Source organism: Pinus tabuliformis, chromosome 8, assembly GCF_031772625.1.
Source record: "Pinus tabuliformis cultivar Carrire ecotype Pingquan chromosome 8, CPIR1, whole genome shotgun sequence".
Classification (NCBI taxonomy): Eukaryota; Viridiplantae; Streptophyta; class Pinopsida; order Pinales; family Pinaceae; genus Pinus; species Pinus tabuliformis.
Window position 1 is genome coordinate 1,225,430,099 of NC_142294.1, and position 72,089 is coordinate 1,225,502,187.

At 36.6% G+C, this 72,089-nt stretch overlaps 1 protein-coding gene across 1 annotated transcript; it reads right to left on the reverse strand.

Annotated features, from left to right (window-relative positions):
- Nucleotides 1-27,942: 27,942 nt before the first annotated feature.
- On the reverse strand, nt 27,943-33,192 carry LOC149239808 (indole-3-acetate O-methyltransferase 1-like). The gene is made up of 4 exons (XM_089367220.1): nt 32,851-33,192; nt 32,096-32,515; nt 29,404-29,679; nt 27,943-28,695 (listed from the first exon to the last, which is right to left on the reverse strand). Exons 1-4 carry the CDS (start codon nt 33,022-33,024, stop codon nt 28,342-28,344), a joined length of 1,224 nt encoding a protein of 407 aa, XP_089223346.1. The 5' UTR covers nt 33,025-33,192; the 3' UTR covers nt 27,943-28,341.
- Between the last annotated feature and the right edge of the window lie 38,897 nt (nt 33,193-72,089).

Consider the following 72,089-nt stretch of genomic DNA (forward strand, 5'->3'; position numbering starts at 1 on the left):
TAGTGAAAACTATTAACAGACGCAAGAGGTACCACCAATAATGAAAATGGCCCTCAAGGTACTATAGGTACAATCTACGACGTTCGAATGAGTGAGCTGGCGTCAAACACCCGTAGAATCATTCGATCAGAGGCCAATGATGAAAACCTCTCGTCGAACATGAAGTACCTGCCATTGAGGCATGCAGACCCCAAGGCACTGGAAGGGAGTCTCTAGATCAGCTTCCTGGATAATGAGCTGAAGTCGACAGGAAGTGACCTTGATCAAAGGCAGGCCATAATGTTTCCCACATCATTGACATGAGACAGAGGAAGAATGTTGCGGTGAATCAGAGTTATGTGAGGTATCAGAGGGAGGTTGTAATTCTGCAGAGGTCAAATTCTCTTGAACATATCGGTGGCACGACAGTGGACTTGGCAGTATTTGACATCAACGGATCAAAGGTCATGGTGATGAGGCAATGAGTAGATGAGAGGTCAAATAGGATCACCCAAAACCCACGGAGGCAAGTGAAAAGCGAGATGAGATGTCCCCACCTAGACACGAAAGTAGACAAGTGCCATGTTCAAGAGCGACATACTGCCGACACGACAATAATTATGGGTCCATTTTCCCCACCATTTCTGGCAAGTACCCCAGTTATTTTTAACAAGCTTGACGGGGATAGCATATGCTTGAAAGACGTCATTTCGATGGAATCCGATGTCATTAGTTTTAACGAGTCTGACAAAGGAAGAACTCAGCGCCTTTTCCTATTTAGAGAGTCTGAAAAGACAGCAGAAAAGTGAACTCCAAGGGGGTCCTTTTTCTTAAAGTTGTGTCTCGCGAGCCCGAAAAGGTATAAAACAATGCTCGAAAGAACCGCCCGATCATTACGATCGAGGATTACTTTTCATATGTAGTGGCATCGAACTGAAAAAGTAAAAAAGTGATCGAAACCACGTCGCTTCGTGACCGTTAACGAACCCGAAATGACAAGGGTCCAACGATCTTTTTTGTTTTTACACGGTCGGAAAAGGGTTTAAAGACGACCGCCTCTTATTTACGTTTAACGAGTCAAGAGGAATAACTCGGCAATCTTTTCATATTTAGACGGTCAGAAAAGCGCTAAAAGCAGACCTCCATTTTTATTCTCTTTAACGAGTCAAAAAGGGAAAATACTTGGTAATCTTTTCATATTTTACGAGTCAGAAAAGAGCTTAAAGGTAACTCATCCTAGAGGAACGAGTGGTATAAAGGGTAGCAACTGGTTCCGGCAATGGTGGAACTGCTCAAAACATGTAATGGTCAAGAGGCTGGCTAATAAAACCACTCATCGCTGCGGTTCCTCAGGAAAGGATAAACAACCAAGTGAGAGCATATGATCGGCCAAAGAGATGGTGGCAATGGAATGAAACAACCAAGGTTCATCTAACAGAATTTAGCAGATAAAAGGCAATCACGAGATGTAAATCAGGTATGGGTTCATTTTTACACAAGCTTGAACCATGGAGAACTCTGCTTGGATTCGGTTTCATGTTTACACAAGCTTGAAACGAAAAACTATGCTTGTTATAAGTTCGCATGCCCCCAGCATAATGACACAAATCGAGGTACATGCCCCCCAAGCTTCATTGCATTCAACAAAGTGGATGGAATGAAGGTTCACTCTCGAGATCGATGAAAGACTTGACTTGTATTTTACGAGATCTTGATTAAAAGACTCGATTGGGAAAGGGAGTTGTTTCATTTTTTAATGAGGTTGACACAGTAAAAGAACTATCCTCATAACCCTTGTTTCATTTTTTAACGAGCTTGACACAAGATCAGGAACTATGCTCCGCCCGACCTAGTTTCATTTTTTAAGGAGCTTGACATAGGAAAATGAACTATGCTCCGCCTAGACCTAGTTTCATTTTTTAAGGAGCTTGACACAGGGAAATGAACTATGCTCCATTGGAACTTCACCATAATGAATAGGAAGTTGAGGCTCCCAAGAGTGCCACTCCTGATGGAAGGCCAACATCTTGGAAGTCAGGGCCCAATGCCTCCAGGACACTATGCACGACGGCAGCATCACTGGATCCAGGCACGGGATAGGTGGCCACGTAGTTGATCTGTGATGGGGCAGATGCAACTGGTGGATGAAAACCAGGAGGGGATGACAACTGCGCAGGAGGCACCTGGGGACGGACGAACGATAATTGATCTATCGTCACTATTCTTCCATCGTGTGGAAAGCAAACCACCCAGAAAAGTGAAGAGACCAGGGCCCCCATGGCATAAACATAGTCACGGCCAAGGAGAAGACTGAAGTCTAAAGCACCTTGGGTAACCGATACGTCTATATAGACGGTCTTGCCTCCCAAAGTAACAGGGAACTGTGGAAGGATCCCTAATGGTTGACTAGTTCCTCCGTCAAAAGCCGTCAAATTCGGTGCGACTGTCACAAGCTGTGGGGAACCCAAGGCTTGCCAAGTAGTGGCAGGCATAAGACTAACCCGATGCTCCCTCATCCAACATAGTGCCAGCTATCGCCTTATTATAGGCATGTACCGTGACCCAGAAAGGCACATGGGATGGAAGGGGGGAGGTAGTCAAACGACTCCAATCGAAGGAAACTACTGAACTACTTGGTGGGGGAATCATATGATTGACCCCCTGCTCCAAAGGAACTGAAGCAGGACTCTCGGGAGCAGCTGGGATAGGAGAGTCATTTCCAGACTCAGGAAAATCTAAGGAGATGAGAAGAACATGGGAGTGATGCTCTTCCGAAACAGAGTGATCGACGGGTGGTGAACTCGAATCGACACTCTTTCTGACCAATGGTTGGTTTGGAACAGGCTGGGCACAGCCAGGTTTGAGGAGAGGAGGCTGGACAAGAGAAGAATAAGAATCATTCTCTTTGTTAGCAGGAGAACGATCTGCGGCTACAGAGAGACGTTGATAACTAGCGAGAAGTTGGGGTGAAGGAGCTGTAAGACTTTCCAAGACAATGGAGGCTTTATCCATGAGTGGACAAAGGTGAAGGGGATGTTTGCCTTCACAAAGTCGATAGGGGATTCGAATCTTCCCTTTTCCCTTACCCTTCCCAACTGATAAGGTAGCATCGCCGTGAGATTCAGAGGAAGATGAGGGTCGGGCTGGATCGCGAGACCATACTTCTAGTACCCTGGGAATGCAAGGACAATCGCGAAGAAGGTGGTCCTCCTTGCATAATCGACAAGGAAACTTGACCTTCCGCGGAGGAGCGGAAGGGGGCCTGACTTCAGGTGTACTCGAGGGGGTAGCTGCACTTGTAACCTCTCCCTTAGGGGCCTTCTTCTTCTTCGTCTTCTTCTTCTTCTTCTTAGCCACCTGGTTACTCGAATCTAGACTTTCACCAGGTGAAGTAGAAGATGAGGACGTAGAAGTGGGCGTAGAAGGGGAGAGATCCACCTTAGAATCAACATGATGTTGTTCAGGTGGAGGGACGGATTGACTAGACGGTGAGATGGCAGGGACCAAAGAGGTTGAGAACAACCAAACCAGCAACCCAACAGTTAATCCTGGGAGGGACAACGTTGCCATATAAGGAGCACCAACATTCCCAAAAGGAGCGAAATGACCAGGGTTCCCGTCAGAGGGGATCCCTGGGTTGGTGAGCCCCGAAAAAGTTGCCATCGAGAACGAAAAGAAGCCTACTCAAGCTAACGCAAACAAGATCTAACTGGGTAAATGTGAACGCGGCCGAATAAATTTTAAGATAAAGGAACTGAACTTGACCTTTTCATGTTTTAAGAGTCGAGAAAAGGACAAAAAGGTGACTCTAGTCGCCTTCAAATGTTTTGTGAGCCCGAAGTGACAAGTGCTCAAGTGAGCCTTTTCATTTAAGGAGTCTAAAAAGGATCAAAAGTGACTACTCTGGAGAGCTAGGCAAAAATGTTTACCAAACAAATCCGTAAAACTGCATATACACCTTGGCAGTCATATGAAAACCAAGGACTTCCCATATGGCAGTCAATCTTCCCGAATGCTGTGTTCGGTGCATTATGGCTTGTAAGGCGGCAGACACGGCTTCCTGTGGATAAAGGATGATAACCTATTGGGGTCTCCCCATATACTCGATAGTACGTGGGAGCTCAAGTCCGTGCTAGACCACTATCGAGTCACAAAAGGAGGAATCACCCAACCATAATGTGAAACAATAGTGACTAGGTTTAACGACGCAGGAACACGTCTCTAGCCTAGACCTCTAGATGTTGGCGTTAAGTTCCAATGTGTTGTTAAGTTTATTCAGTTCATTTTACGGTTGATCTTTGATTAGGTTTCGATTTCCAGGTCCTACCGTATGTAATCCTTGACAATTCCCTAAATGCAAGCTATATGCCAAAATATATCATTTCGTTCGATGAATGCTAACTACGAGAGGGTTGAGAGCTTTCACACAAACAAAAATGACCATAAAACAATCAACAATAACTCTAATGCAGCTAATGGCAATAAACGAAACTTTTCTTTAAAGTCACTAATCAATGAAAAGCTCTAATTTCCATTAACTAATTCAACACAAAAGAGACCGTTCGTTTTCTTTTCAATGGCAAAGTGCACTAAACAAATTTTGAGAGATAATAACACCGAGTAAAAGAGACAAACTTCACTTAATGAGAATGCAATCAAGTCCCCAAAACACCAAGGTAGTCCTTCAAACCAAAAAGAAAACACAAAGACCTCTATGAGCTATGTGATCTACGCCCAAACGAAGCCAATCGAAATCCAAGCGAAAAGAAGAGAATCACTTGAATAACGCAATAAAAATTTTAACAATCACTGAACAAGTGCAAGAGAGTAACCAAAAATTTGACTGGACCAACAGAAGACCAAAACTCCTAAGCAAGGCTCGATGCACAAAGCCACTAGATGCCCTAGGGCTAAAATGTGAAATCGGTGGAAAATGGCAAACACCCAAAGTATGCAAATGTAATCTATGCACACTTTTCATTCATATCCTGAAAATGAGAATTCTAATTATGCAAGTGTGATCTATGCAAGAGAATTCTCAAACACACGATGATTCTAATGTAATCTAAGAACCAATCAAGCGCAAATCAAGAAAAATGGGTGTGAGTTCCAAAGATCATAAACTAAAAACTCTCAAAGGCGATTAACACTCATACAAAAGCAAAAAGATGCAAAATTGTGAAAAGACTGAGACAAACCTCCAAGTAATGATCAAAGGAAATAAAATTAATAATTTGCCAAAAAAACTCAAAACTAGTCAAATAAGACTCTGACACACTCAAGTGATTGAAAAAGGTGTAGCTAGACACAAAACCCAAGCTTGGAAGGCTGCAAACAAGCAAACTGGAAAATTTCACAGGCCTGGCGCGACTGTCAGGCGGAAAACTAGCGCCAATTGAGGATTGGCGCGGGCTGTACACTGGCAAGTGGCACCAATTTGCGCGACTGTCATGCAAAAAGAGCGCCAATCAAGTTTGCTAGCTTAAAAATAAAAACAAGCAGTCCAAGGCTTGGTCGACAGTATCCAGACAGACCAGGCAGCAAGAGACAATAGAGCATCCAACCCAGAAAGCTATCTAAGCAATCAAAACAAGAGAAACCAAAGAGACAAGACAAACTCCAAGTTGTTTAGTTCATAAACCAAACCGGAGATTGACTGAAGTGGCATTGATCTACTTCGCTAATGCAAAGCAATAGCATTTCGAAGGCTATCTGGCCGTACTTCAGGCTCCGTCTAAAGTTTACAAATTGAACAACAAGCTAACTCCCTAGTGGAGTCGCCAAATTGTTGTGGAGGTAAATCCCCTCTGCGGACAGAGGCGATCCCTACTAGCCCAGGCCGGGTCTAGAAACAATCAAACAATGCTATCACGCAAGTTCCTAATTGCAAATTAAAGGTGGATGATGAGAACCTACTTGGATTCCAACGCTAAAATTCGTAGAAGAGACGTCGCTCTCGTTCCTTTGCTTTTGTTGGTCACAGTCCCCACGATCTCCGTGATTAGACACCTGCACATGAAAAGAACAACACAAATACAAGCATAAAATCCAATAGATGCAATTATATATCAGTCAGAAAAGATATAACTCAACATCAATCATTACAAAAGACAATGAGAGTGGAACCATAATGATAGTCATCTATTATTGATAAACAACAAAGAAGAATACAACCATAGTTCTGACGTCAAATCCTCCTTTGGTTGTGTGATCAGCTACACAAGTCTTGCAAAGCTTGTTGGGATGGAAAACAAGCCTCTCTCTCCTTGGTGACAAGAATCTCCTCACTTAGATTTTGCCTTATGGATGCAAAGAAGGCTCTTGCAACTTCAATCTCTTGAACTCCTGGAATTCTTACTATCACTTGCACTAGCACTCTGCTGGAACTAGCTTGCTCAAGGCAAAAGAACAAGCTTTTATAGATAGAGGGGAAGGAGATAAGATCAATCACAATTTCCATGGGATTGGCTTTATCACTTAGAAGCTTCCATGAAAGGTGGAAAATCACTTCCCTTCTATGGAGATTCAAAGCCAAACCATCCTAACTCAACATGGATTCAGTTGGTGAATGGGTTAAGGAGAACCTTCGGAAGTTTGTTCGTTAAAAACTTTACCCAACTGGGTTGGCGCGAGTGCGACTTTGAGACAGAGCGCCAACTGGTGCGCCCTCTTTAGAGGATTTCCCCCATTGGCGCGGGAAGTACACTGCGGACCCGTGCTAATGCAAAAAGGGTTGTTTTTATGGGTATACTGCAGGAGATGTCTTCAAGGCATATGAAGCTCACACTTAGAGGAATATAATGCAAGTGGTTTCAGGTCATGCCACTTCTCATAGGTCCTGGAATGAGTCCTCCAGCGTGCGGGAGAGGGGTAACAGGGACGGTGACAAACGGTGACAAATTACTGTGTAACAAGCACTATGACGAAGTTAAGGGCACAACGTGAATTGTCGTGCTGACACAGAGGTTAGCCAAGCTGTAGGAAGCCAAGCAGCTAAAGGAACAAGTGGACGTAGTGTTGCATAAGGAAGAAGTGTTGAAGGCGCAACTAAAGCCCTGGCTGGAGGAAGCTTATGCAATCATAAGAAACATTGAAGGCAAGATTGCAATTCTACAAGCGACGCAACAAAAACTTCAGGCTGATAGCCCAGGGGCAGTAACCGAGAAGACAATCGAAGATGTGAAGTAGGCAACAGCTCAGTGCACAGCCGAAGTTGTAGTCATCGAGGTCAAGCTGGACGGGCTTCGTGCAAAGATATTTGTGCCTACTGAGTAACTCGAAGGCGAGTCACGATGTTTGTGTTGGGGGCCTGTTGGGAGCGAGATCCCCCAAGGACAATTTTGGGGCTAAAAGCCTATGTTTAAGTCAAATTTTTGTAATATTATTGTAAAGACTCCACATTTTGTGGTCGCGGAGTGCGAAGGTGTTATGTGTTACAAAGGGTAGTCTACCCTTAGTTTTGTAAAGTAAAGTTGGTTGTAAGAGATCTACCCATGGTCTGTGGACCATGGAATTGTATAAAAAGAGCTAAGCTCTAAGTAGTTAAGAGAGAGGAAAAACAAGAAAGAGAGTCGTAGCTTTAGAGAAAGAAGTCTAAGTCTTGGGTTGTAGCATAGGTAGAGGCTCTGCAGCTGAGTGCGCAGAGGCCTAGGGTAGAAGTCTGCAGCTGAGTGCGCGGACCCCTGCAGCTGTGTGCGCAGGGTGAATAGAGTCTATAACACTTGGAAGATATTAATAAAAGGAGTTATTCTGCAATTTTTGTGTATTTGTTCTATTGATGGGTTTGGATATTTTGTGTATGAATTTCCTTTATTATGTTTCTATGATGCACGAATGAATATAGTTACATTGAATAATTAAATGCAATTACAAATATCTGATTACACAGTGATAACTTTAAGTATTTGGAAAAATAAGCAAATCACTTAGGGTAATTGAGGAATCTGCACGGTGCGCTGCCATAACAACACGAAAGTACCTGAGCCCCAAGTTAGAGTTGCGTGAAGGTCAATCATATACTTTCACGAAGGTATTGAAAGCCAGAATAAGGGGTTTGTCTTACAAGCCCTAGAGCGAGATCACATGTGCGAAGGTAGGGATAGAAGAGATCAAACGACATCACAACCATCTCAGGGTGCGGAAACTTGGTTCCAACATCCCCCCATACTGCTTCGGGTGAGACTTTGGTCTGCACTCCACGGGTTGATGCCGAAAGGGCCAGTAGTGTAGGGATTTGTTTGGCTAATTAACATTGAACCTAGTTCAAGCCTCCTCAAGCCAACTGTATGCCTTCTACAATGTATTGATTTAGAGGCTTTCTTAAGTTGTTTTCACAATATTTTTATTTGTGCCCATAGTTACTACACTTAAATAATTCAACTTGATCTAATATAGGATCAAATAAGTTATGATTTATAAGTGTATGTTCATTTAGACTTATAGGATTTCTCTTCACATAGTTATTAGCTCTATAATTTATTTCTTTATGACCAAAATTATTACATGCATGGAAATAACCAAAGAAAATACTTTGGTATCTAGAAGAGAAGAATCTCCTTGAGGAAAGAGGTATTTTGAGCTAGTTTTGATTGAAGGAAGATTCATGTCTCTCCCACTTCTTCACTCTATTTCTGAAGTTACTAATAGGATCATGTTTTTGTTAAATTGTAACTTTATTATTGAGTGCATTAGCACAACTCTTAGGTTCCTCTTTGCATTTATTTTCTGATGCCTTTGACCTTGAATCACCTGTTGACGACGCTGGACCCGCCAACATGTCAGGGGATCTCCCCGATAAGAAGTCCCAATTAGACCTCAGACCATTTGGTGTAGGAGTCCCGGCAGTGGGTCATACCATATCGCCTAGACCATGGTTTCGCACAAAGGCAAGTAAGATGTCCCTATTGGTGGCAAGGGTGTGACATATGCAATTAGTCAAGGAAGGTGCATGAGCAGTTCTAACACAAGGAAGGTGAAGTGAGTTCACCCCTTGGAAACCTGTGAAAGCACAAAGTTAAGAAGGGAATACACGAGCTAAGATGCATCACGACATGGAAGGTAAGTGAGCTAGCAATCCAAAGTGATGGTTAAACCATACATACATATACATAAAATAGCTACACATGCATGTATAAGCAAACATATACATATATCATTTAGAGTAAACAAGATAACTGAAACACAATACAAAATATGCATGAAATGTGTTGGCTCTGTTATATTAAAAAGTGTAAGTTCCAGTCATACAATACAGCCATGTCCAACCACTAGTTCTGACAACGGAATGTTACTGTCACTGCCACTTGCTCCTCCAAATAGATATACTAGCTCTGTACAGTGGAGAAGCCAAGGCTCATTACAATACTGTCCAATCTCTATCTAAGATAGTCCTATCAGAAGCTTGGATGACCAAAATCCTTTACAATGAGTTATGAGGTTCTATTTATAGCAAAGGGTGGGGTGACCCTTGACATTCCCTTTTGTGACCATTCGTCTATCCTCATGACTCTTCAACTACTATATGACTGTTACATTCAATTATCGACACTTGAACTTCCACTTGACAAGACGTTACATAAAATCTACACATGTACCCATGTGAGACAAAATGGCTTGAGCAAGCCTTGCAAGACATCACTGACACTCAAACCATTGTGGTGAGACCAACTCTTTGACATCCTTGTGAGGATCGATGGTGGTGAACTGATGCCAAGCTTGGTAATCCATGATGGTATCCGTGCGCTCAATGGTGACATCCTGTTGAAAGAGAACCCTTGCCTCCGTTGCATCTAGGTACACTATTATGGCTTCTCTGTCCAACTCATCTAATAACATGTGCATCATTGTCTTGAGTGTAGCTGGACTAGAAACATATTGATGCATAATGTCTGTGATGATCTCCAAGTGTGTGTTGGTGACCATGCACATCAACTTGTCAAAGTACATGTTCAGCTCCAGTAAGACTTGCTTCTTGTCTTCGCCTCGGTGACTGTGCCAAATGGGTGGGATCGCATGCATGTGCAAATGACATGCATGTTGTTGAATTCCCTTACATGTGATCAATGTCACTGCTCACCTTGTCTGCTCCATGCTAGCTGCTAGGATGGATTTGTAACTTGTGTGGGCATAGTTTCATCCGTCTGTGCATGTTGTGCCCCCTGCTATACCTATTCCTATTTCAACTCATTCTCTTGTCTGTGTAGCTCTTGTTCTTCCTTGAGTTGATGATTTAGAACATGTAACCCCTTCTTTGTTTCTCTCTCTACCTTCGTACGATCTTCATGTCACACCGTCACCTCATAGCCTCAGTCTCCAAAGTTTCTTTCATCACAAGTGGATCTACTTGAGCTTGCAACTTTGTTCTGCCTCTGTGTTGTCAACAACCTTCCTCTTGCATTTGTTGTGTGCAGGTGTTAGTCCTTCTGTTTTTGTTGATGGTGTCACTTTCTATGATGTTGTTTCCATATTATCTTGATGTCCTTGTATACAAACAACTGGATGTCTTCATAGAAGCAACCCCCATTGTGCTTTCAATGGTGTCCTTTGACTCTGCTCTCCTGAAGGCCATTGTACTTGTGTTGCTGAGAGATAGATGAACACCTGTGATGCCTAGAGACATAAAAACACTTATTGCAAGCAATCTTTTAGTCGAAAATGGAAACAAACTTGAGGACTGACTTGCAACATACTTGTGTGATTGATTGTGAAGGTTGTGCAATTTCCACCAGGAGTTTGGGAGACTGACTACCAAAATTGCACAAGGCACAGTCTGGGCAGTTAGGAGTCCGACTGAATGTTGGAACTATGCAATGCACACTCTAGCTTGGCCTACTGAGGATTGAAACTGTGTAATGTGCAATTTTAGTCAGCAGTGACATGCAACCAGTAAATTGCATTGCGCAGTTTGTGGGGCCAGCAGGACACTGCCTCTAAGAATTATACAATGCAAGCCTGTAGGTCAGTGTTGGGCCAGACTTGCACAATTTCTGGAGGGAAGGTAGAGCCTTTGCTTCCAGAAATCCACAGTGTTAGCTGGGCAAGGCATAGTCTAGGCCAAGGCAGCCGACGTCGGCCGAAGGACGACTGAAACATGAGAAGTCTGAATGCATGATGAGATGAGTGCAAACAATAGTGAATGATCATACATGCAAACCGAAAGTGTAGGATTCAAAAAATGGGAAATCATACATGTGTGTGAAGTGAGATGCCACAACCGTGATCGTTTATGCAAAAATAGTGTCATGCATGCAACAATAGTGAGACGCGAATGAAAACTAAAATGGTGCTTCTACAAGCTAACATATATCAAAACAATAACAAATGCTCACTGAAATCAAGAAGACAACACTCACATGAAGTGAAACACAAAAAGCGACAGAAACACAGCGCGAGACATGAAAAGAGGGCTTACCCCGAAACAACTGAGCTGAATGTGTTGACAACTCCTAGATGCAATGAGGAATGAGCTTTGCAGTGTCCAGTTGATTAGTTTTGATAAAATAGAGGTTGTGACGTGCATGCCACAAATCTAGGAAAAGCGACACTTGGCGAGATGTTTCTAAAATGGTCCTTACATGTAACCTCCAGCTACTAAAAATAGATCTCTGAATCAAGGGATGTATTTGCATGTTGCCTTGGGAGAAGTAGTTCATGCATGCAAATCATTTTTTCTCGATCTCGAAGGGAACCGGTAAACCTAAAGGCACATGCATCGGTCTGCAAGCCTAGGATGAAAATTTCCGCAGTTTCTAGGCTGAGAAGAGATGGATGTCTAGAGGGATTACACAATTTCTGAGAGGGACAAGTGAATGTCTCCCAGGATTGTGTAATTTCTGGGCTGATCAGTTTTCCTATGTAAGACCTCGCAATTTTCTTAAGGAAGCATGTCTGACTGCATCTCGTAATTTCTGAGCTGAGCATTTTTCCTGGGTTAGACTTTGCAATTTTCTCAAGGAAGCTTGTCTGACTGTATTGCACAATTTCTGAGCCCAACGGGCTATCTGGTTGGAATTGTACAATTTCTGCTAGCTGCTGGGCTAGCTGTCCCAAAGGGATTGCGCAATTTCTGGGAGCAGTAGGTGACTGTTGCCCAAAATTGCACAATTTCTCGGCTAAGCAACTGCCCTGAGATGAATTGCGCATGTTTTTAGAGGAAGGCTGACAGGAAGAATTACGTGATTCTGGATCCCAGTTGGGTGTCCAGCTAGGTTTGCGCAATTTTTGGAGGGAAGGCTGGTTCCCCTCTAGAATTGTGCAATTCCCAGAGGGAGCTGCTCAATCAGCAACTGACACTAAGTCCAAAAATCAGCCTATGAAGGAGGTGGAAGAAACTTGCATACACAGGGTGTCAAGACTTTATGAAACAATTGAAGCTGATGTGCTTGACATTGCAATACATGCTGCTGAGGATGGTCGGTAGGGAGGCTCCAAAACAAATCTAGGGGAAAATTTTGGAGGGTGGTTGTAGCCGCTACAACATCACCCTATGGATTTCCATACATTATTTATAACCATGACTTGTTGTGATTAAAGGTGACCTCTAACTATTGATAATATGATCTAATGTTTTAGTTCCTTTTACAAACTTTGAACTTAGGTTCAATTAATAAGTCTCTTTCTCTAGTTCCCTTCTCAAGGAAACAAAATTGGCTTCTGCCCTTTCACAATGTGTTTCCTTTTCTTTTAGTTGAATTTTCAACGTTTCTTTTATTATTTTGGTACCTTGTAGTTAAATTTTTAGAAGAGAGACTCATATTCCATCATAAACTTTATTATCATACTTTTGAAACTATTATTTGGTTGCTTCACCTTTTTCCTTTAAAAAATTGTTTCTTCCAAGGTACTTACAAGTTCTCCTTCAAGATGTACCTCCCCTTCATAGTATTCTTCAGAATAAGGGTTTTCTCTTTAATCATTCTAGTCAGTATCTTGATCATTCATATCCATGAATAAGAGTTCTCATCTTTCATCTCCATACACACATTTGTCACTTTCATTAGATGAATCATCCTTCTTTTTTAAATAAATACTCTTCCTTTCAACATACCCTTTCCTTTTATGATTATGATATTGGAATTTATAGTTATAATTGTTTTTATCACCACCATCATTAATTTATCATAGGGACACATAGATTCATAATGTCCTATTCTACCACACTCAAAGAATTTGAATGGAAGCTTACCTTTGAATCCTAGTTCCTCTTTTTAGCTTTCTTACAAATTGAGCTTCTTCCTCATTGTTGTAGTAGCTGTAACACCCTCCAAAATTTTGGCCTACACTCAAATTTTGGAGCCTACTGTGGATCCTATGATCAGTCGTTCCTTAGTCACTTATTGGTAAGCTAATTATTTCAAGCTCCCTTCTTCGATCTCAAGAGTTCTTCACGGTTTTATATTTATATAGAAAGTGTCATCTTTGAGCATGGGAGTTATCACTTGTCATGCAAAGAGAAGTTTTGGTTTTCTTCAAGGGGATATAGACACGTTTCACACTCATTTCCCAAGTTTCACGCACTATTACACAAGTGTCATCATTATCCTCACAAAATCTATCGTCGAAGCGACACTTGTCGTAAGTTGCCACAAAGGTTGTTGCATTAAGTGAAGTATGTTTTCATATGTTATAGATGATTTATGTTGTGTCACTAAGTGTCCAAGTGTGTGGTCATAGTCAAGTTCTATCATTGTTCACATTGGTTCCATTGATCCCACGCTTAGCCAAATTCCGGAGGATTCCTAGCAACCTAGCCTCATCCAGCCTTCCTAAACTATGCACTTCACATATGCAACCCTCAAGATTTTTCCTTACCTACTAGAACTGTGTAATGTTCAGAAATCCCAAACTCCCTTGGCATCCAAAACTACATAGATGCTTCTCCCAGTGTCCTTCCCTCAGCTGTATCTCGCTACCTCCAAAAACTGTGTCCCTTAGCTGGATCTCGCTACCTCCAAAAACTGTGTCCCTCAGCTGGATCTCGCTACCTCCAAAAACTTTTTTTTTTTTTGTCAAGCCTCTCAACTGTCCAGTCCCCTTTGCTTCCTGAAATTGAGCAGTTTGACCTCTCAAGACCCCATCTTGCAGTGGCCACTACCTGCTTGAACTATGCAATTTTGTCCCTCAGTGGGTGCTGCACAAATTTTCCCCTCAATGGGCATTGTGCAGTCTAATCCCTCAATCTAGCCTAGTCACTAAGCCTTCCCCCCCCTTGACCTAATAACAGTTCCAGCTCAGTCAATGGATTATCATGCATCATCTTAAACTAGGGGTCTATCAAACTAATGTCGTATTTTCATGAGTGGATTATGGATACAGGAATTCTACCAAGTTATGGCAAGATACTTAAGAAGGAAACAAAGAAGGAGGTCATGCTAGATGACACTCAAGGAGAAGAGGAGAAACTATAATTATCAGATAAGAAGACCATGGAACCTAGGGTATGATAGAAGATCGGGATGACATGAAGACTCCATCTGATTCATAACCCTTTAGAGGGTAGATATGGAAAACAAATCACATCTCATAAATTTGAAATACACCTCTTAGAATAGTATGAATGACAACTTATCGTTGTCATAACAGTATGTCTTCAACAACATGTATGGTTGCAAACATTGAAAGTCATTCCATGTGTTTTCTCTAAGTGTTTTTCTCCCTTTTGCTTGTTGGATTAACTGTCATCTATTAGCATGTTTGACTATTTTGACATGTTTTTGAACCTTCTCTGGTGGTTTCGAAGGTCGATCTCTGTGTATATGATTTTTCCTAACCATGTAAACATCTGGCACACTCATACACAAAGTCTTGAACATTGCCGCACAAGTGTCATCACGGTCATCCTAAGGTCTATATTAATTGTTGCACTTGTCAATTCTTGTCATGAGACAATCACTCAGAGGGTAATGATTTTCTTGTTGTTCTAATGGTCTGTGTCGTCGTGTTGTCGAAGCATGCTAAGTGTGACCATAGTTCAAGTTCATCACGAGTCCACCTTTCTCCCACACTTAGCCATTTTAGGAAAATCTTCCCAACTGGGAAACTTAGCTCCACCGAGCCCTAACTGAGATATGAACTGCCCAATATCAGCCCTCATTGATGTGACATTTCTGCCTATAACTGTTCATTTTGTAGTCACTATCTTCCAACCTAGTTTTACTGCACAATTCTAGAGCCCAACAGCCTTTCTTGACCTCCATAATTACAAAGTTGTTCCTCCTAGTATGTCGTGAACTATGAACCTCGCACTTTCAGTCCTCAAGATTTTCCCTTACCTATTGTAACCTTGAAATATCCAGACCCAAACCTCCCTTGGCATCCAAAACTGCATATATGTGTCCTCTAGTGACCCTCCCTTAGCCGGAGCTCACTGTCCTCCAGAATTGCGCAGATTTGACCTATAGGCCTCTTTGCTAACCAGTCCTCCTTGCCTAAGGAAAATGTGCAAATATTTTTCCCAAGGTTTCATCCCACATCAACCACTGACTGCCTGAACTATGCAATCTTGAATCCCATTGGCCACTGCATTTTTTCTCCTCAGTGAGGACTATGCTTAAAATTTCCTCAATCAAGCCTCAACTACGCTCTGTGAAGTCCTAGTGACCAAGATCTCTCCCTTCCAACTGGAAATGCATAATGTGTAGTTACTAGGCCCTCTCTCCCATCCTGTCACTTGTCTTGGGCTCAATTCATGGATATTAAAGCATCATCTTAGATTAAGGAGTTTTTGGATTGATGTCATCCCTTCATGAGTGAATTGCAGGGACCGGTACACTATCAAGTCATGATGAGATGATGAAGAAGAATAATAATGAGGGAAGCATGCCTAGAGACTCACTTGTAGCTGAATGGATGAGTGAACCTATCAAGAGAAATCAAAGGGACACAAATTTTCAAACGCCTCCCAAGACCTAAAGTCATTGAAGACCCCACATCATCAAGTTATGTGGAGGAGAAGAGAAAGCATATCCAAGAACACATCATCACTCATAAGCAATAATGGCTTGGCATTGCCACACCATCAAGTCAGTCCATGTCAGTACTGTCCTGTCAATTCATGTCACGAGTTTTCATATGCCACATCACTATTGGGGGCCATGTGTATTGTAAATCAAATGTATTTTAAAGTGAAAGTCCAATGGATGCACAAGAAAATTAAGAGTCATGTAATTTGAAAAGTCATAGGAAGTTGAACAATCATGAGGGTAGTCAAAGTGTCACAAGGGGGAAGAATCACCCATGGTTATATATAACCCCCTCATTCTATGAGCAAATGACTTTTCACCTTGGCTCTTCCCGCGAGGAATTAAAGAGACCAACTTGTTCTTTGAGGAGAAAGGAGTGGCTCAAATGTCCCACTACTAGGGCTACTGATGTACAATGTAAAAATGTGTCTTGGAAATTTTTCCTTATAACAAAATTCTTTTAAGGCCATCACGTTCTTCATTCATGAATTATGAATGTTTATAATACTATTCTGTAGACGTTTTTTATTTCATGTTTGCTTTCACATGTACTAAGATAGTTGAAGTATTTTGGTTATTTTAGTGCTTATCTTGTTGATAATGTGTTTTAATAGTTGGTATTTTTGTCCCATCCTTATGGACTATTCCACGGGATACTAGACAAGTATTTCCTTACTTATTGGTTATAATGACCCTCACATCCACTGTGGACTATTCCGCTGGATGTCTGACAAGTCCTTCTGGTTCGTGGGTGTCTCTTCCTAGGTGGTACTATTACCTCTCACTTAGAGGCTCACTTTTCTCCCCCTTTTGTAGTAAGAGAACCTAGACATGGTTACATTGCACACTCACCAGGTACACTCCCCTTGCTTTTCGAAAAACCGGGCCTTTATACCGGATGGGACTCCTACACCAAACGATGTGTTGTCTTATTGGGAGTTCATATTGGGTAGATCCCCTTGGTTGATGGATCTCCAGCCCCGTCAACACACATCTAGTTCATAGTTGGAGACTTCATGTCCCTTTCAACTAATTATCTCGTTTTCTACATTGAATGTTGCTTCCTTTGAACTTGACTTCTCCTTCTCTGTTCTCATTTCCTATATAGTGAGGATTCCATATTAAGTATCCATACATATATTTTGAAGGTCAATTATCTCTTCAATGGCTGAGACTTTTGGATTGAATCTTGAGAGAATAGATCTTAGTACCTTTTTCATAATTACCACTTCCTCAACTGGTTCACTGAGTCCTCTTATGTTATTAATAATCTCATACACATGAAGAAAAAATGTTGCAACAATTTCGTCTTCATCCATCTTTAAAATTTCGAACCATATTTTATGAGTTTGAAGCTTTACTCTTTTTACCTTCCCATCTCCTTCATAGCCACTCTAAAGCTTATCCCAAATATCTTTTTCATATTTATAGTGCATCACCTTGAAAAAATTTGTATCTCTTAGACCATGCAAGATGACATTCTTTTCTTTTGCATTGTTTGAGTATTTCTATTTACCATCTGGATTGGTTAGAAGAGCTACAAGAACCTAATAACCATTCTCAATGGATATCCAAATGTTAAGGCCTAGAGACATAATATAGGTACTCATCATTACCTTATAGAAGACATAGTTTGTGCCATAAAATAAGGGATCTTTGTTTAAGGAAGAACCTTTTTGGTTGCCCATGATCCCTTTGATCTACCTTCCAATGGTTAAACTATTTCTAAAGGAACCTAGCTCTAACACCAATTGTTTTCTTATCATTACATTGATAGGGGGTGTGAATCAATATAAAGACCAATTGTAACAATTAAAAATAATTTAGAATTTTTAAACATCAATCATACAAGCAACACATTAGAACAAGATATATACGTGGAATCCATTAAAGCGAGAAAATGGAAATTCTTATGTGTAATAATATTTTCATAGGCACCAACCTATTGTTACATCAATTTACAATAATCAACAAGAAGGAAACACCCATCCCCTAATTTTATAGGCACCAACCTAAAGTAGACACCCATCCTATGATTTTATAGTCATTTTGTGTTTTTTTCTTCTCGGTTCCTCTCAGCTCTACACTCTGGTCTCTAATATACAATCCTACACATAGTTTCGACTTTCCACACTTCTCCATGCTCTATATTGTATAATTATGGCAATTCCTTTCTTCATTATAGGGTTGATTTAGTGTACGGATTTATTAATTCTCCTCTCACTTATTTAGGGCTTTGTTCTTTTATATATCTCTCCATTTATAAGATCTGCTACAACTCTCTTATTCTCACTAGTTTGATATATTCTCCCTGAGTACTTACTCTCTTCATGTATGCATAGTTTCAGCAAGTAATTAGAATTATTTTTCTTTTTTTTAATAGTTTATGGCATTTATTTCCCATGAGTGTCAATCCATGGTATTGACCCATGGTATTGAGGATCCTTTGACCCCTTCATCATGCCACGAACAATATTCTCTCATTCTCCCAAAATCTTAGACACAACTCTCTCCCTACTTAGGCAATGTTAAAATAAAGATCACACTTTAACAATGAATTTCATATATTTATGGTGTCGGGCTTTACTTTCCCTTTCTTAGTGCTATTTAGCTCTAAGAGCTTTTATTTGTAGTTTTATTTCTTCTTTCTAGCTCCCTTCCATCTAAACAACCAAGAGATAGTTGCTTTATCCCTTTAACACTATGTGACCATACTTTATGTCCATGTCCTTTGGCAGAATCATGACATATCACAACCATGACCAATTGTACCAAATACCCATCCATTTATCGGTATAGCAAGGCCCCAACAGATATAGCTATCTAGGCTACATCGTTTTTCTTTTGTTTCCATGAGTTGAGACTTTATCCTCCACTACAGAACCTTGATGAGTTGGAACCATGACTTTCCTATAACATATATTGGAGGGACTCTATATTCTTATTTCTAATGTCCTAGTACTAGTATATCCCTAAACCTAGTAGACTGTATACTATAACTGAGAAAAAAATTCTCCCTTGGCTAAAAGTAACAGTTATTGTTATGTCACATCAGATAGTGGTATATCAAATTTATTCACTTGTCTCTCATCCTAGTACCTTGATACTTGTTAACTGGTGGGATTTCCACATAATCCTTACTATATTTACTGTTTGTCAACAACTTCCCCATCAAATTGGGACTCCCATTATCAACCTATCGGTACTTTGATAACCTAGTATAGGGCGCACATTGAGCTATACTTTAGGTATGCTAACTTTGGTGCAAAATAATTATTTTTGGGCATTTTAACCTAATCAAAATACAGTGGAAAACGTATCCAAACAAGGTTCTAGTGAAAGTCTTGAGACCTCAAAGGCTGCGATGTCAATACAAAGTGGACCAATCATAGCCTGCCACATGGTCCTCTTGCCAAGTCATCTCTGCTCCATCATATATGTCAAGTCATATTACATAACAACCTTGAATTTTTATATAAAAAATGCACTTTGGTGCCTGGTGCCTTGGTAACCTAGTGTGGGATCCACTATTTCTACGTCACCTACCAAGTCATTTTCTTTAACTAATCAAAGTTTGTGACGTTTCTGAGTGTTGACATGTACCTACCATGTGTCATGTGTCAGTCATCCAATTAACTGACCAGAAATGCTATTTTTTCCTACCACATGTCATTCCATGTTGTTGCCACATCGTTAGGTCTACCACCTGTTTGTCCACATGGTGCCACATCATAGCATTGCCATGCCATATCAAATAGAATATCAAGTGCATTCCCTACTTTAATCACCATGTATGTGTGAGCCCGATATAGATATAGGTCGTTGTATCAAGGCGTTCTCAACCATGGTATCCATCGCGCAGACAACCATACTATATGCTTCATGCATGGTGTGATCCTGATATTAATCTAGGTCATTGGTCTTCATGCATGGTATATATCTAGATTAATGATCATCTCAAATTTAATCATAGTAGAAACACCAAGTTTTGGTTCATGAAACATAAATTATTTTTTTAGTTCAATCCTTGCGTGAGTGCGCCATGAAAATGCCCCCAACACCTTACTTGGCCTTCTCCTACTTGAATTACCTTACTTGAAATTTTGTTGCATGAATTTAATCATTCCATGCAAATACGGTGTGGAAGCACCAAGTTTTGTCGATCCAATTACGTGTTACACTCTTTGTTGTCACCCTCTACTACTTGATTTTGTTTTGGCTCTGCCTAAGCCTCCTTGTGCACTTCTTTTATTATTAATGACACTGTAAACCTGCTCAAAACTTTCATTGGCATTAATGACAACACACATTTCCAACAACTATTCCTATGAAACGAAATGGAAATCACTAAACTTCATGTCAAATTGCAATTTGATGGAGCATTAAGAGGAAATCTATGTAAATCTTGAACAAGAGGAATCATGCACTACTTTTAAGGGATACTATCAAATTCTAGTCTCGTTACATAGGAATGAATATCAATAATCAAGTAGAGGTGATGACTTTAAATAAGATATTTAGTTGGAAAAGGTAATAAGATCAGATATTTAACAACAAAGGAAGGTTCACAAGTAAATATTGAGAAATTGGGGAGATCTAAGCCAAGAGAAACATGAAACCAACACCCCAAAACTAAATACTAATTCATTCTTTACTATATATATACACATATATATATATATATATATATATATATATATATATATATATATATATATATATATATAGATAGATAGATAGATAGATAGATCATCCTTCTCAAGCGATTGATTGCATTACATGTGAATGATGAAAATGGTAGAAAACACTCTAGCCAATTTGAGGTAAATATGGAATGGAACCAAGAAGTTGTATGGAATAAGGGGAATAGTCAATAAATCCCATAGTCCAAGAGAGATGGGACTCAATAACTAGAAGGAGAAATCTAGTTATCATATGATAAGAGATAATATTTAATGATATGAATACAACTAAATTTTTAATTCCCTATAAGATAATAATTCTACGATTATTTTTTTCCTAAATTTGGATAGTAAGCAAGTGATAATTTTCTTTAATCATTTTCAACACATAAATGCAAACAATAAAAATAACTAAATAAATCAAATAATTTCATACATATAAAATAATGAAATTGAAAATATTTATCATTAAAAAAAAAATTATTTAGTCAAATTTATGTTACTTTTAGTTGATGCATGTTTATAAAATTTTATGTCTCAATATACATATAACACCAGCAAGAAAACAGAAAATAAGAAGGCCTAAAAAACACCAATCTAGTCAAATTTTAAAACAAGTATGATAGTTATAGGTTAAAATATGATAGTTATATGTTATTTTATAGTAGTTATATGTTAGTTTTGGTTAATTTCCTTTATGGGGATTTTGAAACCAATATGATAGTTATATATTATTTTATAATAGTTACATGTTACTTCCAGTTAATTACTTTTATAGGGGATTTCTTAGTTTATTATGAATATTGGTTATATATATATATATATAGATATATATGGGGTTATAATTATTAGAAAAAAAAAATTATATATATATATATATATATATAATTGTGTTTATTAAATATATGTTATAAAAATATATAATTAGGAAATCAATTTTGATTATATTTAAAATTTAAAAATAAAACTAAAAAAACTAATATTTTTAAGCTTATTTAACATTCAATAATAAAATTAAAAAATCTAAATCTAAATAATGTAATGTGCAATTATTTCTATGAATTCAAAGTTTGTTTACTTATTTTAAAAAAAAACCACATTGGGAGAATAAGGATGACAATAATTCCCCTCACGGAAATTTGGTGTACATTGCGAGAAAAGCAATGGTAAGGATGACAATAACAATTTGGCCAAACAGTATTGAAGCAAGAGAATGCTCATCTATGTAATAATTATAAGAAGATATTTTGCCCTTTAAAAATTATTACTACTCAATATTGCCAAGTTGCAAGTTTGTTTATATTTGGTTGGAAGGGTTGTTCATTATTTAGCCATTAGCAATGACAAATTACCATTAGAGTCGCATTTTAAAGCGGTAGACAAAATTATTTCCCTACAATTGACATATCCAATGCTCGGCCTCCCCCAATGTACTTTTGAAGAATTCCAATGCTAAATAATTGTGGTGTCGAGATAAAGGCATTCCACTTGCCTAGTGCCTCCATTGAGTAACAATTGGTTGTATGAATATTAGATTTATCATTCAGATGTTGGGATTGGACTGTGAAAGCTAACTTTCTCAGGAAAGAGAAGAGGGCTACAACGAGGGGACCAAGGTTGCAAACATGAAGGTTATTATTTCAAATGATGAGCTATTTATAGAGTAAGCTACCTTCTTATCAATTGAATTTTAAAGCAAGCATATCATGTTAAGTTCTAAGCAAGCATTTTTCATGCATTGGATTCGCTTTCATTACAAGTGGTCCCTTGAGACCCTATTGCACGGAAGCAAAATACCTTTGACATGATGAGAGAATATTGTTTTAGCCCCCAATGGATGAATCCAAATTTAAATAACATTTCTAAAGAAGTTTTTAAATTTTTTCTATGAAATAGTTAAGAGATCTCTCCGGCTAAAATTTCTCTCTTTCATGCTCAAGTGGGCGGGTAGTGTACTTTCTTAATGTAGGATAATTTAAAGTTCCTTTATAGATTAAAATAATGAATATTGGATGGTGATCATTTTTAACATTTTTATAAAGAAAAGTGAATATAGAAAAGTAAAAGTTAGTACTTAAAGAAATAAAAATAAAAAATTAATTACATGAAGGTTTGGTTTAAGAAAAAGTTAAATAAGATAAGTTAATTTAAATGTTTAATAAGTGAATATAAATTTTGTTAATGGAACTTTATAGTACAATCTAAAAAAACACATAGTAAAAGTGTAAAAGCTATTCCAATCACTATAGTAAAAGTACAAAAGCTGCTCCAATCATTATATTGAAAGGAAAGTAAGAGTTTATAATTAAATAGTCAATAATAAAAAATAAGAATCTGTATAGATGTAAATGCAAAATGTGTGTGTGTCACGATCATCATGAGGAGACAAACCCATTGCTTATGTCATTCAAATGGGGTTGAGGGGGCCAAGTTGTGAAATATTGAGGGGATCCTTGGATTGATGAGGTCAAGAACACTTAAAACCCAAAGTGAGCAAGAAAAATATTTACATGGAATAGTTGTTGTTCAAGAAGGCTAAGGGAGCAATGTTCTACACAAAATGATTCCAATCTTATGAACTACTAACAATGAATTATATGGTGGTTTGGTATGATATACACCAAGATTTACAAACTAGGGATCTTCAAAGGTCTCATGAAGGCTATTCATCCCACAAGGGCTTCACCTAATGAACCTCTAACATATCACTTGTGTTTTTATCGCATTCGTGGGATCATAAACAATACCCTTAATTTGACTACATATTAGAAAATACCTCTAAAAATCACATTATTTAACCCCCTACCAATACGAACCCAATACACCTTCCCAATTTAAAAAAATCCCTACTTTCACTAGATATTGTAGGTATCCATTTTTCACTAACATTTTTTACACCCCTTTATATTTTTCATTAACTTTGAGCTCCACTTTTATACCTGCTAATATAAAAATCATTTACCCCCTATATATAGCCCAATATGTTATGTCATTTTTTCCTCAATATATATCTCCTAATATAAATCATTTGGTACAGTATTGCTCCCCAATGAATCCCCCATGATTCATCCCAACAATTGGGGGTGGGCGGTATTAATTGAGAAAGAGTCTAGGGTCTCACAAATTATGTATCTAAAGTTATATGTTCCTTTACCTATCCATTTATTCCATTGGTGAATGTGGCAATAAGAAAGAAGGAATTGATCCTCTTAATGGGATTTGGCTGGGGAGGATAACATAGTAAAATTGAAGGTAATGGGGCCAATTCTTCTCAATGCTCTAAGGGTTATGCTTTGATAAGGAGATAATGGGATGTGATCCCTTCAGGTGGATCTTCTTGGATATTTTCATGGACGTAGTGGCCACCGATCTCTGATGTACATGAACCACACTAAAAATATCCCACTTAACATATGTATGTTGTGATATATATAGGCTTGAAGTTTAAGGGTGACACTCTCGAATGAATAGGGTGATCCAATGGGTGTGCACTCAATTTTTTTTTGTATACTTAGGTTTAATAATAAGGAAACTCCTTAGTTGCATAAAGTCTTAGAAATAAAATTCCATGTTCGGGATAAGGACCCCATTTTGGTGTGGGGGGGAACGGGGGTGGTCCAAGTGATCTAGATATAATTAATATAGATATCCTCCAAAATCCCTTAGTTCAAACCATGTTTATAAAGTAGGAGTTGAATTGGGGCATCCAAAGAGTGCCTCAATAGTGGAAGTTGATCGGTAAAAATGGTAATCACTCGAAGCAATCAAGTTTCCTCTCAAAATCAACAACAACTTCATCCATAAGAGAATGTGAAGGTAATACACTTTGAAGAATGCAAGGCTAGGTAGGGACAATCATAGGTAAAGTCGCTAAGGGTCTAGACTCTATCAAGGAAGGATATGAATTTAAAGGTTGCCCCAAGGTTAAAAGGATAAGCTCTGAACTTCACCTAGATGATGGATTGAGAAAATATTTGTTTTCAATAGATGATTCTATATAACAAAAGGGTACGGGCTCTATCTTTCAAATTATTGTGAGCTAGAAGTAGGATAAGACCCCAAATCTTAGAGGATAGTGGGTTTGATAATTGTATCTAAGAAATGTAACGTGGAAGTAATACACTAGAAGTGATGTTAGACACACTAACTTATGATCCAAAAAAGAGAACCGTATCTATTGTTGATATTTTGTTCGAGAGAACACCTCAAATTGAACCAAGGCCTTAAATAATAAACCCAAAGTATTAATTTCATGTTGATATCAATCTTGTCCCCTGAGTAGTAAAAGTCATAGCTATATAGGGCATACTTTGATATATTTTGGATCATAATCTTAGTTTTACAAAGGTTAACTATTTATTGTTGATTGTCATATAAGTTCGATGAATTGAAAACTTGTCTTTTCAACCCCTTAGGTGAGGAAGCCAAGAGAATTACATTGTCAAAAAATAAAAGTATAGAGTTCAATATATAGTAGTGTCAAAGACAATCATTACCTTTTAATATGTGCTCTCTGGAAAAGGACTTCAACTGATTATTATATATCCCAAAGAGACACAACGAGATGGGATAGTTCTATTTAATCCTAGTGGTTCTCTTAAAGAAGATTGAGATGTCCTAAAAAGAGAAAGGATAGGCAAATACCAATTTTTATAGTTCATTATGGCCATGACAAGAAACTTTGTATTAACAATTTCACATAACCAATGGGATAGGGCCTCTCTTGGAATGGAGTTGAAAATTTATAAAAGTCCACAAGGCATTTTCAAAATACTTTTGAAGAGTGACAATGGGCCTTCTTGATAATGGCACATAGAGTGAAGATCTAATCAATGGTTTAGTTCTCTAATCATTATCTTGTTTGTCCTTTATCCCTGAGGTGCCTCTCTAGTTCACCTAATAATGACATATGAAATTTAATACCTTAGATATTGCGAAAGTGTTTCAAACCATGATGGTCTTATAATTGATGGAGTTTGAAGTAATCCTCGATTTAAAAATGTAGTGTACAATGTGGTGTGACTAAGATGAACCAAATATACGATTAAATACATTAGTAATGTGGTAGTTGAGAGTGTGTATACCACCTTTGAGGAACTTGGCTTGGAATCCTTCCTCATTAGTTACATCATTAGTGCTTATGAACATCATGGCTTTCAAATGGCAAGAAATAGGAGAAACACTGTAGACTGAGCATTGCGCCAAGATGTCATAGGGAGCTTGAGTGGGAAAAAGGGTGTGCTATAAGACTTTCAATAAATGGTAGAGGGATCCAAGATTATTCATACAAATTTACAACATTGAACCTAGCTAGGTGGCTATGAGGAAAGATGAAAAGGGAAGAGTGATCTCTCTTAGCATTTGACATCAAGAAAAATATGAGTACTACATGAAAATGAACCTCTCTACCATGGAACCTAAAAATAGAACTCACAACCAATTATCATTTGAAAATCAATAAAATCCATTCAATAATGTGTGAATAGGATAGTATGAGGGTGGATCCAACGTTATCTAATTGTTTTTTTTATTGTTATTTTAAATTAAAGCTTCTAATGAATAAGATGTGAAGATGTTTAAATATTAAGTAATCTAAAGAAAAAAATCGTTTCACAATATGATTGTAGAGAAAGAAATAATAGTATTTTTTAGATTCCATCTTCTTTATAAATAATTTACATAATAAAGAAACACATTAAATAACTCCAACATTTTGCACAATGAAAATGTGATTAACATAGATTTATTTTAACATTTGTATATAAAGATATAAATAAAGTTATATACAATATTTTTTTCACTTATAATATTTGAAATTAAAATAAATATAATTTATTATTTTTTTAATTATGATAATTAATTAAAAAAATATTTATTTTAATATTATTTTAATAACGCCTAATATACAAACTTATAAAATAATAAATATTAAGATTATAAAATAATAAATATTAAGATTAGTAACACACATACTTATAAATATATCATTTTATGTTATTTAAACTTTTTAAAATAATGTCAAACAAATATATATTTATCCCAAAAGATTACAAAAATTGATATATTTTTCTTTGGATAATCTTGAAATTGGTGAATAAGATTGGAATTTTAAAATGAAACCAGTGTTGGAAGGCAATTTAGTCCCTGCCTTTTAAGTGGAATTATGCTTTTATAAAAATTGCAAATTAATATATGGAATGGAAAAATTAATTACTAAGGGGTAAAGACTTGCATAAACTTTGATGGGTAGTTTTTTACTTCAAGTGCTAAATAACACATAAATAATGGCGTTGTAAGTACATCTAAAAATTACGACAAAAAAATCTAAATTAATTACTAAGGGGTAAAGGCTTGCATAAACTTTGATGGGTAGTTTTTTACTTCAAGTACTAAATAACACATAAATAATGGCATTGTAAGTACATCTAAAAATTATGACAGAAAAATCTAAGGAAGTTATCCATATGACACAAAGGCTACAATAAGACCTTCAAATTATCATCCAATCAAACATTTGAAAAATAATTTTTAGATAATATTAAAAATCAAATATTTATTTTTCAAAGTTAAACATTAATATTAAATATTTGTTTTTTAAAATTAAACATTAATGCCAAAATAATAGTGTCCTTGCTAAAATCCTGCTTAACATAGACAAATTAAATTAACATTTTTTAGCAACATCAATATAAAAAATATCTATTTCATTTATCCTATTTGTCGAAATAAATTCAAATAAAAAATATTTAATAACTCTCCGAAAATTTGGTATTAATAAATCACCAATTTGTGTGTTAAATTTCCCAGTATACATATTATGAATATATAATCTCAAATATTTTAGCAGTTACCATCAATAATAAATATATTCCAGGCTATGGTGTTTATGGATTGTGGCGATGCTATATTTTGGAAGGAATGATGGGATTTTGGATGTGTATAAGCAATGCTCATTTGAATACCATTTTGTTGAACATTCCAAAGTATAAATAAATGACCCATTTGTGTGTTAAATTCCAACCAGTAATACATATTATGAATATACACCCTCAAATATTTTAGGAGTTACCATCAATAATACATATATTACATACTATGGTGTTTATGGATTGTGATGATGTCATATTTTGGAATGAATGATTGGATTTTGGATGTGTATAAGCAATGCTCATTTGAATACCATTTTGTTGAACATTCCAAAGTACTTTTGTATAGAGAAATGAAGTGTGATACCTTTTTGTTGAACATTCCAAAGTACTTTTTGTATAGATAAATCAATTGTGTGGGGACGAACTTCAATATTGATGGCATTGGCAACCGTGCTGGATGGGTGAGACATATGCATAATTACGCCTTTTAAGGCCTTATTCTCCAAAAAGGTAAGACCACGAACCATCAATCAAAAGCTGCCTGCACTGCATGCAGTAATCTATTGCAAAACAGAGAGAATAGAAGATGACAGGTACGGCTGCCACCCTGGGTGGCGACACTAAAGGTTTGAGGAACCTGCCAATGTTTCAGTACAAAAGTATTAGATTGTTCTGACTCATCTTCATAATAAAATTAGAGCATTCAGTACAGTAAATATCACAGGGTACAATAGTTATAGACACATCCTACAGGTCTTGTGGTCCAGAGGATTATGTAGGCCTGAGAACTGTTATAAAAGCGATTTTTTTCATGGTGAAAAAAAGCGGTAAACATATTTAAATTTTTCTATTTTATTTCTTGATCAGTGCAGCCACTACGTGGAAAAATTCAAGATCCTCAAGCAGCGCCGCTGCATTCTCGATGGCCCGTTTTTCCATTCTGTTGAAGAGCTTTTCGCTTAATTCGTTCCCAATGTGATCGTCCACCAATACTCCGCAGACGCTCCTGCAGGAATTGGTGAAGGCCTTTCCCAGTTCTTGCCTGTCCTCCGAGCACTGGACCACTAAGGGACTACCCGCCTTAAATATGTCCACTTTCTTGATCTCGAACGAATTCTCCTTCTCCACGACGCCGCGGAACTCTCCCACAGTCGGCGCGAAGACTGGAACGTTGAACGTGTCCCTGCTCTCCGCCTCTATCAACCCCTACATCAAGCCGTAACTTCAGCGGAAAGATAAATAAGCAGAAAGAGAACTAGGCATTGACAAAATAAATTGATAAAATAACGAGTTATTGTAGGTATAGTTTGATTGGCCAACTTCAGTGCTGGTCGGTTTCATTTTATTCGATTTGTTGGTTTGTCTCGAGTGCTCGTCAGCACCAGTAGAGTAGCCCTGTCGTTAATGCGATTCTACAGTAGCATAGCCTGTTGTTAGTGCTGGGCACACGTCAAGTGAGTGTGAGTCTACATTATTGTAATGTTTTTGTTTGGAATTTGCACAGGCATAATCTAAGGTGGGCTTTTGATAGCAATAAATGCAATGATAATAATGCAGTATTGTAATATTTTTGTTTGGAATTTCCACAGCCATAATTTAGGGGAGGAGATTTTTATGGTAATATTTGCCATAATAATAATAATAAAGAAGAGAAATGATACTTTTAGAAATTTTGAAAAAAAAAATTGTAAACCTAAAATATTATTTTTTATTATTTATCATTTTATCCGTTCAATATTCTCATCCAATAAACCAAATCAAAATTCTCATTGGACAAAATAAAAAAGCAGTAAACCAGTATTTCTTGTCCAAAGCTTTACAGTTTTCCACATCGTTAAAAAACTCTCATTCCAATGTTCATAACCATAAGCAAATTAATTTTGTACTGATTTCTTTTGTTTGTTAATTAATTACCTCCTCGACCAAATCGTTCCAGGCGTTTTCGAAGTGGGTGCCGAATAAGATGCCACCACCTCCTTGATTCGTAGGGTCTGCGAATGTCCTCCCCAAGCAAACCAAGAACATACAGCCCCCGCTCTTCATCTCCTCCGACCGGGCTCGTAAGAAGGCCTCGAAGTCGTTCTTGAATTGGGTACGGTAAGCATTTGCTGTTATCTGAGATCCCTTGTGTATGAACACTCGGCCATTGTTCCAAGCCGGAGACCTGGGATCTTGTACAGTTTCAGGAACCTGTAACATTAATCCGCCATACAATATATTACAGAAGGTTAGAGCAGATATATTAGGTTCATAAAGTTGAACTAACAGAGTATAAAAAAATACTATAATGTTTTTGAAGAATTTTTCCGCGAAAATCATATTGGATATTCTATCTTGTCTTTTTAAAGTGCATAGTCAGATCTGCTCATTCAACTTCGATGAACCACACTGGTTGGTTCGAAAAGCGTCACAAAAATTTTTCCATGTGATTTTCGTTGTAGAATTCTTCAAAAATTTAATATGGATCACAGAAATCTAAATTCAATACTATAACGTTAACCATCAAAATATATAAACATGATTTTTTAATTAATTTAATTAACTTGAATTTTGATTTGAATTCAGATTTCTCTAATCTATAAGAAAAACTTTTTTCACATGAAATTTCATCATTAAACATTAAAATACAAATAATAAAAAATAATTAACTTCAAATTATTTAATAAAACTGTAATCACATTGAATCTATATTAAAAATTACATTTGAATCTCTAGTTATCTCACTGTTTTATTGTGTAAAATAAATATCAACCATTGAATAAAAACTTATAATTTAGTGAACATAAATTTAATACTTATAATTTACTGACATAAACTTTGATAATTGCTAAATCATCCTTGAAATATATTTCATCAATGTTTATTTGAAAGTCTCATTTAAGGAGTACATCTACCACTCTGCCCCATGATATTTCAATATTGTAATGTGCTCATCAAATCTAATTACAAAGAACCAAGAAAATAACAAATTCAAATTCAAATCTCCCCTCCTTTGTTTCATATGTTTCTTACATTAATCAAACTAAATTCAAACTCTTGTATTTCAATGTTAATGTCCTCATCAAATTTAATTATAAAGACCCATTGAAGTAATAAATTCAAATCTCCTATGTTTCGTACATATCCTACACTCATTAAATATACATATCCTACACGAATTAAATATGAACATAAAATTAATGTTCCAGCTTTAATGTACTTATCAAATTCAAGAAGATCAGTATCAAATTTAAGAATAACAAATTGATAGTACATACAAATTTATATATGAATATAAAATTAATGCTCCAGCTTTAATGTACTTATCAAATTCAAGAATAACAAATTGATAGTACATACATAATAATATAGTCTTTTTGATCTTATGAATTTAAAATGGGTCATCAATAACCATTAGCTAAAGATATCCTGTACTAGTCTAAGATAATCTTATAATTCATTTTGATATCTATGGCCATTATTGCTCCAGCTTTAATGATAAATCCAAGAATAACACATTGATAATACATATCAAATTTATAGTAATATAGTGTTTTGACCTTATGAATTTAAAACGATCCATCAATAACCATCAGCTAAAAGCATCCTGTAACCTAAAATTAATATAATTCATCTTGATATCTATAGCCATTAACGGTTATATATCTTAATATAGGGACTGTATTTAACATTAATATAACCCATCTTGATATCTATGACCATTAATGGTTGTATATCTTGATATAATCTTTTGATCTTATGAATTTAAAATGGACCATCAATAACGATCAGCTAAAAGCATTCTGCAGTCTTAAGATAAATATAATTCATATTGATATGTATAACCATTAATAATGGTTATATATTGCTATCGATGACCATATTTAGTAGGATAGATGTTAAATGGCCCACTAATATCATATTTAATATCAAATTTGTAATTATTATTCCAAATAAATATATAATAATAATTTATTTAGATATTAAATTGTTATACAAATTTTCAATTATTAAATACAATAACATTTAATAATATATATACTTTATGTATCATATTTAACATTAAATTTGTAATTATTATTCAAAATAAATATATAATAATAATTTATGGATGACTTCTAGGGAAGCCCTAGTTACGGGGTGCAAGCCTAAGAAGTGATGATTGACGCTATGTGATTGATTTCACTAGTTTCAATCCTACTTTTTCACCCCTGTGAAGATCACCAGATGCAATGAGTACTAAGTGAACTATTCAAATCATGAGAAATTAGTCACTTGCTACTACCTCTCATGGAAATGATCATAAATGAATGACTTACTTAAAGCAGTTAAATCCCAAAAATAATATCTAATTTATTTAAATATAAATTGTTATATAAAATTTCAACTATGCACTAAATAATACATTTAATAATATATACGCTTTCACATGTATAATTAGGTATAGTTCGATTTATATATCATCTGTAATACAAATGTATAATTAGGTATAGTTCGATTTAGATATATCATCTGTAATACAAATAAAACAGCTAACTTTTTTTAACCATGCATTTGGGCGATTATTTCCTCTCCTCCGCTCTCCAAGCTGGTAAAAAAATTTCAGAAAAATGGAAAATTCGAATACCTGTGAAAGCCAATGCAGAGAAAAGGAGGAATGGACAACGTTAATGGTGTTTCTCGGGAACAGTCGCTTGTAAAAGCTGCCCGGAACTCCGGCAACATGGTACGCTCTCGGCTCCTTGCTCAGGCAGTCCAGGGCGCCGGCGCCGGCGCTGGTTTCTTGAATTGGCGGTAGAAGCTGAAACAGCGTGTTGAAATCGTTGGAAGGCAAGTCGGAGAAGAAAACTTGAAACTCGGGCAGATTCAGGGAGCCGAGATTGTATTTGTTGGCGAAGTAACTGACTATGTGATTAGCGATCACCAACGTATTCTGCCCGGAAGAGCAACCCAGGTCGGCAATGGTGAAGAGTTCCTCTGATGGCGGGAGATCCATGTTATCAAGAGCCTCTTCTAACAAGGGCCTCAGAGAACGCAGATGCTTGGCCTGCAGGAAAACATAGTAAAATAAATTAATCAAAAACAATATCTGAAATTTGTGTAAGGAGTTGATCTCAAATTTGTCTAAGGAGTTGACCTCAAGTGGTAGAGACATATTATTTGAGTCATGTAATTTTTATTATATTAAGGTTATGCTATCATATTATACCATCTTTAAAAACATGTTTTATGGATGAAAATTGTGAAAAAACAATATAAACGAATTCTACTGAATAGTTACTACAATTTCATTGAAAAAAAAACCATAAAACAAAAACAATATCTCAAATTTAATGTGGAGTTTCTAAACTTTTATATTCTGATACATATATGTTAACTTGCCTGGCCCTGACAATTTTTTGCATAGCTGGTTTCGCCCTTGCCTCCTTGCATGCTGAAGCGCCTCTCCAATTTGCGAGTGATGAGAGTCAGGGGCGAATCGTCAGAAATATTAGAGGTGGCAGCAGATGCAGCAGGTGAGAAAGCCATACAAACAGACTTGCAGTTGAAAGCCATACATCCAAGGTTCAAGCCCCCTCCGCAACAATGGTGATGCTCAGGTTTTTGTAAGCTGCGTGCCCCATAATTGACTTAAAAAGAAAGAAAAAAAAGGTTGTAGCAGCGAGGAATACAGACAAGCCAGGTGTATGGGATGAGATCGTATACGAGACAAAACCGGAATTTGGAAGTTGTTGGGAAAAATAAATATGAATGGCTTGCAACCAACGTTATTTACCGAATTCCGATGCCAAATTCATTGATAGCTTTCTCGGGTCCAAAAAGTCGATGATGTCGATCACGACTACTCCTGTCGAGTGCATCCCGAACACATTATTGTCTGCCGGCCCCACACGCAAGCTACTAAACTTTGATCAATCTTCTCAATGTCGGCCTTCGTACTCTTCCATAAAAGATAATGTTTTCAAGTCCATTTACTTACGCATGGCCCCTCTTAAGTGTCATTAGAATACTTCATCATGCCTATGGCTCCTTTCCTCATTGAATGGATAAGAAAGTTGATGTCATAACTGAAGCATGAATCATGTCATGTTTTCCATGGTCCAAAGAGACATGGACATGTAAGTGTTCTACTAATTGCACGGAGAGAAGTTAAGTGCATTCGGGTTATATAGATGAAATGTGTTGCACGTGATTAATATAGGGAAAAAAATGTAAATCATCATTAAATTTATCTTAATTTTTGAAATTCAACATTAATAAAGTATAAGTTATTAGTAAATTCATCTTAATTTCTTAAATTTCAAAATACCACAAAAAATTATACTAAACAGTTTTTAATCTCTATCAATATTGCATTCAAAATATATAGATGAAATGCATTACACATGATTAACAATAGGAAAAAAATATTAATTATCATTAAATCCATTTTAATGTTTGAAATTTAACATTAATAAAATATAAGTTATAATTAAATTTATGTTCTTAAATTTCAAAATACCACAAAATGTAATGCCAAACATTCTTTAATCTACGGAGAGAAGCGAAGTGCATTCTGGTTATATAGATGAAATGTGTTGCACGTGATTAATATAGGGAAAAAATGTAAATCATCATTAAATTTATCTTAATTTTTGAAATTTAACATTAATAGAATATAAGTTATTATTAAATTTATCTTAATTTCTTAAATTTCAGAATACCACAAAAAAATTATACTAAACAGTGTTTAATCTCTATCAATATTGCATTCAATATATATAGATGAAATGCATTACACGTGATTAACATAGGGAAAAATGTCAATTATCATTAAATTCATTTTAATGTTTGAAATTTAACATTAATAAAATATAAGTTATTATTAAATTTATGTTAACTTCTTAAATTTCAAAATACCACAAAATGTAATACCAAACATTTTTTAATCTACTGAGAGAAGTGGAGTGTATTCGGGATAGATGAAATGTGTTGCACGTGATTAATATAGGGAAAAAATGTAAATCATCATTAAATTTATTTTAATTTTTGAAATTTATCAGTAATAAAATATAAGTTATTATTAAATTTATCTTAATTTCTTAAATTTCAAAATAACACAAAAAATTATACTAAACAATTTTTAATCTCTATCAATATTGCATTCAAGATATATAGATGAAATGCATTACACATAATTAACATAGGGGAAAAATGTTAATTATCATTAAATTCATTTTAATGTTTGAAATTTAACATTAATAAAATATAAGTTATTATTAAATTTATGTTAACTTCTTAAATTTCAAAATACCACAAAATGTAATATCAAACATTTGGAGAGAAGCGAAGTGCATTCGGGTTATATAGATGAAATATGTTGCATGTGATTAATATAAATATAAAATGTAAATCATCATTAAATTTATCTTAATTTTTGAAATTTAATATTAATAAAATATAAGTTATTATTAAATTTATCTTAATTTCTTAAATTTCAAAATACCCCAAAAAAATACTAAACAATTTTTAATCTCTATCAATATTGCATTCAAGATATATAGATTAAATGCATTACACGTGATTAATATAGAAAAATATTAACTATCATTAAATTCATTTTAATGTTTGAAATTTAACATTAATAAAATATAAGTTATATTAAATTTATGTTAACTTTTTAAATTTCAAAATACCAAAAAATATAATACTAAACATTTTTTAATCTCTATTAATATTTCATAAATTATTATTAAAACAAATAATTTTATATTTACAAAAATTCATATTATCCCATAACTATTTACCATATATTTTTAATTTCTATATTTTATAAATCACAATTAAAAGAAATATTATAATATCTCTAAAAACTTATATTATCACATCATTACTTACCCTACATTTATTATTTTGAATGATTCTAAATCTTTTCAACTTAAAGAAATAAGCTTTAACAAATATATGCAACATAGCTAGTACCATGATTTACAACAAATCTTTTCAATTCAATTAAGTAAGATTTAATAATGTATTTAGTTTAATATTATAATATCATTTTAATAATTCATTGTTTATTCATAGAAAGTTTACTATTTTAATTAATAATAAATATTTTCAACCCAATTATTTTAATCAATTTATTAATATATAATAATAATTAATAATAAATTTTTTCAATTCAACTATTTAAATTCTTTTAGTAAATATATATATTTTATTATTATAATATTATTTAATACATATATATAAATTTTTTATAATAAGTTCAGTGTTTTGGGTAAAGTATTATATTATATAAATAATGTATTAATTTATTAACTATGCTTTTTTAGATTTTATTAATTAAATTTTAAATTTAAATAGTTAGAAGTTTAAAAACAAACAAAAGTACATAAATATCAAACAATTGTTAAAAAAAGGCTTGACATTAGTTGTGGGAATTTACCTTGAACTTTGAGAACATTAGTGATGACCAATATTTAGCAAGCAAGTACATAAATATCAAACAATTGTAAAAAAAGGCGTGACATTAGATATGGGGATTCACCTTGAACCTTGAGAAAATTAGTGATGATCAAAATTTAACAAGCATCATAAAGCTTAGGTGGTCTCTATCCCATCAAAATCACAAGTGTTAGTGCACTGAATTTGTCATTTGCTTGAGTTGATAGTGAAACAACTATGTGTCTTTTCTCTCTTTTCTCTTATATCTTTTTATCATTTTAGTTCCAAGATTTTTTTTAAATGTTATCTACAAATTAAGAACAAGATGAGTGTGTAGAGAGGTTAAGTATATTTATCCATGTTCATAGTATACTTTACCTCATAGAAGTCAAGAAGCTACATGTGTCATAACCCACGTTTAATTTCAACCTATAATCATATATAAGTGTTTGCATTGGCATGCTCACACTTACTAGAAAATTGTTAAACCAACCAAAACTTCTATAATACTTCTATAATAATTCGAGTATGTGAACAGCACAACAACCCTTCTCTTCCATATAAATCATATATAAGTGTTTGCATTGGCATACTCACACTTACTAGAAAATTGTTAAACCAACCAAAACTTCTATAATACTTCTATAATAATTCGAGTATGTGAACAGCACAACAACCCTTCTCTTCCATATAAAAAGAGTATACATCTACTCGAACCTTGAGAAATGTTTAGTTAGGGGAGTTTATCACTTAACAACAATCCTTTCCAAAAAAATGGAATATAATAAAAACTAGGACAAAATAAATCAACCCATATTTTAATAGACTTAGCAAGTAGAGATAAACAAAAAAAAGTGTTTTAGATACTTGAATATCTAAAGGATATTTGAGTTACATAACTAGAAGTGAGTAGTACATGGTATACAATTACTTGGCTTTCCATTGTTAAAAGACCAAAGTTTCTTTAAAGAATGGATTTCACATCATACAAAGACTTATAACATATTTTCTATTTTACCTTCTTTATTTCTTTTTTAATTTTAGTTTTAAATTTTAAATTAATAAACATAATTATTAAAAATAGCCATTAAACATAACTCCTTATAATTATGACGTAACTTTGATTTGATTTTAGGATATATAATAGATATTCATAAAAATATTATAGAAGAGGTAGGAGGGATATATCTAAGGCACATTTAGATTTCAGTATTTTTTTTTCTTAAAATTATTGAGTTTAATTTTCTAAGGTTTTTTAGATATTGGCTCTCCCTTAGTCTTCACTATCATTTTGTATAATTTGGTCTTTCTTCTCATCAATGTCTTATCAACAAAGGATAGAAAACAAACAATCACATATCTTATGATAAGTTTTATGTAAATAATGTGTAATGGGAAAAAACTTCATTTTGTCAACTACTAATGATATATCTTATAATAAAACTTGTGTAAATAATACAATAAAAATATTATAATAAGAAAACCTCATTTTATCCTATTGATTAGTTCTTAAAAATAAGATTAAATAACCTTATATACCATCCAAAACATGTTATATCACTAGGCCCCATTATCTAAGCATGTTTTAAAAGGTCATATTTTAAAACTTGTCTACTTTTGACAAAACATTTCACATCACATTTATTTACAATCTTTAAATTTTTCAAATAATATATTTGATATATCTTATTACTTTTTTCTTTACTTTAAATATAATAACTTCAACCTATCAATTTAATACAGCCCACAATTTAATACAAGCCATTGTAAATTTCTTATTATTTTTAAATATTAATTTATTTTATTTATTTATTTGAATTTTAATTAGTTAATTTAAGATACAAATTCTCTATATCATATTTTAATAACAATAATTTACTTTATTCTTCTTTTAAAACTCTACTTATTTTTATATTTGCTATTTAAATTAAATTTTATAATTATGGAAATATGTTTTCATAAATCGCTTTAAACATACTTTTCCATTTTCAATTTATGGATTTTAAAACTAAATTCAATGCATATAAACCATTAACCATCAATCCTTTGAATTCAGTTAAGGATTTGGCAAATGTTTGTTAAGAGCAGTATGTATGTCACAACGTACTCTTTACTCAATTAATTTTCTATTTTGTTGCAACTGTTTTTATGCTAGTTTATCATTAGGACCGTGCCGTCCTTATTTTATGTGACATAAAATATTGTAACTCCAACATCATTATCGTTAAGATCTTAATATAAAATTAAGGAAAGGCCATCCAATAAACAAATGATATAATAATTTCTAACCTATATGCAAAGTATTAAAAGAGAAAGTGGAATATAATGAAACTAGATTGACTTTAACTACTAATAAAATGTTAGCGGGTCAGAACCTTGGACCGAGGGGTATAATTAATAAAATTAATTAATTAATTATATATATAAATTTAGTCAAAGCTACACGCGTCCATAAATTATGAATCATAGTATTTTTTTAAACGTTTTAAATAATTAGAACTAGTCCTTCAGTAAACAAACAAAAAGGTAAGTTCATATCAGAGCCAACAAAAAATATTTCAAACATTATTTTTTCCCAAGAGATAATATGTGTTGATTTCGATAAAAAGATCCTAACGAGATATGGTACAACTAAACTAGAATTTAAAATATTCATCAGATTGCTATTCACAGGTGGAGTGGACAAAAGTCCAAAAATACTTTGGTGACTGATAAGGAAAGCTTATGAAGCAACCCAACTATGTTAATTTATTAATAAACAGAAAACGTGTCAAATTATGTGTGGATTAACATTGAAGATTTGTATTTATTATTTGTTTAAAAAAATGTTAAATATAGGGAATGGGTTAAGAATTAAGCGAATGGGAATGGGAATGGTTTGATAAATTAAGCTTTAAGGGATAGTTTAGTTGGTCTAGTTCTTGTTGCTATGCATTTTGCTTATCAAAAGGTCACGGGTTAAATCTCCTCGCGCCTTTGGGGTTAGGCCTTGCTAGTTTGGCCAGCAGGTAGATCCCTTCAAATTAATCTATCTGGATTTTCTCATGGATGTAGCGGCCACTAAGTGTCTATGAACCACCCAAACAAAAGCGATAGTGTAATAAATTAAAAATATATATGGCTTGTATGATGTTTTTGAAAATAAAATAAAATTAATAGATTAAATGTAATCTAGATTGGAGATGAACAAGGCATTGGACAAGAAAGGGAAAAAGTTTAGGGTGTATTTTTTTGAAAATATATTTATGATTCTTGACTTTAGTTAGCATGGGGTCTTGACTCTAGTTAGTGTATAATTTTTCGGTTTTGAACGAACATTATTTTGGGTGATTGTTTACAAAACATACAAGTTTTCGCAAACAAAGGGTTTTAACCTACACTATAACTAGAGACTTTTGAAATAAGATAGTTGCTTAAATGTTGTGTTAATGTTGTATTCAAGTTTAATCGAGTGCGGATTCATTCTATATTGTAATGTGTTTTATTTTCTATAGCATTTAGAGAATACCAACCATTCTTTATTCTTTACCAGTTATTTATGTTTTAGATTAGAGATCAATAACTAACATTAACTAACTATTGCACTATACTTACAAATTTCTTATTCTACTTGTCAAGCTTATTCACTGATGAGGGAAGACATAATAAGTTTTTTGTTTTCCCATAATGGCACACCAGTCATTCCAACTTGCCTGAATACTAGGTTGTATACGTCCAACAAGTAGGGCATCATAATGTGATTGATTCCCTAAGGTTGTATGATTCCCTAAGGTTGTATGATTCAATTATTGGGTGCATGAGTTGTCAAAAAGCTTACTTAATGTTTTGTAGAGAGTCGAGTGGTAATTTGAGACACAAAATGAGAATTTGAATTTTTGGGTTCCTCTCCTGTCTGGCATCCTTCGAGTTAAGATTTCCTGGCATTCTAGTTCAAAGCACTAGCTTTTGTTAATATATAAACTTCCAAATAGTTCATCACAACATATCTTCTCATATTATGGAAATCCTAGATTATGCAAATTATTTCCTTAACTTCTAAATTAATTATTACTATCCTTAGCTTCTAGAAACACCTGAAATTGAAATGAAAAAACAAGAAAATGAATACACCATCCATATATTAAACACTAAATGTATCTTTAGAAACCAAAACTAGGAGGAAACCTAGTTAGAAGGTGAAGTTTATGCTTTGCTTTCTATTCTCTAGTTATAAAATGCAAATACAAAGAAAGGGGCATTCACTATGGACTTGCCTATCACATTGTGGCCTAAATGGCTGCTACAAAATTTTCTCCTACTTTTGATATACTCTCAAAAACCACTTCTACATGCTCTACTCAAATATCAAACAAGTATAATAATAAAGAATGGAACCCTTTATCCTCCTATAGGCCATTTGTTTAGCATAATCTAATAGTCATCTAGAGTTAAGGTTTTTGCATCTTTAACACTCAATTAGCTATATGGTTTTTCAACTTCTATATTCTTCTTAAAATTCCGCACATGGCTATCCCCACATGTGTGAGTAATTGGTTTTATATATGACATCTACTTGTACTAGGGTGGTTAACTTAGGTAGTTCAATTTGCAGGAGGATAGCTTCCATAGACAAGCATCAATTGAGGTGGTTTTGATATCAATGGAAAGATCTCAATGTGTATATTAGAATTGATGGGATAAGAGCTATTCCCAACAAAATTTCAGCCCCAAAACATGTCATTTGATATCGCAAAATGGCTTTGGAATTTTTTAGACTCAAAATATCCAAAATAAGACGTACCACTAAATGTGCCTTGTAAGCTAACTCCTCCAATTTTCCGCTCAAAAAATACTAAGATAGATAAAATATTATATAATTCCATTTTGGACAATACATTCTGATTTAGGAGACTTTTGGTCCCCAAAAGCATATGTTAAATAAGCTGAGGAAATATTTATTCTACCTTCTACTTAGAGTACATATTTTCCTTTCTTGTGTTGAGTATACATGTTATATTCTTTGCATGACTAACCCCATGTGCAGTTTATATGAACCATGTACTTAAGGGGGCTTTTAGACATCCATATTCAAGGGGTTATGTAGGGGGCTGGTAGCACCCCTGCACAAAGTTCTAGGTAGTCACTTAAGAAAAATTGGGTGGATTTGTGCATCCATCTATGGAGATTTTCGACACTCGATTTTCATTTTTAGCAATTTTTGGGTGCATGGTGGGTTTTACCATGTTTTTGTAGATCTGGTCAAAGTAACTATGGTTGTATTCTAATCCATGGTTAATGGACTGGGGGCTTATGAATTGTACAACATATAAATATTGTATTGTAACATTGCAAAGATAATATATAGAAAATCTGATTAGTTTTCCCAGTGTGGGTTTCCAGGATAAAATATCTATGTTAATGTGTGGGTCTGCCACTAAATTTTTTATTTTTTATTGAGAATATTTTTGCAGGAATTATTTCTGTAGGGTTAAAACCTACACGAATAAGAGTAGTTTTGGATTCAAGGGGACGCCTTTGTGGCTAAGGGATTTGGGTCAAGCCTTGATCCAAACTTAAACATGAACACAACAACTTACAGATATAATAATAAACAAAGAGATGCAGTAGAAAAAAACTTCATTTCATTAATAGAAAAATATTGAACTATGCTTACAAACAGAATGGAAATAAGATAGCTTGGGCGATGGCAACTTATCTATGAGAAGAGATGTGGTGGCAACCAACTTCCTGGTGTTGTAACTTGGTCATATTATCTATGTTTGGCACGTACGATACCTTGTTGGAAAGGTCTCACCGAGTACTACATGCCCCTTCCTATGGCTGCAAGCCTATTGCAGGCCCCAAAAAACACCATTTAGGGGGTCGAAACGGCTCCAGAAGTCCACGACCTGAAAAACTGCTAAAAATAGTAAATGCTGAAATGAATAAGGAAACAAATGAAACAAATTGGGGGTATAGGTGGAATAGGTGGGTGGACACCAATATACAATTGGATCATTCCTCCCCCCTTAGGAAGCAATGGTCCCCATTGCATGCAGAGCCTCCATGAGGTGAGGAAATTTCTGTTGAACCTGGTCCCTAGTGAACCACTTGCCCTGGTGAAGGAGTTGACCTGCTTTGACAACTCAATATAATTGTATCCTCTGTTGGCATGTGTTCTTGATCTGTGTGTCCATGATCTAATTAGTTGTGTCCTGTTCCATGTAGTCCAGGTTGAGATTTGCTGGTGTGAGTTGTTCTACAATGTCAGATGTGTCCAACAATGGTGGAAAGTATGGCCGAAGGTGATCTACATTGAACATTGGGTGCAGATCAAGGAACGGTGGGATACTGAGCTCGAAGGAATTGTCACCAATGGCATTGGTGATGGTGTATGGCCCATATCGAAGTGGGTGAAGCTTGCAGTGGGGTCCAGCAAGGTGCTCCTTCCGCAAATGTAGCCAAACATTTTCACCCACCTGGAACTTGTGCGGCACTTGATGCTGATCATGGTGCTGATTGTACTTAGCATTGGCTCTGTCCAATATATCATGGACTTGCTACCATATGTGTTGAATGTGCTTAATGAAGTTGTTAGCCCTTTCAGCTTGAACATGAGCTAAATCTACCTGAGTGGGTGCAAATGGTATGGCCACATCAATGGGTCATAATGGCTGAAATCCCAACCCTACCTGAAAGGGGTTGTGGTCTATTGAGCTGTGGAGATCTCTGTTGTAGCTGTGTTGGACATAGGGGAGACTTCCATCCCACGTGCGTGGATTCTTCAAGCTATACATGCACAGAATGTGTACAATCATCTTGTTGACAACCTTTGTTTGGCCATCAGTTTGGGGATAGGAAGTCATGGACTTAGTAAGTTTTGTATCTAGCATCGACCAGAGACTTGACCAAACTACTCTAAAGAATCTGTTGTCCCAATCTGAGACAATGGACTGTGGGATCCCAAAGTTTACCGATAGTCACTCAAAGAAGAGGTTAGCAGTGGCCTCTACTATGATACTCTTCTTGCAAACTGCCATGATGACCATCTTAGAGAATATGTCGATGACCATGAAAACAAAATCTTTGTCATGCTTAGTAGAAGGAAGGTTTGACATGTAATGCATAGAGACAGATTCCCAAGGTTGGTTAGGAGTACGTAGAAAAGTATACAGGCCTTGTTTCTTGATGGTTGGTTTAGCAATGTCACAGGTAATGCAAGATCTAATGTACTTCCCAACATCCTGACAAAGTTTTGGCCAAAAAAAATACTTCTGCAATACTGCCACTCTTTTCTCTACTCCGAAATGTCCAGCGAACCAACTGTAGTGCGCCTCCCAAATCATCTTGGCATGCTCACTTGAAGGAACACAGATGTGTCCTAGGTGACATAACAGTGCATCTTGAAGGTGAAAATTTGGAACTTGCTTCCCTTCCAGGAGTGTTTTGTATATGCTGTCGAATTTTGGATCTCTCTTGTAAAGATGAGGCGACCCCAATGTCTCATGCTCACAGGAGTCGAGCATAGTGATTAGTGCCATGACTGGTGGTTGGTTGAGGCAATCAACAATGTTATTGGTGCTTCCCTTATTATACTTAATGTTCAAATGGAACTGTTGCAGATAGGTGGACCATTTCTAATGGCGATCGTTCTGCAACTTCCCTTGTGGTTGTATCAATTGTAGAGGTTGGTGGTCTATGTGGATGACCGTTTCCTTCCCCAGAATGTAATGCTTCCATTGACAGCAGACCTGCACAATGGAATAAATATCTTTGTCGTAAGTGGGGTACTTTCAGACCGTGTCTGAAAGTGTCTCACTGTGGTAAGCCACTGGATGCCCATGCTAAGTAAGAATCACACCAATAGCATAGCTGGAGGCATCTGTCTCAATCTCAAATGGTTTTTGTAGGTCTGGTAATGTGAGCATTGGTGCATAATAGAGGCGATTCTTCAACTCGGAGAACTATTTTTGTTGGGTTTCCAACCAAAAAAAACTTTTCTTTCACTCCGCCCTTGGTGTCTTGACTTAAAGGCCAAGTGATATGAGAGATCCCCAACACAAACCTATGGTAGAAATTGGCAAGACCCAAAAAGCTGCGGAGCTCTGGTAGAGTGGTTAGGGCTAGCCAATCCTGAATGACTTGTATCTTGGATGGATCCACATGTACACCCTGCTCATCAATGATTTATCTGAAATATTGAACCTGGGTCAGGCCAAAGGTGCATTTCTCCAAGTTAGCACACAACTTGTGTTGCCGCAGGGTTTGAAGGACCTATCGAATATGGTGGAGGTACTCTTCCCAAATTTAGTTGAAGATCAAAAAGTCATCTAAATACACCACCATGAATGCATTGATGAAGGGTCGCAATATGTTTTCCATCAGTCTCATGAAGGTTACAAGGGTGTTCGTCAATCTGAATGGCATGACCAACCATTCAAATAGACCCTCCTTGGATTTGAAGGCAGTATTCTAGACATCAGAGGGTTCGATAGACACTAGGTGATAAACTGACTTTAGGTAAATCTTGTTGAAATATTTGGCCCCTTTGAGCTGGTCCAAAAGGTCATCAATTTGTGGGATTAGGTATCTATTCTAGACAATGATCTTGTTCAGCGCCTGATAAGCAATACAAAGCCTCCAGGTCCCATCCTTCTTCTATACCAATGCAATCGGGCTCCCACAAGGTGACGAACTTGGCTTGATGTTCCCTCTCTGCAATAGTTCCTGAATCTGCCTCTTGATCTCATCATTCTCTAGAATAGAGCATCGATAGATCGATCCATTGGAAGAAGTGCTCCCGGGGTCAGATCAATGGAGTGCTTGACCTGATAGTGTAGAGGTACCCTTGTGGGTGAGGTAAAAATATCCCTGTACTCCTCCACAACCTTGTCCATATGTTGTTGCTGTGTAGAGGAGCCTTGCTTGGAAGCCATGGCCATAACCTTCTTCTTGCCCTAGGGGTGAATCACAAGGAAAACAATTTTCCTGGTATGGGAAATGATCTTACTGCATTGCTTTGCAATGATCAAAGAGACGATGATACGCGGGGCTACCTCCAGTATCCTGTACAACTTATTAGCCAAAGTAAAAATCACAGAGCGAGGTCTAGAATCATATATAACATGTTGCTTCCATAAGTATGGTTTCCCTAATTATACATCACAAAATTCAAGAGGAGAAACATCACATATTAACTCATCTATGAAGGGCTTGATGCTATAGGGAAAGCGACACTGTTGGCTGACACGAAGATCTTATCCTTGATGAAGGCACTCGATGGTGTACGACTATGGATGTGTTGTAGTATTTAGGCCCAACTGCTTCATGACCTTTGTTGAAATGAGGTTTTTTTGGCTCCCACTATCGACAATGAACTGCAGCGGAGAACCCTTCACCCACATCTGTGAGTGGAAGAGGCATTCTCCCTCCTTTGTATATTCAGGCTTGATATTCTTAATCTTGGTGGTGGCCACAGTGGCATTGGGCTCCACATCAATGATTTGCTTCCCTTTGTTAGTTCCCTTAGTGGATTTTTATTCAGATTTGAAACCTACACCTAATTTAGATGCCTTCAGCTCAGCCACCAGCGACTACTTGGTTCGACACTCACTTGTATTGTGACTGGAGCTCTTATGGAATTGACACCATTTTCTCATGTCCTTCTTCATCTTCGTGGTGTTATTACTTGTTTACGGCTTTGGCGGGCCATCTTGGGTAGCCCTGCCTTGGCTTGGTCCTTTGTTCTATGGTTTGGGGGCACCTTTTCCTTACTTTGGATTTGCAGATCCAAAGTCCCGCTTCTTTTGTTTAAACTTCTGCTCAATCTTGACAGCATACCAATACATCATATCGAGCGAGGAAATGTCCAGGAACTCCATGTCATCCTAGATGTACCTTTGTAGACACCTGTGGGACTTGAGCACCAAATACCACTCAGTATCATTGATACCCAACTTCGTGCAAAGGGTATGGAAAATATTTGTGAACTCTGGAACATCTTGGTCCCTTCCTCGCTGTAGCGTGGTCCACTTTATGTATTTGTCTTCATAGCTCCCGATAGTGTAATATTGTTCCTTGATGGCGTCTCGAAAAGAATTCCAAGTGGGTGTGGCTGAAAAAAACGAGGGTTCACTCTCGTCCTTTTGTTCACAATAGGTTTCTAACCAGTCCATGACGTGTGGGGCGGATTTGACCCGATTGGAAAATTCATGAACTAAAAAATATCCTTCCAACAAATTTAACCATTTATCTACAACGTTTGCATCTACCAAGCCTTCGAATATGGGAATATTGAAGTTAGCTTGTACCTTAAAAGGAGTGGCACCTCGAGAGTGGCTGCTAGATGAAGATGCATCGCTTGTGGGTAGTCGTCGAAGGATCTGGGCAAAGTTATCCATCATTGTGTCCCTCTGTCGTTCGAGGGCTTCCTCGAGCAACATTTTGAAAGGATCTCCTGCCCCCTCATCTTTATTTTCTTCTGCCATGGGAGGTAATCGGGTTTTGCAAGGCTGATCTTGCAATGGTTCAACTAGATCAAGCCCTAACTCCTTATACCCTGGCCTTGTTGGGGACATCAAAGAAAAATAGAGAAAGAGGAGACTGCTCTGATACCACTAATCCGAACTTAAACATGAACACAACAAATTATAGATATAATCATAAACACAAAGATGCAGTAGAAAAAAAACTTCATTTCATTAATAGAAAAATACTGAACTATGCTTACAAACATAATGGAAATAAGATAGTCCAGGTGATGGAAACTTATCTATGAGAAGAGATGTGGTGGCTACATGCCTCTGAACTGTGTTACAATGAGGCTCAATGACATATTTATTATTGGAAAACATGAGAAAACCATAAACAACAAAAAACCTAACCCATGGAAAATTTTAGGGGCTAATGTTCGCCCAGTGGGCTAATTTTCCATGATTTTTCCACAAAAAAGATTCGCCAATTTCCAATTTTATAAAAGACGATTCGCCCAAATTTTAGAATATAAAATTATTTTACCTTAAAAATCGCCAACATTATATAGAGACTATATATAAAATAATTATAAATTTGATTAATTTTACAAATATATCAATAAACATTTATAATTTGCATATTAGGGATTAGTGAGATTCGCCAATGTTTTAAACTTCAAGAAAATTTTCCATCCTTAAAATTTTCCTTGAGGTCCTAACCCCATGAGATGTAACACCAAGAGTTTGTGGGCCTCGTTGGGGTTAGTTGGGTAGCCAACTTCCCAAGGTCGTAACTTGGTCATATTATCTATGTTTGGTGCGTATGATACCTTGTTAGAAAGGTCTCACTGAGTACTACAGGTTTCACCTCAAGCCCTTGCTTATGGTTATGGGCTTGCCGCGAACCCCAAAAAAGACACTGTTTAGGTGGTCAAAACTACTCCGGAAGTTCAGGACCCGAAAAACTACTAAAAATAGTAAATGTTGAAATGAACAAGGAAACAAATGAAACTTATTAGGGGTTCTAGGTGGAATAGGTGAGTGGCCACCAATATCCACCTGGATCAAGCTTGTGGTAGACCCTATTATAGTGAGAGATATGTGAAAGTGGTTCTTGTGGTGAAAAGGAAATAGCGAGCAATTCAAAGAAATAGAGAGAAATTCAATGGGAAAAGTTTTGAGTTATGGAAGCTCAAAATGGAAGATTTATTGGTGGATATAGATCAGTGGATCATTGTGGATCGAAGTATTGCACCAATAGGGTTTTCAATATAAGAATATACCAAATTGGATCGAAAGGAAAAGACCACAATATGATTTTGTCTCTCAGATTCAGTATTGTTGAATGTTTCAAGTGAGGCTACAACAAAGGGTTTTGGGATAAGTTCGAGACTTTGAGTCAATTTTTGTCTTTGGAGAGAAAATTGCTCGTATAGAAGAAGTTGTATAACTTGAGGATGAAGGATCGATACCCAGTGAAAAGGATTTGAATGCCTTCAATACTATGGTAAGTCGGCTATTATCTATTGATATTAAGATTCCAGATGAAGATAATGCATTAATTTGTCATGTTCTCTACCAAACTCATGGGATAGTTTGGTTGTTACCATATTTAGTAATGCAACTACTTTGAAGTTTGATGAAATAATCTCATCCTTGCTATAAGAGGATATGATATGAAAGAAAAATGGAAATATTGAAAGGAGATTCATTTTCTATAAGAGGATTCTCCCATAATAGAATTAAAAATATGTCTTCAAGTGGGAGATCTAAATCTAGAGTAAGATTCAAGTCTCCAAGAAAGTTTGTAAAGGTATGTTGGAGAGGTGGAAAAGAATGGATTTGTAAGAAATACTATAGAGCTAAAATTCCTAAGAAAGGGAAGGGATATGAAGATGCTCTTTCTCTAGAAGAGAAAACCTCGTTAGATGAAGGAGGGGATGTGTGCTTGGATTCTTCAAGTATGCATGTAAATCATGAGGCATGGTTGGTCAATTCAGGTGCATCCTTTCATATAAATCTCCACAGGGAGTGGTTTTGTGAGTATGAAAGATATAATGGTGGTTGTTTTTTCTTAAGATATGACTCAACATCTAGAATCATAAGATAAGGAAAATTCAAGTTGAAGCTCATGAGTGGAAGGATTAGGACACTTCCTAGTGTTTTGCACATTCCATGATTGGCTAGAAATTTAATTTATATAATAAAGATGAGTGACGCAGGTGCAAAAAATAGTTTGAAAAGGATACCTACAACATGGTTCAAGGGGGAATGGTATTGATAAGGGGAGTTCAAATCTAAACTCTATATAAGCTACTAGGAAGTATTGTTAGCAATGGGTGGAAAAATTCCATTGTTCCTAAGAGTGGAGAAGATGAAGGAAAAACTCCTATAGTCTCTGGGGAAAATACTATGATGTGGCATAAAAGACTGAGACATATTAGAGAGAAGGGCCTTCCACTATTACATGGTAGTGGTATGGTAGAAGGTATGTCTAATTAATATTTTGAATTGGATTTCTATGAACACAATTTATAGGGAAAGTAGAATCAGGTGAGATTCTTCTTTGGTGCTAATAGGGTAAAGGGAACACTAAAACTAATGCATAGTGATATTTTTGGACCTATGTCGATTCCATCATTGGGTAAATTTTTGTACTACTTTTAATTTATAGTTGACTTCTCCATGAATACATGGACAAATTTCCTTAGGAAGAAATCTGAAGTATTTGATAAATTTTAAAAATTTAAGGCTCTAAGGGAGAATTCGGTAGAGAAGAAAATAAAGATATTGAGGAAGGATAATGGTGAAGAGTTCTAGAGGAATAAATTTGAAGACATATGTCAGAAGTGTTATATAGCATGGTAGAAGATTACCCCATACACATCTTAACATAACGAAGTTAAACATGACATTATTGGAAAGAGCGAGGAGCATGCTCAATGGTGTTGGGTTAGGACAAGAATTATGGGTAGAGGCAGTGGATACTACATATTACTTGGTAAATAAATCACTCTCATCAGTGTTGAATGATAAGACTCCAAATGAGGTATGGAATGTTAAGAAACCATATCTAACACATCTCACAAAATTTGGATGTGATGCATATGTACATGTTCCAAAGAAAAACAAAACTAAGTTGGATAGAAAATGTGAAGGGTACATTTTATTGGTTATAAAGATGGTTTAAAATGCCACAATATTTGGAACCCAAAAATAAGGTTGTATACAAACGAGATGTGGTATTTAGAGAAGTGAAAGATATTATCAAATAGGAAGTTACACCAAGGGAGAGATAACTTTAGAAGATATATTTTGAACTAAAGGATGTTGAATACAACACTATAAAAGAACATGAATAATAAGAAGAAGAACCACATGTTTCAATTTTGAGGAGATTGGTTGGGGAAATAAGCTAGCCAAAAAGGTACGCTCCACTTGATTTTCATTCAAAGTTTTCTTTGTTTATTATTGATTATGATTCTAGAACTGTTAAGGAGGCAGTGGATTCAAAGGATGGAAAACATTGGAAAAAGGCCACAGTTGAAGAAATAATGACCTTAGACAAGAACAAGGCTTCGGATCTAATGGAGTTGTTGGCTAGAATAAAACCCATTGGTAGTAAATGGGTGTTTAAGAAGAAGTTGAATGCAGAAGGAAAAGTTGAGAAATACAAAGCGCAATTAGTAGAAAAAGGTTATTCCCGAGTGCACGAAATTAATTTTGGTGATATTTTTTTTCCTATTACAATGTTATATTCTATTAGATTTATTTTATCTGTTGTTTCTACTTTTTATTTTGAGGTAGAATAGATGGATGTGAACACAACATTCCTACATCGGGTCTAAAATAAGGGATCTACATGAAGCAATCAGAAGTCTTTGCAGTGAAGGGTAAGAAAGAGTTGGTATGCAGGTTAAGAAAAAACCTTTTATGGGTCGAAGAAATCACCAAGGATGAGGTGTCAAAATTTTGATACACATAATCAGGGACTTAGCTTCACAAGGAGCAAAGCAGATCATTATGTGTATTTTAAATTACTTGGTGACCATCTTACTTATTTGGTCTTATATGTAGATGATATGTTGTAGATTGGAAATGGTAAGGAAATCATCTATGACTTGAAAACTCGATTGTCCTTTAACTAAACATAAAGGATCTTGGTGTTGTAAATTTTATTTTGGGCATGGAAATTAAAATAGATCAAGAAGAGAAGAAACTCTAGTGAAATTAGAGGAATTATGTTGAGACACTATTGCAAAGGTTTAATATACAAGAAAGTACATTGGTGACATCCCTATTCCTTAGGTGTAATTTTATTTATAGATCAATGTCCCAAGAAATAGGAAGAGGAAGGTGACATTTCCCATGTTCCATATACCAATGCATTTTTCAGCTTCTTCATCTATCTTCGTGGAACTATTGATTATGGATTATGCTACCAAGGAAGACCAAGACTGGATAAAGTTTTTGATATACATGGATTTGTTGATGCAAACTAGCCTAAATATATGGATCGTAGAAGATACACAAGTTGGTATGTGTTTAGTCTATTTGGAGGAGCCACTGGTTGGATGAGCAAAAGAAAATATGTAGTGACACTCTTATCTATATAAGTTGAATCCATGACAACCACTTATCTAAGATTGGAATTCGTTTGGTTATAGAGATTGTGTTTAGGTACGGGGTTGGTACAAAGATACAAGTATATATTGCGATAGTTAAAGTCTAATTTCCTTGGTGAAGGACATTTCTTATCATTTGAACGCTAAGCATCTTGATGTTCAGTATCAATTTGTGAGGGATACAATTGATGAGAATAAGGTGTTGTTGGTAAGGGTGGACATTTTGAAGAATGTTGTAGATGTATTAACAAAATTGGTGAGCACTGAGAAATTCTCTTGGTGTACAAAAACATAGGAATTATTTCCCTGGATTATTAATCGTGTACTCCTATGGTCCCTTGTATGCAAAGAAAAAAATAAGTGGGAGAATGTTGGGTATGTGTTATATTATTTGCACAACTAATGACATATGTGATTTATATACACCAAACGCATAGGGGGGTCATAGAGGGCACTATCAGCCCCCGCCTGTTTGGGGGGTATCTAGAGTGGTGGTAGCCCTCTGCATAAGGTTTGGGGTTTAGTAGTTTTTGGCACACAAATTTCTCTTTTAGTGGCTTTCGGGTGTATTCTAGCTTTCCTCATGGTTTTGTGTATTGAACTAAAGGAACTATGATTTTATCATAATCCAGGGTTAATGGATTGGGGGTTTATGAATGCTAAAAAATATAAATATTATATTGTAACATTTTAGACATAATATTTTGAAAAATCCTTTTGGTTTTCCCATTTTGGGTTTCTAAGATATTAATGTGTGTTTTCCATTGAATCATTTCTATTTTATCAAGAATCTATTTGCATGAATTATATATGCAGGGTTAAAACCTATTTCTTGGAAGTCATCCTTTCAACCCAATCTACCAAAGGTCATGCTACCCCTATCTGGGAGCTTTGGACCTCTTCCACAAAACTATATATTTTACCAACTCTACTCAAGATTTTGGTATTAATTCCTTTATTGCAAGTAGGACCTACTCCTTAGTTTCATGATCTAAAATGGAAGTCTCATCAAGTTTTAGATTCTCCACATTCACTATTGAGAAAATGCACATGTACACGAGTAGATTGAGTCTATACGAATTATCACCAACCTTCAAAAATACTTTGAAAGGACCATACCATAGATACTTTATCTTCTTACCAAGACTTGGAATCCTTTCATTGTTCACATGTAACCAAAATTTGTCTTCCACGTTGAATTTTTTCTTAGCTTTGTGTTGATCATGTAGGAATTTATACATTTTCTTTGATTTCTTCAATATCTCCTATACCTTCAAAATACATCTGCCTAATATTCTCAACATAATTCTCTTCTTCCAATGCTTCTCTTATGATGTATTCCCTCATTCCTCCTGTTGAGTATGATGGAAATCTATTTTTGTCATTGATGTCAATCCTAGCCATTGATGAAAATATGTCAAGTTCAAGGGGAACTTGTTAAATACCGATTATCATTGATGTAATTTTTCTATACCTAAAGTTGTTTTTTTTTTCTTGAGTGTTAGAATTTTAGCTTGTTCGTGTTGGATTGCAGCCTAAGTAGTCAATCTTTGCAAGATTTTTCCTACAATTTCCTTTTTCAAAATAGATTGAAATGTGTCTGGTTAGATAGTCATTTTATAGAGATTTTCAACAACATATAACACTTTGTCTAACTCCCCAAGAATGAAGAGAAATTTTGTTTTAAAGCAAGGTAGTCCAACAACATTTAGAAATCTAAGCCTCCTTTGAAAATTTTAGGTTTTTCAGAAATCTAGGCTTTGCACACCTATATGGGACATCTAGGCATCTGAACCCATCTAGGATGCACCAAGGCATCCAAGAATCTGAATTAATCTAGGATGCACCAAGGGATCCAAGCATCTAGGATTAGTAAAAAATATGGGGTGCATTCACTAAGTAATTGTAGATTTCAATTTATACTGATTTATTTAGGCTTCAAGGGTATCCGGGAGTCTTTGTATCCCGAGTCACTCATGGAAACCACTTATGAGACATGCTAGATATTGAAGATGTGGCAAATAATGAAGTGGAAGTATAGGTGGCAGGTCAATGACATGGTAGCTAGAGGAAAGGACACATGATATATGGAGGATATGACACATGGCATGATGACATGGTAGCTAAAGGACAATACACATGGCATGATGTTGTCGTAGATGGAGAACATGACACGTGGCATGATGATGTGGAAACTTGAGGTAGTGACACATGGCATCCATTTTTATTATTTTTGGGTGGACAATTGGATAAGTGGTAGGTGAGATGTGGCAGGTATTGGACATGTGAAAACAATAGGGAATACCATGTGGTAGTGTGCTGACTTAGTAGATGACATAAAAAATATAACTTGGCAAAGAGGATTGTTATCGGCGATTTTGTCACATCTGGTCAAAAGGAATTTAACTGTATCAATCAATGTCCTTTAAAATCCTTTTCATCATCCTTGCACAAATCCCTAAGCATGACTCATTCTAATTCCTAACTTTCTACCAAAGAACACCTTGTTTCAATCATTTTAAGGACCAACACTCTCTGGCCTCCTACTAGACAACATTGATTACCATATTTCTCAATTGTGGCCTCTGTTTATCACCAATAGGTTTCTCCAATATACACCTGTGTTGGTTCTATAAATTTGGGAAAAATAGAGAGAATGCCAAAGCCTCTTCTTCTAGAAGCTTCCAGGATCTGTTTTAACCATTTACCTCAGATATAAGTCTTGAATCCTATCCTATCCTACCTTTGAGTTTTCATCCCTTATCCCTTAAGCTCATCCTACCATCAAGAGTGGATCTCAAGGCCATATTGGTAAAAGGATAAGAATTCATTAACTACCTCCTTCACCTATATATTTACTGCCATCCATAGGCAAAGGGTTAGCTTTCTGGAGAGTGATTCTACCCTTATGTTGTTGATGTGAGAGATATATTTCCATGCATTACGGTGATTAGAGGTGCACTTTGTGACAAGGAAAGGACAAGTGAACTTGGAAGAGCCCTTTTATAGGATCAACACCTATTTTTGGTTGTGACTCACTCCATTTCTATTAATGCAAAGAGTTTTTTTTCCTATATATGATGTTATGGTTTCATATATTTCAATACAATGTTGATCTATTGAATAAAATGATTACATGATGTTGCACTTGTGTTATCTAAGTGTGCAGGTTCTAATAATAACCAACAGAGCTAGGATTGGAGCATTCACGACAAAGAAGAAGTGAATCATACTACAAATTCCAAGTAGGTTTTATCCCATTATCTATTTACTTTAATGAAAACATTAGTTCCTTTGTCTTTTTGTTGTTCTAGGTCAGCCCATCAGGCATAGGGAATATACTTCGGTTCGTAATCGTATATTCTACATAACAAATTTGTGACCATACTGGGGAACAGTGTATTCCCTTGGTGGTTTCTTTGTCCATTGTGATTGTCTTACCTCTTTTCCAAACTTTTACTGTCTTATCCAGTCAAGAATAGACCTAGGAAGACCTCTCATTAAGTACTAATTGCAATCCTTGTGACATAACTTTGCAACCCTAGACCAGCACACCCTCTGGTCCTCTAAAATAGCGTTGCACCCCAATTGAGGCTTCTGTATGGTTTCATTGCATAGCACTAGTGCCTCCTTTGCACCTGCATTGGCTCCTGTTTATGCACAACTTTGTCTTTGCCTTGATTTTCTCTCTGATCCAACCTTGATTTTATCTTCTCTTCCTTGAGTCTCTGTGCGTCTTATGGTCCCTTTGAAGCCTCCATTTGGTTTAATTTTTCTTTAATACCTTTGGTAAGGATTTGTTTAAAGATTTTCCTTTGTTCATATCACATTAAGTTGTTTGCAAATTGATTTTGTTTGAACATTGAGTGCTTAGATGAATTAGTGTTCTAGTCATCGTTCTAAAAATATTGTTTGAACCAATGATTATACTTTGCATCCTAGTTTTCCTCATTTTCAAAAATTAAGTGACTTGAAAAGAAAAATCTTTGCATTCACATTTAGATTTTTGTGTGTGCATTGAAATTGGAATAGTTGCATTGAAAAGGGAATTGCATTTTGCACATTGTTTGATGCATACTCTATGTCTCTTCCCTTCCTTAGATAGATTTTCATTGAATGAGAAAGATTCCATTTCCTCATGCTAGTTTTCATTTTAGGATATTCAGGTGACATTCGCAGTGAGCCCAAAAACTGAAACATAATTGAAGGTAAACAATAATATTTATTGAATCAACATAAGGAGTATTTGTAACATTAACACAAACATTTAGAGGTATAGGCTAGAGACGTGTTCTGGCGTCGTTAAATGTAGGAGATGTCATTGTTTTCCAACTTTGTATCCCGGGGGTGAAATATTTTCCACATACGTGAGTGTATTGGATCATTCTCCATGTACATTTGGGTATATTGGATGACACTCCACACATGTAAAGTGTATGAGAACTCTCTCATCGAATGATTACACATTAGACAACACTACTACAGACTGTTATCCTCACCATAGGTAACCGAGGTGACCGCCTTGTATATCGTGATACACTGAACACAGCATTCAGGAGATTTCTCACACGTACGTTAAGTCCTTGGTTGTCCAAGGTGTATATTGTAGTTCACGGTTGCTTGGTAAACAATTTATCCTAGTTCCCTCTTTGTTTTATTTTCTGTCTTTAATTTCTAAAATCAATTAATTAACTGTAGAATAACATCCTCCATGTGGAACAACTCCTTAGTGGATCATAGGTTGAGACTAATGGAAATAGTTCCCGAGTCCACTAGTCAAGGAAGCCCCTCTGATGGGAATCTTGGTCCTTTTCCCTATTTTGGAAATTTGGCGCTCCTTATATGGAAACATTGTCCCTTCCTAGATTTACCATTGGTTTTCTAGTTTGGTTTTTTTATCACTATGGTTCTGAATGTCCAAACTACTTCTCGACCATGCTCTCCTCCACCTTGTTATTGGGAAAACTAGTGTCTATGCAGAGCTGCTAGTCCCAGTAAGGCTGGTAGCTACCTTAGAAACAAACAAACTAAAACTACTTTCGTTTCCCTTTATGAAAAATAGATAAGAGGGGAATAAGGAGACCAACCTCTATCTTGCGCTTGGTTCCTTGCTCGATTCCTCTCCCTTCTGATAGATCTTTGCCACTCGCTTCCTTGTCTACCCAGCTTCAAAGAGCACTTGTAGAATCAAAGAGCATAACACTATCCAAGAACATAGATCTATTATCATAAACAATATAGGACCAGATATATATTGACCACACAAATGCATATAACATCAATCATACAAGAATGTGGAGGAAAACTTGAATAGCTTTATTGATAATCAAGAAAGAGCAAAGAGGATTACAACCAATTGTTCTGACCCAACATCATCCTCTCAGCAAGAAAGCCCTTCTTCACCTCATGAAAATCTTAGATCACCCAACACTATGATATAGCACCAAGAAACCAACAGCACTTCCTTACAAGATACAAAATTCCAGCCTTTGGATCTCTAAGATGAGGGATCCATATATAGATGTTTGAAAGGGGGGTGAGTCAAATTTTGAGAGTTGATTAGTGTCCTCTCTCTGATAGTTCTTGATTCCACTTGGATATTGATGATCTCTTACTCATCCCTGGGTGAATACAGAGAGGCAAGTGTCACTGGAGAAGTTTCTAGAAGATTCCATGATCCTCCACCTTACAGATTCACTCTGCCATTTGTCCACTCTCGCCCATCGCACCCCATAGAAGGGCTTTTCAAGATGCATCGCACCTCCCGAGTGTATTTAGGTGGGATGCAGTGCACTTTGACCATGGAGCAAGTGAGATGGTCCAATTTTGACCAGTTCTGAGCAGTTCTTCATGGAGAACTTCTGGGAGAAGATGTAATCAGTTGACCTTGTTCTTTTAGAGGTTGGAACAACAATTTTAGGGACTTAAGACACCTTGGTTTATGGACATTTATGATTGGGGGTTGCAGTGCCCAAAAATGTCTATAACAGTTGCCCCCTAAAGCATGAGGTCGTTAATCTGTTGATGTTGGGTGAAATGATTTATGATGAGGATCTGAAGTTCTTTCAAGCTGGAAGGTGACCTGTAATAAGATGCAATACAATACATTATCTTCATAATATTTTGATGATCTAGCTGAGGCAGACATTCCCATTCTGAGCTTTATAAATTCATTTTCATGTACATAAGACAGACAATCGTCTGAGATTAGACTGATGATTCTGGTAGAGCCATCATCCCTTAGGTTGGATGATTATCTGTGCAGTAATGATGTACATTTGATGTCTTTATTTTTCTGAATATATATCGCAGCTTGGATGGATGAACCTAGATCCGGGGTCTTCAATCTCGTTCGATCTTCACTCAAAGTACAAGTCAATGCATGTGAGAGATGTTATGGAGTCGAACATGGAAAGACATCACCTGATTACCAGCCAATGATGTAAGCTGTTAACAGGCGTGAGAGGAATCACCGATAATGATGATGACCCTCAAGGTACTACAGTACAATTCACGTGGTGTGAATAAAGGACTTGGCATCAAATACCACGCAAAATTTTTCGGTCGAAGGCCATTGATGTAAACCTGTTGCCGGAAGTGAGAAACTTGCCATTGAGGCATGCAAGCTTCAAAGTACTGAAAGGGTTGTTCCTAGATCGACTTCTTGGATAATGAGCTGACGTCGACAAGAAGCGATCCGTCATAGGAGGGCCTTAATGACTCAAACATCAATGACATGGAATGGAGCAAATGATTTTAATGGAGGTGAAAACGATCTGGTGATATAAGGTTCAGGGTGGTGGTCATGAAAGAATGGAGCGTAAATGTATTGCAGTGGGTGAGACACAGGTGAATTCTCTGAGCGACTTCTCTTGAACATATCAGCGATACTGACATGATGGATCGGTAGCATTAACCCCAAATATGGATGGTGTGACGGAACCATGGTGATGTGAGCAGTGAATGGAACAACCCAACCCGACTCGGATGCGGAGTGAAAGTGTCATGTTCAAGAGCGACTTGCTACCGATAAAGTATCTTCAAGTTTTCTTCCCAAATTTTCCCCAGTCATTGCTGACCAGTACCTCTTTATTTTTTTCAAGCTTGAGGAGGATAACATATGCTTGTTCTATAATTTTCCCTTCGGGTAAACCCATCGCTATGATTTAACGAGCCTAGCAATAGTGAAACTCGTTCTTGTCTGTATGGACAAGTTTGTTGCTATTCGGTTTTAACGAGTTTAACGACAAGGATAACTCAGTCCTTTTCAATTTTAGAGAGTCTGAAAAAGGGACGTAAAGAAAACTCCAATGGTCATTTTTCGTCATATGATCCCTTGAGTCCGAAAAAGTATAAAACAATACAAAAGGGATGAATTTTCGATACTTTTAACGAGCCGAACAAGACAAGCGCTCGATCTTTTTGTGTAATAATCCCTCAAGTCCAAAAAGATTAAAATCTAAAGGAGGGATAGCACTTCCGGTCCCTTTAATGAGCTGGAGAGGCTAATTGCTCGGAAATCTTTCATATTTTACGAGTCAGTTGAAAAGAGCTTAAAGGAGGCTCATTTTTTGAGGAACGAGTGATAACTTCAAGTAGCAGTTGATTCCAGGTAAGGTTTGGAATTTTCCAATCATGGCAGTGTCAGAAGGATGGCTAACAGGATCACTCTTCGCAGTTGTTCCTCAAAAAGGGTAAACAATCAAATGGAGGTGAATGATCGGCCAATACAGAGTGGAGGTGATGATGAGAACACGACCAAGGCTTCAAAGGCTGATGATAATACATTCACGATGGTTATTTACTGGAAATTGGTTCATTTTTTAATGAGCTTAAACTCTGGGGGAACATTTGCTCATTGCTTATGTTTATTTTTTAACGAGCTTGAATTCCACGTTAAAACTGCTCGATCCATTCGTATAATAAGGATGTCTCATATAAAAACGACATTTTTTCAAAGCTTTGCCCCGCATCCTTTCTTTATGCAAGTTAGGAAACGACCAATCCTACGAGTTTAAAGGGTTAGAGGACCTATAAATTTAAAAAATAAATGGTCGCTCTTCGCTTGCATGCCAAAAGGTTTGCATGCCCCCAGGTATAGCAAAGTAGAGTTTCTAGGTTACCCCTCAATTTGCAGACAAAACACTTGCTTTATTGGGAAAGGCCTACCTTTTCCAGGTTACCCCTCAATTTGCAGACAAAACATTTGTTCTATCTGGAAAGGCCTACCTTAACAGAAGTATCTTATTCTGGTCTAATCCCATTATACAAAATGGACGGGTGTGTCAGCCAGTCATATATCTTCTGTGGAAACCTACCCTATACCCAAGGTTCTCCTGTCGAAACAGGCCAGGGTGCATGCCCCTTGGGTTTCAGTCATATCCTCCGAATCACTCGCGCTCATCAGGAGAACGGACTGGGGATTGATGAGACATTCTTTGCATGAAAAGACCATTCAGATTTGGTATATGACTATTTGTTATGTGTGAACCGGGGAATGAAAGCTGGTCTATGAGCTTGACCACTCTTCCTTCATGCGGAAAACACATTACTCTAAAGAGTGAGGAGACAATGGCTCCCATGCAATAAATATAGTCTCTTCCAAGGAGTAGATTATAATCTAGGGGCCCTTGGACTACCATTACGTTCATGTGAATGGTTTTCCTTCTCAATGTTATCGGCACATTGGGAAGGATCCCTAACGGTCGTCTGGTTCCTTTGTCAAAGCCTGTTAGATTTCTCATCTCAGGCAAAAGCGATGGCGAACCAAGCGCTTTCCAAGAAGTTGAGGAAAGGATACTCACAGAAGCCCCTTCATCTATGATGGTACCAACCATGACCATTCTATATATTTGAGCAATGATTCGAAATAGTACACTAGCTGGTAAGCGGGGTCTACCTAGTAGATTCCAATCGAAGGAAACAACTAGGTTGCTTGGAGGTGGGACCGAATAGACGGCCGGATATGACTTTGAAGAACTTCCTTCTTGCGGTAAAGGAACGGGTAGACTGCCCCCATGTTCATTGGAGTCTGTGCTTACGAAAAGAATTTGGATGGTGTCATCCTTATTCTCTTCGGTGACTGTATCATCTGAAGATGGATCCTCTGAAGGCAAGACCGTGTCAACTGCTGCCTCGACCTTTTGACTTTCATCTGGTGTGGATTCAGATGTTTTATCTTCAATGATAGATGCTTCGGCTGACCACAAGGGCATGTCGGCCGGATTTTCAACTAGTGACGGACTCGGCAAGAGCTTCTTATATCCAAGAGGAAGTCGTAACGGTGAAACCGGATGGTCGTCCAAAACTCTTTTAGCCTCATCTAAGAAGGGACAATGATGGACGGCGTGATCGCCTTCACACAATTTACAAGGAAATTTACATCTTCCTTTTTATCCAGGGGCTTCACTTTCACTAGTTGATGGTGTACTTTCAACATGACCATCAGAGGTTGATGACAACAGATTGTGCAAACGAGGAGACCAGTCCCCTAAGATCCGTGGGATGCAAGGACAATCTTGATGATAGTGGTCTCCTTTGCAAATGACACATGGCGATTTAGGCCTGGATGATGCAGTGTGTGGATTTTCACCAGATGATGCCTGGTTGCCCCTTTTCGCCTTTGGCTCCTTCTTCTTCTCCTTCTTCTTCTCGGTTACTTGATTTTTGGCTTTACCATCTTCATCAAGCGAAGAGGAAGAATTGGATGAAGTAGAAGGTTGGGGGTAACTATGGTATCGTTTAGTTGTTGACTTGATTGTTCAGGAATCACGGTGTTCTGAACGACAGAGGTTGAGAAGAGCCATACGGGCAAGCTGATTGTCAATCCTGGAAGCGACAATGTGGCCATATGGGGCGCACCAACATCTCCCCAAGAGGAGAAGGGACTAGGATTTCCCCCAAGTGGAACTCCTTGGTTGGTGGGCTCCATTTTTCTCAACCTAAGACCAACGTAGGAAAGGTGATATTTTTTCCGATTAAAATAAATTTTAGACGCTTTGACACAACTTGTTTTTTCAATTTTTAAGAGTCGAGAAAAAAATAAAAGATGACTCTAGTCGCCTTCGATTTTTAATGAGCTTGAAGTGACAAGTGCTCAGATGGACCTTTTCCTTTAAGGAGTATGAAAAGGAACGAAAGAGACTGCTCTGGATATCTAGACAGAGGGATTACCAAACCAATCACAAAACTGAAAAATACTTTTTACGGTACGACAGTCAATCTTCCCGAATGCTGTGTTCAGTGCATTGCAATCGATAGGGTGGCAGACACGGCTTCCTATGGATAAAGGATATAGCCTATTGTGGTCTCCCAATATATACTCGACGGTACGTGGGAGCACAATTCCGTACTGGCACTTATCATCTCAAGGTGGAGGAATCACCCAACCAACAATGAAAACAACAGTTACCAGGCTTTACGACGCCGGAATACGTCTCTAGCCTAGACTTCTAAATGTTGTGCGTTAGGTTCCAAAGCATTGCTAGATTCATTAAATTTATTTTACAGTTGATCTTGCTTAAGAAATTTTCCTTTCAGGTTCACCGCGTGATGTAGATGTACAATTCCTAAAATGCAATCTAAGATGATAAACAGTCATTTAATCTTCTTTTTGCAATGAAAATCCTAGCTACTAAGGAAAGAGAGATGACGTTCTTTCAACATAGAGCAGAGAGCACACATTATATGCACTGTCCTAAATCAAACCAACAAACAGTCTAAATGAAAAATGCACGTGCATGTATTTGTTTTTTAGCCTTATTAATGTGTGAATGATAAAAAGAAAGCTAAGTGCAAATCTGAATTATTTTTCAAAGCGACGTTACTAACAAGTTTCTTTTCAAGACAAAATGAGGACAATGACGACACTTTGCGATTTGGAAATGAAAACTTGCTTTCGACACTTGAAAAACTACTAATTCAAATCAAATACAAGAGTAACAGTGTAATCGACTATCAAGAACAATCAGATTCTCTTCTATGACTGAAAATGACACTTGCGACACTTTCAAATCAAGAAACGACAGTACAATTACGCTACTTCTTTGTAAAAGAGAACTGAAAATGGCTCAAAATAAATAAAAACGTTTATAGTCCTTTGCACAATGGAGGCAGAATAATGGCAAGGAATGGGGTTTCAACATAGGTGTACTGACTACAGGCAACAAAACTCTTGAATAGAGCTGAAAAGAGTGAACACAGAAACCAAATCTAGGAGCAGGAAAAGCCTTGCCTGATCAGCGCACCTGTAACATAGTGAAAAAGAGATGCAGCGCACCTACTACACTCGGGAAGTGCGATGCATCTAGAATTTACAGAAGAGATAGTGCGCTGGACCAAGGACGAGACTTTAACTGGGTTTCGGGTCACAGTTTGCAGCTCAGTTCAGGGATTTAGGCCGAGCAAGTGGTAATCAGTAAATCAATCACAGGGGTAGTTCTAAAGAGGTTACTAGAGCCACCACAAGGGCAATTAGAGAGCTTGTAAATCAATTGTTCAGTTTATAAACAAAACCCGGAGATAGACTGAAGCAACATTGATCTACTTTGCACTTGCATAACAAATGCAGTTCGAAGGCTAGCTGGCTTAACTTCAGGCTCCGTCTGTAAGTTTATAAAGCAAAGAAATGTAGACAAACAAACAATCTATTCGTTCCCCAGCAAAGTCGCCATTTTGTTATCAGGAAAACTAGTGTCTATGCAGAGCTGCTAGTCCCACTAAGGCTGGTTGCTACCTTAGAAACAAACAAACTAGAACTACTTTCGTTTCCCTTTATGAAAAATAGATAAGAGGGGAATAAGGAGACCAACCTCTATCTTGCGCTTGGTTCCTCGCTCGATTCCTATCCCTTCTGATAGATCTTTGCCACTCGCTTTGTCGTCTACCCATCTTCAAAGATCACCTGTAGAATCAAAGCAGCATAACACTATCCAAGAACATATATCTATTATCATAAACAATATAGGACCAGATATATATTTACCACACAAATGCATATAACATCAATCATACAAGAATGTGGAGGAAAACTTGAATAGATTTATTGATAATCAAGAAAGAGCAAAGAGGATTACAACCAATTGTTTTGACCCAGCATCATCCTCTCAGCAAGAAGGCCCTTCTTCACCTCATGAAAAGCTTAGATCACCCAACACTATGATATTGCACCAAGAAACCAACAACACTTCCTTACAAGATACAAAATTCCAGCCTCTGGATCTCTGAGATGAGGGATCCATATATAGATGTTTGCAAGGGGGGTGAGTCATCTTTTGAGAGTTGATTAGTGTCCTCTCTCTGATATTTCTTGATTCCACTTAGAGATTGATGATCTCTTACTCATCCTGGGCGAATACAGAGAGGCAAGTGTCACAGGAGAAGTTTCTAGAAGATTCCATGATCCTCCACCTTGCAGATTGACTCTGCCATTTGTCCACTCTCGCCCATCACACCCCATAGAAGGGATTTTCAAGATGCATCGCACCTCCCGAGTGTATTTAGGTGGGATGCAGCGCACTTTGACCATGGAGTAGGTGAGATGATCCAGTTTTGACCAGTTCTGAGCAGTTTTTCATGGAGAACTTCTGGGAGAAGATGTAATCAGTTGACCTTGTTCTTTTAGAGGTTGGAACAACACTTTTAGGGACTTAAGATCCCTTGGTTAATGGACATTTATGATTGGGGGTTGCAGTGCCCAAAAATGCCTATAACACACCTGAACAATATCAACCTCAAATTGACCCTAAAGTTGACCCTTTGTCTTCTTCGCTTATTGTTTCTTGATCTCTTTCTTCCTCCTCATCAGGTGAAAGTATTGATTCTAGTAACCAGGAATCTAATAAGAATAACAAAGGGAAGAAGCAGAAGCAAAATAAACAGGGGGCGACCAAGCAACCGTTGTTACAAATACAACTAGTATGGAGCAACCTTCCAATCATCCATGCAAAGTTAAATTCCCTTGCATGCTTTGTAAGGGTGATCACCTTCTTAGAGATTTTCCTAGTATTCCGAAGGTATTAGCAGTGTGGTCCACAGGCTCACATCAACCTTTGTCATCAACCTCTAGAGATCATGGTGGTGATAAACCATCGACTAGTGATAGTAAGGTCCATGGGAAAAAGTATAAAGTCAATTTTATTGTATGTTATGTCAAGAGAATTATCCTATTCACTTCTATCCTTATATGGATGAAGCCTAAAAGTTATTGGAAATCCTTACAACTTATCATCCTCGTCTTCCAGCTGGTTATCGAAAGCTTTCTCACAATCCTCCACTAGTTGATGAAGTGTGTTTAGAATCTAAATCCAATCAATTCCACTCTCTTTGTGTGTGAATCCAATGAGTCCGTTCTCGACCAAACATTGGTTGAGAAAATGGTTGACTTGATTCCACCTTTAGTTGATAGTACCTTTCTCATAGAGAGTGAAGTTCATACTGCTCAGGTTCTTCTCGTTTCTTCATGTTCCCATGAACTGGGGGGAAATACTCCCTTTCCAATGGCATAGGGAGACAATCCTCCCATTCTCACAACACTGGAGAGAATTTCTCCCATTCCCATAGAACAAGGGGGAAATTCTCCCATTCCCACAACAACCCCTCCAAGTAGTATGGTCACTTCCTTTGATTGGAGTCGACTGGAAGGATATCTTCTTCCTCCTTATGTGCCCTTCCAAATCATTTTTCAGGCTTATAATGTAGCTGTACCTAGAATAATCATAGATGAAGGCACATCTGTTAGTATTTTTTTCTCAACAGCTTGGCAAGCTTTAGGTTCTCCACAACTTATTCCCATCACCTAGAATTTTTTGTCCTTTTACAGAGGAACCAATCAACCATTAGGGATCTTTCCTAAGTTTCCTATTACTTTGGGAGGAAATTCTATCTATATCGATGTGATGGTAGTCCAAGCCCCTTTGGATGTTTTACTCTTTGGGTATGACTATGTGTATTTCATGGGATCTCTTATCTCTTCTCTTTTTAGTGTGATATGTTTCCCGCATGAAGGAATAATTGTGACCATCGACCAACTTTCACTCATTGGTCCTAATTTGGCTCCCAATCAACTAGCTTCCCTAATTGATCCTTATATGCAAGTGGTATCTTCCCCACCATAGGTTAATGATGTGGCAACATATCCCATTCACATACCTACTGATGAAGATGAGCCTTCCATTGTCTACTCAACTTATTTCTACCTAGATCTAGTAGGTGATATGGTGGATCATTTATGAGGCCATGATTTTATGTCAGAGAAAAGTTCCTTTTCTTGTGTCAAGCTCGTTAAAAAATGAAACAAGGTGTTAGAGCAAAGTTCCTTTTCTTGTGTCAAGCTCATTAAGAAATGAAACAATGTGCCCAAAGAAAATTTCCTTTTCTTGTGTCAAGCTCCTTAAAAAATGAAACAAGGTCCTTTGAGAAAATTTACTTTTCTTGTGTCAAGCTCGTTAAGAAATGAAACAAGGTGTCATGAGTAGAGTTCTTTTCCTATGTAAAACTCATTAAAAAATGAAATAGATCCCCTTCCAATTCAAGTCTTTGATCAGATCTTGTAAATTCCCATTCAAGTCTTTCACTTGATCTTGTAAATGAACCTTCATTCCATCCACCTATTAGTAACTAGTAGTCTACTTAGGTGCATGCAATGAAGCTTGTGGGGCATGTACATTGAATTGAGTCATTATGTTGGGGGCATGCAAACTTATTTCAAGCATAGTTTTTCTCTGTTTCAAGGTTTTGTAAAAATGAAACCAATTTCAAGCATAGTTTCCTATGTTTTCAAGTTTGTGTAAAAATGAAATCATTCCCACTTTACCTTTTGTGATTTCCATTTTTATCAGCCTATTTTTGCCAGATGAGCCTTGGTTTTCTCATTCCACTATCACCACTTGCTTGTTTGATCATAAACTTTCACTTGGTTTTTACCGTTTCCCGAGGAACCACTACGATGAGTGGTCTTATTAGGAAACCACATGAACTCTACCTATTTTGAGAAGTTCCATCATGACCGAAACCAGTTGCTACCCTTGATACCACTTGTTCCTCCAAGAGGTGTTCTCTTTCAGCTCTTTTCAGACTCCCAAAATATGAAAATATTTTTGAGCACTTGTCTTTTCGAACTCGTTAAAGGAAATGAAAGGATGTCTACTCAGTATAAGTTTAACCCTTTTCTGAGCTGAGATAGACTAACTACAAAAGAGGAATGCCTTAGTCGAACATGGCTAAGAGGTTATCTTGGGTATTATTTTCTACCCTTTTTGACCTAAGAGACTATCTACAAAAAGGAACATCTGGAGTTTTCAGTTTTGCCTCTTTTTCAAACTCTCTAAACATGAAAAAGATGCTAAGTTTTACCTTCTCTAGACTCGTTAAAACATCAAACAATGATGGATTCACCGTTAATGACAGGATCAAACCACTCCTTCTCTTGGTTCCTTAAATATTCTTAGAGGGACTCATTCGAAGATGGACATACAGATCAAGCATATGTTATCCTCATCAATCTTGTTAAGAAGCAAAGAGGTACTAACCAGTATGGTTGGGGAAATTGGGAAAATAGGGTACTCCATTTTGTTAATGGAAGCGAGTCTCTCTTGAACATGACACTCTTCCACTTCATCTCCATGGCTATGGGGTTGGGAAATCTTCTTGTATTTTGGTTTTTCATACCATTTCAAAGCCTTTGTATTTTTTTTGGGTTCAATGTTGGCAACTCCATTTCAGTGTCATGATTATGTTCAAGAGAAGTAATTTAGTTAATATATGCTACAATACTCTTAAGCCTTCATTCCATGTCTGCCTTTCCTGATCTAGTTCTGTATCAGCATCATTCTGATCATTCTGTCTCAAATCATCATACCTGTTTCGTGTCGTTGATGGGGGATACATCAAGGCCCTCCTATGATGGGTCGCTTCCTATCGACATCAACTCATTATCTAGGAAGTTGACTTAGAAACATCCCTTGGTACCTTGGTGCTTGCATACATCAATGGAAAGTTTCCTCACTCTCAGCGACAAGTTTACATCATTGGCCTTCGACCAAAAGATTCTATGCAGTGTTCGACATCAACTCATTTATTCACACCATACCGATTTTACTAGAGTACCTTGAGAGCCATTAACATCATCAGTGGTTTCTCTCATGTTTGTTAACAAGTTACATCATTGGCCAATAGTTAGATGGTGTCTACCATGTTCGACTCCAGCTCATTGATTCAAATGGTTGGACTCATACATTGGTTGGTTGTGTGAACAAGATAGAAAACCCCATATCTAGTTTCATCCATTCAGGCTGCGATTTCAAGACTAATAAAAGATCACAATGTATGATGGTTATGATCATAGAAGCATTCATCCAGAAATGGGTCCACCATCATTCATTTGTGGACATGTCTTTTGATCATTTTACATGTAATGTTAGCTTATGTGTTGAGTATGGGTATGCCTCCATCAACAAAGATGTCATGGTGTAAATGTATTGTAACAGATGATGATCTCACCAGTTGTTCTTGATCCTGACTTGTCACAAGGTAAATCACTTCAATCATCAGCTATCATTTCTGAATTTGTGCTTTAGGAGGCAATACATTATAGGCCATTTTGTCACATTTGGTTAATAGGCCTTCAACTGGATCAATCAACATCCTTTGACCTCATTTTCATCATCCTTGCACAAACCCTAAGCATGACTCATTTTAATCCCTTAGTTTAAGCCTAAGAACACCTTGTTTCATTCATTTTAAGGAACAACACTCTCTAGCCTCCTACTAGACATTTTTGACTACCACATTACTCCAATATGGCCTACTTGATCACCTACAGGTTGCTCCACTATGCACCTGCGTTGGTTCTAGAAATTCAGGAAAAAGAGAGAGAATCTCGAAACCTCTTCTTCCAGAAGCTTTTAGGATATTTTCTAACCATTTACCTCAAATAAAAGTCTCAAATCCTATCCTATCCTACCTTGGAGTTTTCATCCCTTATCCCTTGAGCTCATCCTCCCATGAAAAGTGGATCTCAAGCCCAAATTGGTAAAAGGATAAGAATTCATGAATTGCCTCCTTCAACTATATATTTACTGCCATCCATAGGAAGGGGGTTGGATTTGGGAGAGTGATTCTACCCTTATGATGCTATTGTGAGAGATATCTTTCCATGCATTAGGGTGATTAGAGGTGCACTTTGTGACAAGGAAAGGACAAGTCAACTTGGAGGAGCTCTTTTACAGGATCAACACCTATTTTTGGTTGTAACTCACTCCATTTCTATTAATGCAAAGAGTTCTTTGTTTTCCTATATATGATATTATGGTTTCATATATTTCAATACCATGTTAATCTATTGAATAAATTGATTAGATGATGTTTCATAGATTCGTGGATCCTTGGCTTGTGCTATCTTACTCTACATGTTCTAATAATAGCAATCAGAGCTAGGATTGGAGCATTCAGGCCAAATAAGGAGTGAATCATATGACAAATTCCAATTTGGCTTCACCTCGTTATATATTTATTTTAAGGAAACCATTAGTGCCTTTGTCCTTTTGTTGTTCTAGGTTAGCCCACTAGGCATAGGGAAGATAATTATGTCTGCAATCGTAGATTCCATATAACAAGGACCATGTAATAGGTTTTGATTGGTCCATGGAGAATTGGCATGGCGTACTCTGAGGTCTTGATATTTCTGCCAAGAACTAGTTTGGTGGAGTTTTTTTAGTGTAATTGTTTATTCAGTTTTCTAATGCATGTCAATTCTAGAGGGGGGTTGATAGGAAGTGGGGTTTTTACTAGGTGATCTTGGCATTTGATGCTATGGGTGGTAGCTAGTATATACCTAAGGTTTATTCCCAAATCCAAATTTAGGGAGAGTCAAAGGGCTTGGTTAAATTTGTAGCTAGTCATGGTTCCTACAGTGTGGGGAGTATCCAAGAATTCTACCATCCAGGATAAAGAAAGGTTTCCAGTTAACAATAAGTCTGGATCCATATTTGAGTAGAGATGGAGGAGATTTTAAAGGTTCCAAATAGTTCATGGTTCCCCGCAGAAGGATTAAAAGGCTATCTGGACTATCTAACCAACAGGGCGTAAATAATGTTAAGAACTTCTTGATTCTTTCAAACTCTAAATAAGTTAGCAAGGGAAGTTAAGTATGAGTTTCTTGCCCCGAGTCTCAAGGAGACAAGTGTTAGGCCCTTGACGTTGAAGGTGATTGGAAAGGTACATCCAAGCATCTATTATCCACTTGTGTTTGAGGTGATTGGCATGTGGTTGATGCAAAAAGGATGAGACACTGTATTTACAAAGGTAGTTTTTGATAAGATCTCAGTTATGGCACCCTAGTCAGATGGAAGGCTGAGTTAAGGGTAAAGGTACTAAGCACTCTCACACCATTCACAAATATGAAAGCACATGTAAAGAAGGAGATATGTGCAAAATGAAAATTTGGTTGAGAGTGCAGGGATCAAAGGAAACTAAGCATACAATATACAAAGATAGATATATTATGTAACATAAGAAATTAGATCTAGTCCATAGGAGAACTACAAAAATCCGTTCAGTAAAAGATGAAACAAAAAGCATTGTGAGTGTATTGTGTGTGAACATATTGTGATGCACTGATCTGGTCAAGAAGACTACGTGAGAAATAATTCCATGGGTCAATACCATGGATTGATGCCCATGGTAAATAAAGGTACAAAAACTATAAAATTGGAGTAAAACACTTGAATAGTGTGCTCAACCCATTTATATGAAAAATATAGTAAGCTAAATGAAGAATATGAAAGTTAGTTAATCAAATTGGCTAAGTTCGAGTATAGATTGTGAGTCTATAGGAAACATAATGCTATAGCGAACCAAGAAAAAGAAAAATTAAAGTAGGAAAAGAGAAGAATGGAAACATTGATAAGAGAGTTTAAGAAGGGCTTATAACAAACTTGAATGTAGATCTAAGTTGTAGCTAACCTAAGAGCAGAAGGGAGCATGAGTCGAGAATGAATAGAACTAGATTAGAGTCAGAAAAGAGGAGAATAAAATAGGGAGGATTTCAGTTCCCAATTATAGTTAAATATCTAGCTGATATGAGAGTAGAAGAGGGTGTGAGCAATGCAAGATTAATTTGGAGAAGAGATTGAGAAGTTTGCATGAGTAAGTTTTAGTTGGAAATCCTGTAGATCTGAGTTTGAAAATGTATGAAAGAGGGATCTACTAGGTAGAGAAAGTTTGTGCTTGCAAATCAGGGGACATGTGTCTCCTTTAGGTTAGTACCAAAAAAGAAATGGGGCTGGTGCCTCCTACAATTTGGTGCTTCCAAATTAGGGGACGGTTGCCTCCTTCACGTTGGTTCTAGCAAAGTTGATGCAATAGTAGGTTAAATCATACAACAATATTCTGACATAATTTTCGTGGTTTTCTCCCTTCATGGGTTTCCACATACATCTATTGTTCCTATGTGTTTCTTATCTAATTCATTTTTTAATGGTTTGAATTATACACTACTTGTATATTTTTAATTATTGTTAAAATATGCCATTATACTGATTCAGACCACCCCCTCAGTATAATCATGATTCTAACAATTGGTATCAAAGTGGGTTCCTTCAGGAACAATTTAACCACTAGAAGGTAGATATCAAAAGGACCATTTTTAATCTGTTGAAATTAATAGAAATTTTCTACTACTAATGAAGTCAAACTGAAATCAAGAGATTACAAATTTCCTCTACTATTATGAGAAATGGAAATCACAATTTAGAAACACATGCACTGACATGCAACCATAAAAACAAAAGGAACAAAATGATTTATAGGGGAACCAAATTGGGAAAAGCCCCTCTACTAATTTTCATTAATCAGATGAGAATTAGAAACTATTACGATTTCTTTCTTTGATCCTAAAGCACACCCTACACTATATATTTGTTCTCTAGCTAACTGTCCTTCTCTCGCCAACACTTATCCAATTCAAGGCCCCAACTTGCTCCTATTTCCTTGTGAAATCCTTGAGGAAATTAGCTCCTAAAATATATAAATTTCCTCCTATTTTCTTATGCAATTCCCTAGGAATGATTCACCCACTTAACTGCCAAGGTTATACACTCAACTAGTATAGAATTAATAATTACAATGTGCCTTTTCCTCCATTCCAACTAGGTAATTCGAATTCCATGCATGTATGGGCTATTTTTAGCTGATTGACTATTTTAACTGAGATATCACTGAGTTAACGATAGTTCTACTACTCAACTGACCTTCAATTGACTCAACTAGTTACTTGAGCTCAGTTAACTGAGTCCAACTAAAAAAATGAACTAGATTGCTATATTTTAGCAATCACTACATGCACAACTCTACTTCTAGCCCATAAATAGAATTTACTGAGTAAACTATTAGACAAGGCCTATCACACAAGTTAACTATAATCAAAGTCATCCTATTGATGTGGAAAATCAAATTAATAAATTTGACTAAGGAACAAGTCAAATTTAGCCTTTCTTACTACAATTTCTAACACTCCCTCTTAGCAAGAAATGGATTTTGCATCACCCCTATCCCGCACCTCTAGAATTCAAATTTTCCTCTTGACAATACTATTATCAAGATATCTGCATCCTACTCCTCAATTGGAATGTAATGTAGCATCATAATTCTCCTCTACACACAATCCTGCAAGTGATGGTACCTGCTATCAATTTTCTTGGATCTACCATGAAATACTAGATTCTCAGAGAGGTTAATACAACTATGATTATCACAATGAAACATTTTTAGATCCATCACCTAACTAAAAAGACCCACATGTATTTTCCTCGTCCATATGGCCTCACATATTGCTTGACTTACAACCATGTATTTAGCCCCTATTTAGCTAAGTGCCACATACCTCTATTTCTTGCTATACCAAGAAATATCTATAGACCCAACACTGAAGATAACACATAAAGTACTTTTCCTATCTGATGGAATCCATGCCCAATCTTCATCAGTGAAGCCTTGGAGCTTCACTCCCTCTATCCTCATGTACCATAACCCATACTCAGTTGTGCCGTTGAGATACCTCAACACATGCATTACTACCTTCCAATATGGCTTGGTCGAATTCACCATGGCTTGACTCAACTTA

Excerpts from the sequence above, each read along its gene's own strand:
- LOC149239808 (XM_089367220.1), bottom strand. The coding sequence starts at position 33,024 with ATGGCTTTCAACTGCAAGTCTGTTTGTATGGCTTTCTCACCTGCTGCA. Across the intron at positions 29,680-32,095 it reads CTCTGCATTGGCTTTCACAG|GTTCCTGAAACTGTACAAGA; the intron begins GTATTCGAATTT and ends TTAATGTTACAG. Across the intron at positions 28,696-29,403 it reads GGAACGATTTGGTCGAGGAG|GGGTTGATAGAGGCGGAGAG; the intron begins GTAATTAATTAA and ends GGCTTGATGTAG.